We start from the raw sequence: 71,257 nt of genomic DNA on the forward strand, positions 1-71,257 counted from the left end.
CAGGTTTAAGTAGTATTTTCAACAATTTTTAGAGTGTTTGAAACCATTTATATTTCAGTACTTTCTACTGAAGTAAGTGAAGAAAAGGGTAATGCTGATGGTTCAAACAAAAACACTCACTTTCCAATAATCATGGGAATCATGGGTGGCTGCGTTGGCACCGCATTGCTCGTAGTATTATCAAATGTAATGTTTTGTAAGTATCTCTACATAGAAGTACTTGTAAGCATTTAAAGAAACAAAGCTAGTGATTATAAGAAAATGGTCATTGAAAGAACCAATGTATTTAAAAAACAACAAACAAATAGCCTTTACATTTACCTATTTTACATTCAGACTAATCAATATGCAGAAGAGACTGCACAACTTGATTTGTGCTATTTTATAAAACCCACGCTTTTTAGGCGGACAAGCAATACATTATAAGGGACACTACATTACATCAATTACAGAGAATGTATCTGCTCTGTATTCAATAATAACAATGTACTTGATATTTCAGTCAAATGCAAAAAACAACCAGAGAGCCGCGTTCATGAGCAAACACTGACCAAAGGTAATTAGTTATTGTAGGAGTAAAACTCAAACGGTCATCAAATCATGAACAAGAAGCGTGAAATCATTAAATACAATTTCAAGTCAATATCTTCAAATATATAGTATCAGTTACCACATTACTCTCAAATTTATATTAGCTATGTGCCACATTAGCTTAAAACATTCTTAATTCTTTCTTTCAATATGGCTTACAGGCCAACTTTAACCACGACAACAAGTTTAGGCTTTATTGGATAAATTTATTGTAATGAAATGCTCAAGCTAATCGCAGCTGAGCGAAATATTATTTGTCAAACGGATTTCAAAATAAATGATATGGTGTATATGGTTGTTATTATTTTTGTTTTTCGCCCCTTCCCATGAAATGTGTACGCGTAGACTAGACTTTCAGTGAACTCCTGTTTAACCTATCGTTACAGGGCGGTAATTCCATCATTAAACGGTAAAGCAATTTTGATGAGGTTATGGTTTGTGGTGTTTTTGTGTATTTGGTGTAAGTTTGGTTTGTGTGTTCTTGGTGTTTGTATTTCTGTATGAGATGTAATAATTATGTTTGTGTCCGCAGTTTATTGTCGTTTTGGTCCTTGTCTTGAACCACTGAAAATAGTTTAATTTTGAATTTTCGGGCTTTAACTGGGCTTGTCCCTGTATTTTATATTACATAACTGGTTGTTATTGTTGTTGTTTTTTCAAGAAAAATCCAAGGGTGTGTGTTTCATACATGATAGCGGCTGTTCAGTTGTTGTATCTTATTAACAAAATTTTAAAAATATTCATAAAAAATAAGGCGAAAACGGTTTTTCCAAAACGTTTTATCCTAAAATAAAAATGATAAAATAATGGCCATTTTTACAAATAATAAAGTGTAGTACAGAGCCAATCAATATGGAATTTATAAGTCGAATAATTTGAAAAATACTGCCATCCCATTTGTTTTAAACTGATTCCGACCTTTATTGAAAAGTAGAGTTGGTCCTTGGCTGTTAAACCATTTATCGTGTTAAACTTTTTTTAATAAAGATTTGGTATGTTAGAAAATCCAAAATAATATTTTATAAAACATATATTTTTGTTTTTCAAATGTCATAATAATACGTTTTTATTTCACACTTAACTAAGCCAACGTGAGTTTTTATTGCCTTTTAACGTTATTGATTTTTGGCTATGCAGACTCATTGTTTACCGAATGTCACCACAGTGGCAGAAATATTACCTTATACATTATATATGTAAGAGTAAAGACTACTGGGATTGTCCTTGTAGCTTATTTGGTTTATCTATTATTATTGGGTTCAATTTAATATCAAATCGCTTTGAGCAAATCTTGAATATCGATCATTTTAAAGATCAATGAAAAATAATACTCGTATTGAAAACGAGGCTCCATTGAAATGGAGGATATTCTTTTTTCAGCGATACAAAATTACAAATTATGGTATTTTATTGTTTAAAGAAAGCCTCACGATTTGGTATTCTGTAGGATTACTTGAAGGCACAGAAAATTGCACGGCAGCACGGGCAACTGGCGGATCATCTCCCTACTCTCAGGAAGCCGCGACAGGGACGCGTTCACAAGCGTATGATCAACACCGAATCTACGGGTCTGATACCTTGCCTTTCCATCAACCTCAACCAGGATTCAGCTGTATTCAACCCATACTCAATCAAGGAATAGCGAGTATGTATGGACTGTTAAATGAGTATAATAAAATCAAATTCTGTGTTACTATGTCATCATTTTTCTCAACACATAAGGGAATCAGACCGGGGAAATCTTGTCTTCTCTATTTTATTCTTTGTTTTTAAACCATTTGTGAGAGTATTTTACGTATGATATGTAAAGTAATTTAAGTTTACCGAATCCTACAAATCTTCATAGTTCTATAATTATTAATATGCTATTGATTCAGTTTATATGGTTTACAACATCTATTCAACCCATAAGATTTGTAATTCTTGATGATACACAGTAAATAAATCGAAACTGAAAGTACTGCACCTCTCTTTTTAAGTTGCCAAATCGACGCACGATGGAATACAAATACCATTGAATACCACCGTATATATATAAGTTGAACAGGCTCTCTCCAAAAATGCTTAGTTCATTTAGCATGCCAGTCTTGAAAACCAATGTACAGTTTATTAGAGAACGCCAATCGCCTTACTTTGACCTTTGAAACAAATACTGCAATATGGCCCGGAACATAAAGCCACTTAAACAAAAACGTTGAAGTAAAAGTTCAACTACGATTTCTTAAGTGTATTTAAAAGCTTAAGCGAATTAAACCAATTTTTAATTTAATCATTTATATTGTGTTTTATGACTTTTCAGATGCAAGCATTATAGTGTATGACTATAGAAAAGCTATCAACAAGACGGTCACCCACATAGCAGGAGATCAATTGAGAGTGACAGGAGATAACTCACATGTCCAAACTGGTTCGGTATGTGTGTCCGATAAACTTTACATGTATGCAAAATAAGTTCTAAAATGTTGCTGCTCAACTCATTTTTGTAAATGACATGAACAGTAAATAAAACATTGACATATTTAAACATTTGAGCAACAGCGGTTACTCTGATAATCGTCAATGCACTATTTTAATCGGACTCCACGGTACCTATCGGAAAATGCTTGCAACTATGCACAAGTACAAAGGATGACATTCAACGGACCAAGAAATGTTCACAATTTTAGTAGCCACCGATGAGGCTTAATATGTTTTATTTTGCACATTATTTTGACATCCAGCTGTCTTCACAATTAAACTAAATGTTCAGAAAATGTCTCCGATACCAAGCCGTTTTAGATATATAGAAAATTTCTTATAATCGTTACAATATGTTGGTCATTGCTCAATTGCCATCTTAGGTATTTGAATAAAACTTAATATATGTGTTACTACATTTTTAAATCAGTACTTTATTGTTTAGTTATCTAAGTTCATTGCTGGTGACCTAAAAAAGTTAACGTTGTTTTCCCCTGTGGTATTTTTAGAATGCTTTCAGTTTAAATACTTTCATTTGATTAGAACCTTTTATTTATTCCATATTGAAAGTCTTAAAATGAACAAGATTCTTATACAATCTGGGAAAAGTTCTTGAAGATTCACTTTGGTGTATAAGAGAAAACACGTCTCTGATCATGTTTCGTTTGGTCAAATTATTCGGAAAATGTTGTTTAATTGCAATGCATTAGTACTCATACAGTATGTTTATCTCATGTGAATTTCACTATGTGGAAATTAAACATACCAGGCTCATTTTATTCTAGGTATATAAATGTTTGCATAACTTAACTGAAAATGGTTAGAAAGTTAATGTTGTAATTGTTTAAAGTTTGTTGGTGGCTGCGTTTTTTGTTCGTGGCAGAAATTGGGCTTGTAATTTAAAATTACTTTTTGAAATTTTCATTTTTGATTGTTTTATCTTCAGCAATATTACATTTGATACCCATTATGAGGTTTAAACAAGCAACACACAGCCATGTCGTTCAGCTGATATAGTTGTTAAGTTATGCCTTCCAAGAAAGAGGTTTCATTTGGCTAAAATAACTAATTTGCTCAATCCTGCCAAGCATTATGTTTGATGAAAAAAATAATTATTAATAAAAGTATTTATGTTTTCATAATTTCCATTGTAAAAGGATCCTACGGCAATTTCACCACAAGAAATCAAGGAAACAAGTTTCTCTATGTCACTCGACCATACATTGTTGAGAGGTGATCGGGAAATCGATAATCAAAGTGAATCCGAAACACATTTGCTTTCAGGTACAGGCTTAGTATAAATATATCAACTAGCATTTTGTTTAAGATTTTCAAACTGACATCATGACAGGAAAATGTACAAATATTATCCCAAACGTGATAGTTTGATTAAATAGACATTTCTTATTGTGCACGTTTCTCTAGATTTGAACGGACTCTCTAACAAACAAGAGATCCTTGTCTTTAATAATGATACTATCAGTAAATAATACCAACAAATGATTAAATAACATTCCAGGATATGAGGAAAATCACCTTTCAGAAACATCTTGCCACACAACTACCGTTATGATTGAGGTAACTTCATGTTTTTTTTCGTTTTGATGTTGTTAACTTTAGAATACTTAAAATAGCGTTATTGCTCATGTACATGTGCTTGGCATTTACTAGATGACTTATAAAATGTTTGATAACTCTACACACTATCTTATAAATCTTATTGTCTTTCTTATTACAGAAAAGAGACGAAAACGCATTTATGAACACCGGCTCCCCCAGTAATGGTGCTGATGGTAGTGCTGTGGCAGGTAAGGGATGATAATTATGCTCTTGTGACAATAAAGGTTGGGTTGGTGACTGAATATCATGTCATAAAAAAGAAATTCTTATTCAAAACATCTTTATTGGTTGTCAGACCGTAAAATGTAATAGTCTTTCCAAACACTATATTAATATTACGCCATAAAATTAAGAAAGGTAAAGTTATTCACAATTTACAAACTAATATATCTGTTTCGATGACCGTACCAAGGCAGTGACAAACATGTTTTGAGTGTGAATTCTGTCTATGTTGTGTGCCTTTCGTTCAGTGTATATTAGGCCTTGTGCTTTTTAAACACGGTCGTTGTGCTATGTTGTGTAACTGGGCTTGTGTCATAAGTTTACATAGTATTATTTTTAATACTTTACATGGTCTTAAAGTTGATAATAAGACATGTGATAGAGTATACAAAATTTGTTTTTTTTACTTCAGAAAATGAAACACCACTTTAAGGGCCTGTATTTGAAGTCAAAATCCCAGCGAAAGCGCTTTCTTCAAAGAACAACCCTTTGCCATCTAATTCCGTTACACACAAAGCGACACTTTGCCGAAAGGTACATGAAACAATTGAACATACAACAACAAATGGTCAACAGACACATTGTACAAAAAGCGGAGAAGATGAAGCGAAGGAGACATTGCATACCAATGGAGATGGCCAGGGGCCATTTTGTTCAAAAAGTACAAACTATGAAATATTAAATGAATTGCACACTAGTCAAAAAGGTAAAATGGCTCCAAGGAAGGTCATTGTAAATTCTAATACACATCGACTCAGTCAGGCCTCCGAACGGTCTTTAAGTGAAACTGATTACAAAGCGTCTGAACGTGAACGTGTGTTGTAGCATTAAAATGCAATAGATTTATAAATTAACATAACAATTTTACCAAATAAAATGCTCAAAGCTGTAGTTATAACTATTATAGAAGATTTTTCTTTTTTTACGAATGATATCTTCCAAATACTGAATGATCAATTTCGGAATCATTATTTAATATAACTATCATTAATTATATTGGGTGGCATATTCAATTACCATTATGTGTTACAGGGTGATACAAAACATATCATTCATGTAAAATGTTTGTTATAATGTTCGGCATCTTAGCTTGAAAATGGTTTTCACTTCGTTATCATATTAACTTACAATCTTCCTCAATGTTTATATTGAAAACTACAGATATTGTTTGAAACAAGTGAAATAGTCAACAATATTCAATTTACATTTTCCCATGTCAGCTGTGTCGTTTTATTCAACCGGGAATATTTTAATGACCTTCCTTTCCTAGAAAAAATGGTTGAAGGAATGTTAGTATTTCTTATTGCTTTTAAAGAAAAAAAAGTTTTGAAAATAATTGTATATTAGATATGGTTGTATGAAGATTTTTATTATATGTGCGCTAATAAAGTAACTGTCAGAATTAGGCTTTCCCCAATATAGGTTAATGCATTATAATCGGCATATAAAATTTGATTTTATGACATTATTTTACTGTAATGAAATGCTGTTTCGCCTAAGCATTATTTTATAATTAGTTAAGCTAAATTTAATTTGTTATTCTTTAAATGTGTAATTGTTCATTGTTACGGAACATTTTATTTATTCTAGGTGGTAAATAAGAAATGTTTGTACGTTGTTTGAGTTATTTCAAAGAATACATGCTCAAGTTAACGTATTTATTTTTGTATTATACATTGCGATTAATAATGGTGATACTCAAAGTGTTCACTTAATAAGGTTAAAATAATAAACGAAACAATCTTGTTGCTGTCTCATCTATGATTCCCCGTTTAAAATAGTGCATAACGGTTTCCCAGTTTAAATTATATCTGTTTATGAGTACAGTTAAATATACCGACGCTATTTTTAAACTTTCTGGGATTTACGTGGTAGACAACCGTAGTAAACTATTGTAAAAATGCGCAAAACACTGTGAAACATGCATGTGACGTAAGCGATGTGATACATCAGTAAAGTCAAATTCAATGCGTTGTACAAAAATATGTCAATTTTATGTAAGCTTTTAACAAAAGCAATTCTCTTGCAATTGTAACATTTAGTGTCCCTTTAATGAAACATATGTCAGCATATATTTTCTATCTGTTGTTTGCAGATATAATTCTGAATTGTTGCATGTGTATGGAGTTTCGACTTTATGTCAAATATGAAAGTAGAAATACCGCAACAAAGAACGTTCGATTTGGATAAAAACGCGTCTTACTCAACGAGTTCACAACGGTAGGGATGATATTTTAAGCTTCTCTTTGTAATGCATGCGCATAGTTTGCATGTCAGTCTGTATTAAACGTGGGGGGTTTTTTTTGGGGGGAGGGGGATTTCGTAGTTTTTGAACCTCCTCATTTTTTTGTAATTGGCGTTTTCAGTGTTGAGTTTGCGCATTTGTCCGGTTAATAAGAACTGTCTCAAGAACTGGCATAATATATATATATTTCTTGAAGTTTAGTATATTACCTTTCCGGCAGTGTAACAATTATAGCATTTTGTCAAATATTTAAGGAAATATTTGACATTGCTCAGGGCAATTGTGGTTATAGGGATTTCTGGACATGGGAACCTTGTCTATTTTATATATAAATAATGATATTTTTTTCAAATTATAATCTTAGAAATTTATTGAAATGTCATTTTATCAATTATAATTACTTTTTATTTATTTTTAACAATATTAATGGTCTGAAGGGCCACATTATTTTTATTATGCTTTTTAAACAATATCATAGGACTGAATGGCCTTATTTTAGTGAGCAAGCTATGTGACGATCACCTGTGCTTTATTACGTCTGCTGTTTGTTAGACACTTGATCCGGAATGTTCTGGAGTTATGTTGACGTTATCGTAACCATCATTATAGTAAGAATACTTTTGGATCTATTCGAGATAAAAGCAGATGTCTTAGTAATAGGGCGATTTTCTTTTTTATCTTGTTTTTCTTTACTCTCGTCACTAAGGTTATAATTCTCTAATTAAAGCATATAGTTTAAAGTATGTAGTTTATTATGCCAACTATACTCTTATAACTCTCATAATTACCTACTATGCTAAATAATTGATAGCCCAATACTTTTTATTCAATGTTAAAAAGGCTAAATGCAATAGGGAGATGAACATTGGCTTCTGAGGTTAGGGAAACGTTATTCCAATTTAGGTTTGGATTCGTGCGTGTTAGTCAGGAAGTTGGCGATGTGAAGATATTCATTGAAACGTTTAATTGTCGTGTTTCATAGAGTTTATGAAAGGATTGATACAGAAATATTAACGAATTATTGTAAAAAATTAAATCGTTCCTCAATATCGAATTATTATCTAGATGATAATTCTCTATAATATTTATGCAAACGTATTGCAAAATTCAGATGTTATATCCATAAAATTGGTATAGAAACTGGGAGACATCTAGAAATCTTACGTGAAGATAGACTTTTCACTTTTTGTTCTGATAAAGATATAAATGTAATGGAGTATGAGATCGATCATTTCTATGCAAGAAATATAATAAAATCATATGTTATTATTTAGACACAATTACAACGGTAAATATTTCGATGGAAGTATTTAAAAGCAAATTGCCATGCAAAAATATACAACAAAATATATGCCATTTCATACATTGAATTATGCACAGTCACTAACGTTTAAAGGTTTCTGCAAAATATTGTTATGATAATCATGAACATGTGGATCACATGACATTGATGCATTCATGTCTCTGTATTTCATTATCTGCCGGTTGCCATCTTTACATACAATTATACACAGTCAGAACCGTTTATATGTGTCTGCAAATATTGTCAAGATAGTCATGAAAATGACACACGCATCCCAATGATATGTATATGTTTTGTGTTCTTGGCCAGTTGCCGTGATTTTCTCAATACGCTAAATATCATTAACTTATTTGAAGAGTGATTATGCTTTCGTTTTGCTGATTCGTAAATAAACATGATTTTGTATGTCTTTAATGTTTACGTTTAAAGTATGCAAATGATCAGGGATGAAACCATTTTACCGAAACATATGTATAAACACTCTCAGTTATCATGCAGACGATACACTAAATACATTCATTCGCCTGTATTACTCATCGTAAGTCAATCCTTCCAACTATCATCATATCAAGGGGCATTATTGAATGTTTATGATGCCAAAAATAAATATTCTCTAGTGACACTACAATATTAAAAGCTGCTTTAAAATAATACTTTCTTAAAATGATAGGTCGGTCACATTTTCGATTTCTCATTTCCGTTGGCGGTTAATTGCAATTACTGTGTCTCAAACGGCCTTCGTGTGAGACAACATATTGATTATAAGCACATTGTGCATTAGATGAGGCTGTATTAGTAGTCGGTGAAATTGGACGCATTTCAAGGTAAACATATTGTTTAACATATTTAAATGTGTGTTTTTGATGTTGTTTTATTCTTTCCAAATCGTTCGAATCGATTTGAAATTATCTTTGATTTGAAATTTCGAACTTAGGCGCATTTAAATTAAGAATTTTCTTTTTTAAATTTCATTCAGTATTATGTTAAATTCATTTAAAAAAAACAAAAATGGCATACATTAAGTGTTCATATTAAAAGTTTTGAGCCTTATTAACGTTGTTTTTAATGAATAGCTAAGTGACCACATAGTAATCAGTTAAAGGGCGCCAACAACAGCTGATAAACACAATAATGCATTAAAAATTAACTAAATTGTTCCCCTCTAACGTCTATCAGCTTTTTGGCTTCGAATAACTCATTAAATATATTGTTCTTTTCAAATTGAAGTAAAACAATGTTTAGTTAATATAAACTATAGCTATACGAGGAGTGATTGCATGAGTAAGAACATGAATTGAATCAATAATTAAATGTGCGATCCGAAGTCTTCAGTTTTAAGGAGGAAAACATTGCTTCATTTTGTACTTTTAATATCCTTTTTTGTATTTTAGACAAAAACACCACAGTTAATATTAGACATCTTAAAAGAAAATCAGTTCATTAGATATATCTCATTCATATCTTTTGGCATAACGCCCAGAGCTGTATTGTAAAAACTTCCCACAACCATTATTATAAACAGGGTATCTCAAAAGGAAATCGTCCGCATCAGTCATAAATCCTTCATTTTAAATGGCGTTCCATGTTTGTTTACACCTTTCTCATAACTCCATTGTTTGGATCACTGATATTGAGGTGTCCTAAATATGCGAGTTATATGATAAATGACCGCGTTTAAACCTAGTATCATAAACTGGGAACCCAGCATATTCTGTTTGTTTGTCAGATAAGGTATTTCGAAAGCGGGTTTCCCAAATCTATGTTTAGAAATAGAACCAAAAACGTGCGAAGCTTCATGCTTGTATGAATGCAATTAAATTTTGGGTGGCATGATAATCTACTTTCTGGTTACTTATACGTCAGACATAAAATAGCAGTATTTACCGTCATGATACTTTTAAGTGGGTTGATATTAACTATTGAAATAGCGTTCCAGAAATACACATGAGTATGAAACTAGGTATATACAATTAGCTGTACTCTGTCATCATTGTCGTCGATTTTGAGAAATAGCAGGGAAAGGCCACGTTGACTGTATAACCATATACACATATTTACATACACCAAACCAGGGAGTGTATTTATGACGTCTGTATGGACTAAATTAACTATTCATAATGTTTTTATTTGTTACATTACCTAAGAAATACAACAACTTGTGAGTGTAATGAAATATGGTTCTAGATACTGTAGTTATATTACAAGTGTTGGACTGTACATAAAACTGGCTTGCGGACAAAATGGGCGAAGATACAAACTACGAAAAGTTAGAATGTCGTCTAAAGAGTTTTGAACAGTGGAGATTTATGACTGACCCGCAGAAGCTGGCAAATGCTGGATTTAATGCTACAGGTTAAATAATATGTTTGATACCGTATGTAAGCACAGTGTATTTTAATATATGTCAACAAAATACAATCTGCCGTATAAATTTTGTTCCTACGTCTTATGATGGGCTTGATACACAACGTATATTCAAAGGGTGAGTATTAATATTCATTCTCATACGATGCTTTTCCTTTTGCCAGGATATCACGACATTGTCCGCTGTTTTGCGTGTGGTCTCGGGCTTCGATATATGATTCCAGAAGATGATCCCTTGATCGAGCACAAAAAGCACGGACCGCCGACGTGTCCCTTTCTGACCAAGATGTCCGGCGATAATCAGGTTCGAATAATGCTTTGACGAGTTGTTCTAGGAAAGGTTAAACTGTGAGAGTATTGTTTTTGCATTCAACATACCGAGAATGCTATTTCCGCACATGTTATATGATGTACTTCATCGGGTGTACACTTCTCGAATTATTGACAACTCTCACAACGTAATAACGTTTTGGAAGAAATTTTAAATAAAGCGCACAATACGTCTTATAAGCATGGCCCGGTTTTATTGGAATAAGTGTGTGGCTGTGCACATTAGTTTTACCCCTAGTATGTTTTTTTATTTACTGACTGTGTCAAGGCGGTACCTAACAATCCTTGATTAACACCCCTAGTTTTATAAATTATATAATATGTAGTTTGTTGTCTGCGGGTTTTTGTGTTGTTTTTCCGTGTTTCTGGTATGTGTATGTTTTTTTTCTGTTCTGTGTCATCTACGTTGACCCTGTACCATTAAACTGAGTTTATGTTTAAACTTTCGACTATTTGACTTGTTTATGTAGTTTTTCACATGAATATTTTTGATAAGTTTTTTTCATTATCAGCAATGGTAGAAACATCATTGTCAACGTCGCCAAGCATCGGCTTAATTCGTATATTCTATTTCCTACAACCACTGGGTCATCTGCCATTGAGGTTATATGATATATATGTCTGCTTATCCCCACAACTACCAAGATATACTTTGTAATCCCATAATTTGATTGCCTAATATTATGCTTTATGTTTAACAGAAAGAAGATATAGAGGATAATGGTGCAAGTGTTTTGACGAATGATAAGGCAGGTAAGATCAATATTCCCGTGCTTTACGAGCGTAGTTGTAAAATTCACAATAAACCTGACGTGTTTAATTATAAAACAATGCAACTGTTATTTGCAGGAAAAATGGACGAACTCTCTGACTTAGAGGAAGAAAATGTTCGTCTAAAGGAAAGAACTACATGCAAGGTTTGTCGGGAGAGTCCAGCGATAGTCCTGTTGCTGCCTTGTAGCCACCTGGCCGCCTGCGTGCAATGTGGACCCAGCCTTACCGTTTGTCCCGTGTGTGAAAGGAAAGTTGTTGAGTCGGTCAAGACCTTTCTGGGGTGAACTAGATCAACATTACAAACATACCATTGCTGAAAACGTTCAAATTGTGCCAGACCGAAAATCTACTGCAACTCTTTAATCCAGAATTCATTTTCCTTGATAGAAGAAGTGCAGTTTTTTTATAGCATTTTCAAGATATATTTGCAGAGAGAAAGAGAACAAACAGACTGTTTAAGCTATACAGATATGAAACAAAGACAGAATATATTGTGTTCTTATCAGTCAATAAAGAATGTTAAACTACTGTAAAATGTGCCAAATAAAAACAAATTTGTTTTTATGAAAAGTTTTGAAAGCATTACAAAACATCCATACCAGGCCTGTACATATCATTTAATTTATAAATAAACAAAACGGATTCAATATCTTTCTGTTAGTAAATAAAAAGCATGTAACATCGCGAATGACATAGAAAATTTATTCAATAAAATTGTATAGCTAATGGAACAATACAAGTATATTGATATATAGATCTCCTTTCTAAAAAAGGCTTTCAATCAATTATCAGTGGTAAGTCATGTCGGTTATTTATATGCTTTATTCATAAATCTAAGAAATGATGTGCTTATTCCCTTACACATTATCAAATACAGGTTAATTGCCTAGCCAATCTCACTATTTTAATGAATTTACTATATATGTTGGGATATGATAATTTATTTAAAGGTTATCTGTGCCTAGACGGTGACGGTTGTAATGTTGCTCGTGATAAACGTTCACTTTTCTGTAACCTAATTATTTTGTAAAAACGAAAGTACCTAGACATGAAATAGATGTGCAAATAGCTAGAACTCGTCATTTGAAGTGCACTTCAATTGCATAAGCCATCTGATGTATATTGATATCAAGCTTATTTAATTTGTTCATCAATGACTTGTTCGTATTTTAACTGTAATTCTTGAAATGTCTTAGGTATTACAGTATGACAGTTAACTACGCACTTACAGTGATATCTTTGGATCCCAACAATGAAACATTTCTTTAAATACAAATTTCATATAAATAGTTACGAACTGCGATGACAGAGCTTTACACATGCTGATTGCAGAATTACTCAGCACAATGAATATTATTGGTGAAAACTAGTTCACCATGCAGATATTTTAATCTAAAAGAACAAGTCATCAGGTTTACGTTTGCCATATGATTAGTGAATGGACTGAGCATTAATTCTTTACAAATTCCAAACGCTGTGGTTGGGTGGCACATCGTGGATTTATCTACATAAAGTCAAAGGATTTCATGCAATGCTTTATTTTTGGATTTATAAATAATGAGTGGCCGCCGGGGTTTTGTGTGGAAGAAATACATAAAAGACTGCAGCAACCAAATTGTCCTTTCATGAAAAATACTGACAAGTGAACCTGTGAAGATTTACAAATATTCAACCTGTCGATTTAGTCACCAGACTGGGTTAAGACGGGGAATCCGTAAATGAAGGTGGATATATTTAATATAACTTACAATATGACAAAAACTATACACAACCGGCAAACTGGATTTACAAAAGAAGGCGAAATGGAGCGTGAATAAATGGATATTTGTAGAAAAACGAAACTTCTCCCATATAAAAACATCCCATCTGAAATTGAGTATTATATATAATTATAGTTATTGGTATAAATTGAGAGGCACTCAAATTTCCACACGCTTAATAAAATAGATAGGTTGATCAACACCATAAGGATTTACAAACTCACGACAGCCGCCACTTAAGTCCAAGGAAAAAACCCACTAGTGGTTATAGTTATGTAAAATATTATTGTTTTAGTCCATTAAACTTGATTTTGATTTTCCGAAGACACAGTGACCCAATACTGTAGACAACCATACAATTATGTCTTGAAATGTTTCGTGAAATGAGAGGATTAAATAGTGCTCATACTATGCGTTTAATTGACGCATGTGTCAAGTCTAGTCGGTTTGCGTATTTATCAGTTATGTGCCAGCTGAAAAAGAAATCAATGTAAGATAAACAACACATATATGCTTAAACCCTTTTTTGCACACCAGGTTTGCTTAAGTATATCTAGTGTATTACTTTGGAAAGTGTTTATAAACTTATGTTTTGGCTTAAATCGAAAGAACTTTATCAAATATTGGTTGTCTGTAGCCTATGCATATCTACTATTTAACCGAGTATGTAAAGTAAAAGGGTATTTCCCTATTCATACCCATGCGGTATGCAATATTTCGAGAAGTGTTCGCAGTAATTTACTGTGAAATAATAACTATAGTTAACACAAACTTAAACTACGTACTTATATAAAAGGATAATTATGAGTTTAAATAGTAAACTTTATGAAATTGTTATTTAAATTAGTGTTTAAGTGTCGTTTCCCTTTTATTTAAACAGAAAGTAGTAAATGTATTGAAATTTAATTGAATATAAGGAGTGGTTAAAAAATAGAGAGGAACGTATTATTTTTAAATGAAACCAGGGAGCTAAAATTTTTCGTAAACTATGCTAGAGATTTCATCAGAAGCATGATCACGGAGTGACAACATCTTTTCGAAGAATGTGTTTCCATAGAGATAAATATGTAAGTATGGCTTTTTAAAATATGTAACTGATCGAACTTTAAGTATTTAACATAATTAATATGCATATTTGTAGTCTTTTTTAAGTTTTGCCAGTTTGGTAATTCGCATTGTATTGGTCCATTTAGAAACAATGAGGTAATAGTTTAAGAGAGGACATGAAAGTTCGATAGTTAATTTAAAAAAAATATATATTTCTACAATACTTGTATGAGAGTAGACGATAGTGTACAGTTAAGGTTGCATTATATGTGTACATATATAAACTCCTCATACTAGTATAATAACACATTTCTTAATTTGAAAGCATAACGAATATACATGGCTAAGTTTCTATTTAATTTAACAGAATTTATCAGAATGCAATAACATTTGTTGGTACATTTGGTCTTTTCCAATATTATTTTTTAAATAAGTGTGTTTCTTGAGTCGTTATACAGACACTCAATAATGAAATTAAATTCATATTCTAAGACATATCATAAAATGCATGTTCTACGCTGAAAAGTTATTGCTTCAAGCTTATGCCATATTTCTGTTTCAACTTCAAATGTTTGAGATGAAACTCTTAGCTTACATATTTTCTTTAACAATGTATTCATATAACTTTAATCAATAGTTTGCACCTCAAATGTTCAAAAATGTATATGTTATTGATCTTGGTGAGTTATTTAGCTCTGACATCCAGATTTGTATAAATGAATCATGTAACCTTGACTTTAACGGGGACTTTGCCAATGAGTTGAAATTTGGCCTTTTTTCTTTATAACTACACATATGAGAGGTAAAACATTTGAGTTATTCATGATCCTCTACTTGATTAATTTTATACCAATATCTAATTACATTTACAGCTCTTTAAGTTTACAAACATGTCTTCCTAAATTGTTCTTTACTTGTTGTATCACTTAGGTTCATTTTGGCACAAAATTTAACTTTGTATAACAATAAACATATTTCCTTTAAGTCTATACCAAATAACATCACTCACCAAAATATCGAACCCCTAGTAAAATTAGTAAACGCTGCATTCAACCGCTAACTATTTTCTAGTGAATAATTTATAAGACCATAAAGTCAAAAATAAATCAACCGTGCCCCTAGTTTGCCTAAAACCTGATTGATCGATATACACATAATACTTTTCAGCTCAACAATTCTTTCATAATTATTGTCTTTGTTACCTTTCTTATGTAAAGGAACTATGAAGCCTTCAGACTATTTCTCTGGAAAATATTCATTAAAGAAAAGCTTATTAAACAATGTACTTGCAACATATAAGAAAGTATCACTATTTATACAGTGCTAAAAATTTATTTTAAAAAATCAGACCCAGCTGCTTTACCTCTATTTAGTGCTTACGAGCTTAATTGATATCACTTTGTGTAAATGTTTTTCCTCAAATATAATAAACAATTCTTCAAGTAAATATCTATCATGAAAATAATAAAGTCTTGACTTGAAAAAAATGATAAATTAGATTGTTTCAGCTTTAGCAACAGAATCTTTAAACATATTTCTATAGAGTTTAGCATTTGATTATCTAGCTTTCTCAAGCCTTTCTGTTTGTTGTCCATCATAAAAACATTTTTTCTAACAGTTATTTTGTACCAGCTTCTATAGTATATTATATTTAATAAGAATGCTTTACATATATGCATTCATAATCATAATAAACAGCAACACCATCGTCAATTGTCATTCTACTAGAAATGTTATTATAAACCAAGCACGTTTTAACAGTGGTGACTAAGTGTCTTTAATATATTTACAAAACAAAACAAGGTTTTCATCCATATTATAATTATTTTGTGAATATTCAATATAAATACACTGTTTATCAAACATATTTTAACCATATCATTATTCAAAGAATTCGTGCAATTTTTTTTTCTCATTAATCAATTTCTATATGCATGGTAAATGTGTGACCTCATCATCCCCATTCATATAACAGGAATCAAAAGTTGTCTTATTTCAATTCAAATGAAAGACATTTGAACGTATGAAATAAAAACTAACAATGCAGTGATCCAGTGTTACGACAAGATATTTTGATATAATACCTGAAAGTTGTTTACATGTTGAAAAATGATAGTTTTACATAGAACAAGATCAATTGTACTTTAGCCCATTGAATTATCATAGGTATGTTTTCCTATTTAAAATTTAATCCTACCCTTCCATTCAAAATACTCAAACCTGTCATCTAACACAAATCAAAAAGAACATTTCCGTTTTTATTTACAGTCTTATCTTAGTTGCTTTTTGGAGATAAATTAACTTTTGAATAACCATGTGGTAAAATATTTCCTAAAAAGTGGAAATTGTCATTTACAACAAAATCTTTTTTTAAACAGCTCTAGCATTAAAATCACCACGGTTGTTGACATTTACTTTCTTATTTATCATTGAAATTTAACATAGCATCTAGTAGCAGTTCAAAACACTTTTTTCAATCAAATATACTCTACAACTACAATGGGGAACATTATAAGAAATACGCAACATGAAAGTCAAATAAATATCCATCTTATTTTATCCATTAAAACAATTACATGTATTCTTTCTAAATTGAACTATTGTGAATGTGAATCATTGCACCACCACTGATTCCTATTGATTTCGTTTTCAATTAAGTTTTCCTCTGTAAAATAAATGAAGTGAAATTGTAAATATCATAAATAAATTCTTCATTCGATCATGACTCAGTTAATTAAAGATTGTCGTATTCATAAAACAGTTTCCACAGTCAAGTTTATTGTATTGTTTAGCCATAAGACCGTGTACATTTCATCTAGATTTTGACCTTATCGCTGTCCTACTTAGCGGCTGCTAGATTCCGATTGGCTGCCTCGTTTCCTTCTATTTTTGTCATAAGTCTATTTTTATCGCCCGATTTTGGTTTCCCATCGACAGATTGTGATTACGAGGTCTATATTATGGGATATGCTTTCATTCATTCTCTCAAAGTTATTACTTTGTTATAGATTTCGGGTTGATTTTATTGATTCTTTTAGTTTCAGAATGAAATTATTATCACTAAATTCGTTTTCTCCAATAGGTACGTCTTTATTAAGTCCATGTACATGCACAACATGATCCACTATCAGCTCGGATTGGCGTGTCTGTTTTGGTGTTGTTCGTCTATGCTTTTATCCGTTTCAGTGATAACATTTGCGTCCGACAACTGTTTCATTGCATTATGCACTCATTCTTCTTTCCCCAGTACTTGCTGATACCGTCCAGTGACACTGATCCACTTGGATTGAACCAAATACTTCGAATCAGTGCGGGAAATCATACCGATCACGATGTTGATCAGTGCACAACCTCTCTGTGTAGCATATCTGAATATTTCTCCCCTATGCCTATACAACCTCGGGCGATGTGTATAAAAGTGATCGCGCATTCGCAATTTTCTTTGCGTATTGTCTGTCTCTACGCAATTTACCGTTTTTCAACGAGTGCCTTTTTCTCATAATTGTTTCAGTGTCCCCATATTCTCTGAATCTGCCATTATAAGGTTTTTTTCTATCCTTTTTTTAGTTAAGTAAATGTAACCCAAGCCTTATACAATTATTATATTTTTGCTAAACAAGAGCGTTATTTAAAGATGCCACGATGGCAGGTAGAACCTGTTATTTTCTGGCATTAAATTTTGCGATCACGTATTATGCTACTGAAATCCGATTCATAAAATACTAAGTGTAATACAAAGTATATTAAAGAAAGTAACAATTAAAATCGAAATTAATGAAATATGAAATAAAATAAAATAAATTGAAGCAAGCAAAACAAATCAATAGGATACAAAAGACCATAGAATAATCATGTTAGTTATAAATTAAAATATTTTGATTTTAAATAAGTTTGATACTATTTATCGTTTATGTTGCATCTGGCTAGTCATGCAGGTGTGCATTCCGTTTGTGGTTAAGGGTTCTTACATAATCCCGGTATATCATTAACATGATCTGGAACCAATCCCACCACATTCCATGCAGTTCTTTATTTCACAATAAGTATTTATGGTTTACATGCAGTCAGTTGAACAATAAACAAAGTACATTATCATACTACAAGTTTAAAATTGAAACTTCTATAATTAAATTAATGTGCGTGAAGTTAGCACCGTAGCAACGCAACACCGCAGCACCGCGGTGCTAGCACCGCAACCACGGTGCTAGCACCGAATCACCGGAATTTTACCAAAGTTTATTAATAAATGTTATTTTAGTATGGAATAGGAGCTGCTCTTGGTCATGGCATAGGTCACTGAACTGCGAACCTAGGTCATGGCATCGGTCAAATGATTGCGATTTTAGGCAGGCTCTGGGTTTTTGATATGTTTAGGCTAACACCATAGGAATTTTTCATCAAAGTTTCAATAATGTTTAGCGGTGATACCTTAAAATAAATGAGAAAGGGGACCACCGACACCTATACCACAGTGTAGCCTAGGCCTTATCCAAGGTCATGGCATAGGTCAATTGGCTGCGATTTTAGGCAGGCTTTTGGTTTTTGATACTTTTAGGTTAATACTCTAGGCATTTTCCATTATCATTTCTATTATGTGTAGCGGTGATACCTTAAAAATGAGAAAGGGGACCAGTGACACCTATACTACAGTGTAGCCTAGGCCTTAACCTAGGTCATGGCATAGGTCAATGTGCTGCAATTTTAGGCAGGCTCAGGATTTTTGATACTTTTAGGTTAATACCTAAATATATTGATACTTGCTTTGATAATTGTCACGATCGAAAAATGCGGTTATAAGAGAAAAGATTGTGATACACATAGCTATACATTCATGTATAACTAGAGACTAAATCTATGTGTGCATATACGTGACAGAGGCTTTCAACTATCCGGGAATACGGGATGATATTAATTGATAAATGATGTCATATCCGGGATTACAATGCGGATTTGTGATAAGTACGAATGCATATTTGATGTAGGCATATGGCGTGAGACCACAGTTATTTTTACTATATGTTTCATATAGACACTAGCCTGACTTTTGACTTTATACACATCCCAATGAAAAACAAGGACATGGCATCTCTAGAACAATTCAAGACACAAAATATAATCACAAGAAAACACCATGTTGACCATTGACCCGACTGTCAAAATTGAGTTCAAATTCATAAGCCTTCCGCCAAGGAGTCACTCGGCTGCAAACAACTAATTTTCAGACTTCCACAAGCTATGATTTTTTCCAATATTTACACTGAAAACTATCAATTCCTGCAATAGAGTGTCAAATTCAGTCAAGTTCTCTGCAAAAAGAACATTTTTTGCTTCTTTTTCATTCAATTTTAATAAAATATTGATACTTTAACACAAGCACTCTTTTTTTGTATTCACATCCGGATCTTGGTCAACGGGGGGGGGGGGGGGGGGGGGGGGGTCAACGGGGGGCAGATAACTGTGGTCTTGAGCCTTATTAATAACAGACGTTTTGATAAATAACCGTTTCAAATAATTTATTCGAGAATGTACATATCTGTTATATTGGTTTATGAAACTAAACATGATGGTAATGTTATATGAATATATAAATATATAGGATACTCAACAATACTACTTAACTAAAAAAACTATGTTCCTCTCAAAGCCCACTTTTTACTCTACTGCACATGTGTATAGCCTCCGTTGATACGGACGTTTGATAGCAGTCAATAGTTTGGTCACTGTTAAATGGTATTAAATTTGAGTTCATTAGATGCGATTTGGGGATCTTTTAGAAATATAATATGCTAATATTTCTGCTGAACAGGTAATATTTTGCTACTGTTTCTTTTATTTTGGGTATTTTTTTCGAAAGTGGTGGACACACCCTCGAATTCAAATCTGCGCATAGGCTTCAAACCTGTTGTCTGCTAGCCGGTGTTTATCAATCTCGTACGCAGTATTCTCCCTTGAAAAGCAGAATGGACATCTGCATATGGCTGTAACTCAACTATAATCATTTTTAATTGCCTTTTCTTCCCTTTTCTTTTTGGAAGTTTTGACCAAAGTCCAATTATCCTTAGGATTTTGTTTTTAAAAAAAATAGAAAATACATTATTTACAAGTCATTAACAATATTTATGCAAAAAAACTACAGAAACAAGCTCAGTAGCAAACAGTTTAAACATAAACCCGGTTTAGTGGAACTGGGCAAACGCCAAAGACATAGAGCACAAAATCACAAACAAACAAAAAAGAAGATCACCACAAAACTCCACAAACAGCACAGTGTATACATATACTTTGTATAAAAAGTAGGTATGTTTATCAAGAATTGTTAGGTACCGTCTTGGAACGGTCAGTAAAATGTAAATTTACTGGGGGTTTAAACCAGTTTATGTGCACAAACCTCACTGTTACAATTTTATTTACCGAAATGATTATGTTCAATGCTCACGGGATTTCCATGGAGTATGCTAAAACACCTTAGAAATGCACACAGGAATATTGACATCCTTAATGTGCTGAAACCAGAGTTTTCCCAGCATAGTGGCCTATCTATGTGTATAGGTGTCAGTGGTCTCCTTTCTCATTTTTAAGGTATCACCGCTAAACATATTTGAAATTTTGATAGAAAATTCCTAAGGTATTAACCTAAAAGTATCAAAAACCCAAAGCCTGCCTAAAATCGCAGTCCATTGACCTATGCCATGACCTAGGTTAAGGCCTAGGCTACACTGTGGTATAGGTGTCAGTGGTCCCCTTTCTCATTTTTAAGGTATCACCGCAACAAATACTGAAAAATTGATGTAAAACTAGTATTAATGTTAAAGCCTAAATGTATCAAAAACCCAAAACCTGCCTAAAATCGCAGCCCATTGACCTATGCCATGACCTAGGTTGAGGCCTAGGCTACACTATGGTATAGGTGTCAGTGGTCCCCTTTCTCATTTTTAAGGTATCACCGCTAAACATTATTGAAGTTTTGATGGAAAATGCCTAAGGTATTAACCTAAAATTATCAAAAACCCAAAGCCTGCCTAAAATCGCAGCCCATAAAATTATGCCATGACCTAGGCTTGCAGTTCAGTGACCTATGCCATGACCAAGAGCAGCTCCTATTCTATACTAAAATAACATTTATTAAAATACTTTGGTAAAACTCCGGTGATTCGGTGCTAGCACCGTGGTTGCAGTGATAGCACCACGGTGCTGCGGTGTTGAGGTGCTACGGTGCTAACTTCACGCACATATTAAATTAATTATTAACTGGTCTTTTAAATCGTATTGATTTGATTGCATTGCCTCGAAATAAATTATTATTATTTGTTTTTATTATTTCAATTTAATTTTAATTGTTATCTTCTTAAATGTACTATTTTTATTTTACTTGGCATCACATCATTTTATCCGATCTAACATCCAACAACATTTTTATATGTCTACTCATGCATTAATGCTATAATTGGTTAAATTAACTGTCAATCTGTTAACCTTTGTGGATATTTTATTTTTGTGTGTTTCAGGATGAAGTTATGTTTATCACTTCAGAATATAGTGTTCGCTTTACTAGCAATTCTTATGGTAAGTTGATACACTTATGTTTTATAGTAAAAAGCAATATTATGCTTATACCCTGGTACATCTGTAAATTTATAACACTATTACAGAGAAAACTGAAGGGCCAACCCCAGTAGTCCCCACTTCAAATATAAACCTGGTTTAACTGCAAAAGGCAAGGACCAAACTACAATAAACGAGAAAAAACACAGGCAGACAATCACGAGTTAACCTAGGATCAAACTTGTCTATATTCGCATAACCTCACACTTACAATGTTAACAATAATTAAAAATAAAATAAAAATACAATCCTCATCAGATCCAGTATCAATTTTAAAACAATGAAAATATTATCAAACCAATATATAAACTGATAAGACTAGTTCTTGTACTCAATGAAATAAATAAGACCGAATTGTATCTTTTATGTGTCGGATAAAGCTTTATTTTCCTCTAAATTTACGGGTTTCGGCCTTGAGCTTGTGCTTTTGTTTGGTTAATCTTTGGCTACGGGGCGTGTCCGTGTAGTTTTCATAGTATTATTAATAAATGATCCTTATGAAACCCACGTCATACATGCACTTAAACGTGAGAATAATATTATTTCAAAAGGCAAAATAAAAACAGAAACAAAAATGAACTTTAAAAGGATTATATAATTATTCCCTCATCTTCATTCAGTTCCATATGGTGAGAACCCAGGGAGACTTTTATTATCGGATCGTAGGGGACCAGTGTATCCGGACATGCGCACATTTAAGAGATATCCCCAATGTGACGTTCAATTGTGATGGTGACAATAGCACCTGCGATTGGCAGTGCGCGGCGCAGCGAATGGGATGCGCCGAAGGCTTGATATATCACTGTGCACAAGACTTTAAAAATTTGGAATTAAAACTCAATAAAACTGAATATATACAGGCCTGCGCGCCGGAGAGATTTTGCAATGCAGGTAATGTGACATGTTTTAGATAATTTACATACCTTTAAGATGACTCTAAGCCGAGATACTCGATATCAACCATAAGCTGCACTAGGCTTTGTATAAAGTAAAAATATACTGACACGATGAAGAAACGCTTATAGGTATTTCCTCTAAGGTAAAATTTAAAAAAAATATTTACAATACAATATGTTTTTTTTTAAATAAAAACATTATAGTCCTATTTTGACTCGTGAACTGTACCATTGTGGACAAGTTTACTGTTATATTCCTCAAAGGGACAAGGCACCAGATGATTCAATTGCATCTAGGTTATCAATTGCAATAACATAAGAAAAATGTCAAAAACTTAAAATTGATATCGTTGTGTACAACGCATTGAAACTTACTGATGTATCACATCGCTTACGACACATGTGTCACGTTTTTGGCGTATTTTTCCATTTCGAAATTTACTTCGTTTGATTACTACGTCAATCCCAGTTAATTTGAAAATAGCGTCGGTATACAAATCTTTACTAATCACGTGACTTGCACATGCTAAACATACACTATAAACTGGGAATCCATAATGCGCGACTTTTAAACTGCTGAAGTCAGTTGAGACAGCAACAAACTATTCTTTTAATCATGTTAAATTATTATTATCTGCATCTTAACAGCTCATATTGACAATTTAATGTTAGTTTTGTGGAAATAATGTATTTGCCGGTTTCGGAACCATCCGGTGTCTAGCCTCTTTAAAAGATCAAATGTGTCACTTAAGAGTTATCTTTTTACTACTACCCTGTAGGATATAGCTACTACGGATATGGGTTACTACTACTATGCAACAGGTAACTTAATTATTTTATTAAACATTTAATAGGGGAAGAGCCATCGGTTACGTTTTCCTTTGACGACGTGGTTCAGTCACCTAGAAACGCTAAAATAAACTGCGTTGCCTGCACGGACCCAAACTTTTACAATAAACAAGACGGACAATCGTCTGCCTCATACAGTCGATGCTACCTTCAGAAGTTCAACAAATGTATCCCCGAATACCATAAAATCAACTGCGATGACATTTCCTGGCTTGAACGAAAGCAGACTGACGGATATTGCCGATGTGACGCAAGAAACGGTTACGCACCAGAAAACGAAAACGTGAAAACGATGTGCTTCTACAGTGATGAGTTGTGTGCTCCCAAAACGTGTCCAATTCCATCACAGGAGCTGCTTTTAAGTAAATATTGAATATATTTTTTTAATTACTCATTTAACAATCATTTAAGGAATAAATTGCGGGCTTGATGTCATTATCGGGGTATGAACGCAATTGGGCTGGTCAACGTGTGTGGAGTCCGAAGGACTCCACGAGTACTTTGACCAGCCCAATTGTGTTCATATCCCCGATAATGACATCAAGCCCGCAATTCATTACTTATATTTACACCAATAGTTCATTATTTCATTCAAGAATTGTTAAAAAAACTAAATTTCATTTAAAATAAAAACTTTTCAGTAACCACTTCCTACCCATTCTGTAAATAGAACGACCCGAGGCTATTTTTCAAATGACGTCACAATATCGCGGGAAAAGATCAACCACTTGAAATCACTTTTAAACGTAAAATTCAAACAGTTATGGCAACTACACATTTAAAATTTAAAAAAAACTAACACTTTCTAAAATGTTGATTTATAGTTTACGGGACCGTCTGACACAATACAAACAATAACAAGATAAATATTTTTTATGTATATTGTTATGCAATGAATTGCGATCCGAACATATCCGAAGATGTTGCGTTCATCGATTGATGAACGCAATTGCCGAAATGACGTTCATTTAAGGAATGGAAGTTGAGGTGTAAATATAATGTCAGAAATCTGTACACCTGAACTACGGTGCAAGTAGATCGCGTAGTAATTTCAATGTAGCAGTTTAACTGAGAGATTACTCTTATTTAAACTTCGATATACAAATACACTTTAAATTGTACACTTCATTAGTTATATTATTCAAAATTTACTGGCAACTTCTACTGATATACCGATATACATCCGAGGTTGTTTTCGTAGAAAATGGCCGAGGAGTGCCGAAAGCAAAACCACGGGGAAAACAGTAAATATTTATGAGGCGGCTTTTCGCTCGTATGTGCGCCTTTGTTTTCATTTTTCTCCTTCCGGTAGCATGTGCAGTACACGTTTCCCTTCTTGTAGGTTCATGTATGTTAATTCGCACATGGATATGCAATCGTCTGCACATGCAAACCGGAAGACGAAAACGAATGAAGCACCAGACCAATAGGTATAACAGAAAAACACGAATATACGCGAAGTCTAGGTCTACAAGGCATCACATTTTTGGCCTTTTTTGGCCTGGATGTGGCGGCTTTGGTTTTTAATTAAAACGCACCACGCGTAAAAGGCGCCGAAATGTTACTTTGTATTAATTGTGTGCCGAATTCTCGTCTTCTCTCTGAAAAGACGCTTACATGAAACGGCAAGAATAAGGAACTACATATAATATTCATATCATATCATATCATTTAAAGAATAATTTAACCTGTATATGAATGATTGTAGTAAACTCTATATATTATTCATATTATATCATATCATACAAAGAATAATTTAACCTATATATGAATGATTGTAGTTATTTTAATACCGCTGTGTGTCATTTGATTATGAACGCATAATTTACATAAGTAGAATGTGTTATGACTGTGCTTGTTTCTAAGGAAATGAGACAAACACCAGTACAGTTCTATTTTTGCAATATTTTTCAAAACATGAAATCAAATTTCCAATACAAAACAAAATCAAACAAATATTTTTTTGGGAATAAATTCTCTATAATATGATGTATGATAAATTGTTTCATATGTTACAAATGGTCAAATAATTATTATGATATATAACACAGAATTGTTAAAGATTACAATCAAATAATTTACAATATAAAAGTGAGAAACAGTAAAATTTAGTAATATAATTTAGCCATTAGCATGTTATTTGTGTAAACGAAAAATGACATACATGTTACACATTAAAATGAATTCTCTTGACGCTTTCCGCCACGGATTTGACAAGTAAGTTGCACAATCGGTGTATTTGTTTATTCTAGTATATAGTTTGCATTGATATTGGTTCTGAATGAATAGAGAACAGTATGAGCTCGTTACCTCTCAGTAATGATCACAGACGTAATTATCGATATCTTATATAATTTGCTAGAACTAGTGAAATTTGCATGACGGCTGAAATCTATCAATTTATACTGTATCTCTATGTTGTATAATCATTTTTCGTACTTTATATAGTTTACTTTCGATCAATTAGAAATATTTCAAATATTTCATGCTTTACTTTTCATAGTTTTCATGTTCTATATTTGTTACTTACCATAAAAAATGCATTTGTCATGCTTTGTATATTTTTCTTTCAAAGGATTACACATTTTTCAAGTTGCAATTATTTTACATCCTGGAGATTACACATTTATCATGTTTTACATATTTTACTTTCCATATATTGCACATTGGAATTGGCAGATTGGCACCATTTTCTGTAACGAATCTCAGGACAATTATTTAATAAAATGTTTTACTCTTTATAATGTAAAAAATAAACCAAAATTGAAAAAAAATCGAGTCGCAGACCGGGTTCGAACCGGTGTTGCCAAAATTGCAGTGCAGTGGTGTACCCATTGTGCTATGAAGGGTTACCCTAAACGATTGGAACATTTAAGCTATATACCTAGCTTGGTAATATCTCGTGATAACATCGACTAGTCAATCACGCATAAGAATGAATTTTACTAGGTATACATACCTAGTATTTTTTTAATGGAAGACTACGAACAAAAACTGCGAAAAAAATAAATTAATTGTAAACTTTGTGGTTATTCAGTTAGTTAGTTTCAATGCATTGTACACATAGATACCAAGTTTATGTCAGTTTTCGACAATTTTCTCCTTTTTTTCGTTATTTCATCATACGATGTATAACCCCTTTAACATAGAAAATACATTATTTAAGTATTTTGGCTATGTTTTTTTTCTTACAATTTTCTAAAAAATAATAATTTATAAGTGACGTATTTTTAATACTCATTTTATTTGCTTTCCATATATTTTGTTCCATGCTGAAAATGCTACTTTCAATAGATAACATCTTAGTTTATTTATATATTTCTTTCTTCTTATTTTTAAAATAATAGATTCTATAAGTTCCACAAATTTAATATTCAATAGATTACTCATTCTTCAACCTGGTTTTGTATTTTTTACTTTCTACAGATTACACATGTGGCGACCGGTGTCCTTCTGGAATGCACCGGACGGAGAAATCAGATGAATGTGTTCCTAACAAGCCTGTTCAAACCACGTAAGACCCTTTAAGAAACTTTTTATAAGCTACCTTTTTCAAATATTAGCATATCGATCCTGGTGCACTTGGCATACTATTTGAATTTGATTTAATTGAGATTGTATCTGCATATACATTTGTGACATTGCATATAACATGCTTAAACAATCGGCATCAATATACATGTAGTGTGTGGGTTTGTGTTTTAAGGAGAAGTACACCTTTGACATTGTCATCTCAACCGAGGTCAGTACAAACAGAAACCAATGCTGGTATATCAACTACTAAAGAAACCGTAAAAGGTCAGTATTATTTACATTACACATTGCGATTGATGAAAATATTCTTACATGAAACAAGAACGACATTTTGGTATTTTAAAACAAACATATTTAACATTACCAATATATATTTATTTTTTCTATGTTAAACAGTATCAACTAATTGATATCTTGAACTTGCTCATCAACCTCCTGAGTGTAACCTGATTTAATTTTATATTTCAGTACTTTCAACGAAAGGGCGTGAGGAGAACGGTGGCTCCGACGGCTCAAACAAAGATACAATCATCCTTGTTAGTGTTCTAATTTCCCTTGCAGTAACCGCACTCTTAGTTCTTTTAATAGGTAAGTTCTCTTGAGCATCTTAAGCACAATGTGGTAGAAGTTAAAAAACAACAACACTATTATTTCAGTAGAGTAAATGGTTTTTGGAAAAAGAAATTGTGAATGAATACGCCTAAAAAAATATTTTTACATTTATAGCAATCGATAGTTGGTACACCTTTCCTGTCTTTTAACTTTATTTCAGCCATACGGCTTCGCCGTGAGTCGCAGCAGAATACGCCCGAAGGTACAACTTTTTTGGTTGTTGTTGTTCTTCTTCTACGTCTTCTTCTTCTTTTCTCCCTACGTTGGGTTCGAACCTTTAAAATATAAAACAAAGTCTAAAAACACGCTGATACGACCATTACACTTATTACAACATTTAGATTTATTGTCTATATTTTACGCTATATAAGCAAGAAAAGTCATTCACGATTAACGGATTAGTCCCTCATAATCTACTTTTGTAAACGTACTGTATTACTCTTTTGTAGCAATACCAGGCGAAACGGTGTTGACCCAGACAAGTAAATATTGACAGTACATAGTTCATACAGAAAAATATCACAATCGATAATAATTTGATAAAACGACAATATAAAAATGGGAATATTGACAATAATGTATTAAACAAAGCATTTTTTTTTCAACTGTTTGTAAAAATATACCTTGATAAACATACAATTGTTCATGAAATTAACAACTGAAGAAACTGCACTATAGTTCTGAATGCACAAATCCAATTTAGAAAACAAACTTCAATGGATTAAATGCTATTTCAAAAATAAAAACTCTAAAATTCTACAGTACATTCTGTAAACCACATTGTATATCAGAGTCACCCTGTGGTTGGTCGGTCGCTCGGCCGGTCAGTCTGTCATTTTGTGATAAACTTGTCCTGAGTATAACTTCAAGATAACAACAGAGTGATTACCCATTGTTACTCTTTCCTGTCTCGAGCATAACTTCAAAAATACGGGATAGAATTACATTAAACTTTATACAATGGTAAAGCTCAATGGTAAGAAGTGTAGTGTACAAGAACCATAACTCGATTTCAGCTAACCACATAGTTATTGTGGTTGCTCGGTCGGTCTGTCTGCTGCAAAATTTCTTGTCCGGAGCATTACTTCAAAACTATTCGATATGATTCCATAAAACTTCATACAATGGTAGAACACAATGAGTGGAAGTGCAGTGTACAAAAACCATAACTAAGGGGTTATTGCCATTTATTACTTTTTTGTCAGGAGCATAACTTTAACACTACTGGATGGAATTTAAGTTATATTCATACAATGGTAAAACACAATGAGAGGAAGTGCAGTGTAAACGAACCATAACTCTATTTTACCTTAAAACAGAGTAATTGCCATTTGTCTCTTTTTCTTGCCTGGAGCATATATTGAACACTACTGGATGAAATTGAATAAAACATTATACAATTGTAGAGAACAGTGAGAGGAAATGCATCGTACAAGAACCCTGACATTAATTCAGATAATCACAGAGTAATTGCCCTTTGATACCTGTTCTTATCCGGAGCATAACTTGCAAACTACTAGATGGAATTAAAGTAAACTTCATACAATAATTAAGCAAAATGAGAGGAAGTGCGGTGTTAAAGAAGAAACATTACTATATTTCGGTTTTCTTGTCAGCAGCGTAACTTCTTAAAAACAATGGATTTTAACATAACAACATACTTATAGTTAGTAAGTTAAGCATGATAAGTGGCAATGCAGAGTACAATTATCTCTCAGTTATGGCCTTTTGTAAGAGAAATAGTGACACTTCAGTGTCCAGGCATTCGAGGGTATTTGTCACTCTAGTGACAACTCTAGTAAAAACATTTAATCGTAATCAAACCTTAAAGGATAACGATTCAATACATTTGGCCTTTCGAAAACGTGTATTGTTCTTCTGTTCATTTAATATATATATTAAAAATGTTGCCAAAAAATTATATATTGAACATTCATTTATTAAATATGGTTTTGTTTTTACCATAACATAAACATGCTGTTTTTCAGCTCAACTGTCTTTTATTACATTTTAGAAAAACGAAAATCACTGGTCAAGAAAATAGCAGGTAGCTACATCAAGATGAAAGTCATTAATTCAACAGTTCATTTTGATTCGGTAAGTTAAGTTTGTTCGTGGACTTCTTTCATGAATCCAATAATCTCTAGAAGGCACATTAAACAATATATCAAAACATTTTAGGTTTAGCAGTAGAAAAAATATGACCTTATGATACCGCGCTTCATTTGAACAATATCGTAAGATCGCATAACAGCATTCATAATAAAAGGCATCCCGTAATTGGCAATGTTAGCTCGATCTTCTTAAGTGTACCTCATTTAGAAAAATAAATGAAGACATACCACAAAACGATGAATAGACGCCACCAGTACTCAAAAACGGATATATGCGTCAATACTTTTCCTGACAGCTACATGCGACGCTAGATTGTTAAGTGATGCAAAGGACAGGCGAAGATTTACATGAAATAACATACGTAACTCCTTTATATATATTAATAAAACATTTTACAAACAAAAAAGCGTGCGACGTTGTAAATAGACGCAATGACGTTATTTGAAAAAAAAAAGAATATCGATATTTTTTATATCTTTTTTAATTCAAAGTCTTCCTTAATTATATCTTTCATTGTGCTTTATTGAAATGACAATGTCTTTTTTCCATTTCGGCTAATTTCACCGGAGATGCCTTTTCCATGTGCTAGAAATACATTATACGATTTGCAGAACTTTATTCATATTTATGATTTAGATATAGAAAATCAGCAATCGGTTGTATAGAACTGGTTAATTGTTTGGTCTGGTCAAAGATAGATAAATCTTGATCCGGGGTAATCCGGGATGAAATTGAGTCGACGGTTGCATATCATCGTCACCGACCCGTACCAAACACGGCTTCACAACGGATGAATACGTAACCAACACGGATCACTACGAAACCACCACGGCATTCTTTCGTGTTCATCCGTACTTGGTCCGGCATGAACCGTGTATGGTCTGGGTTGCTCAGGGATGAGCCGTGTCCCAAAACGACATGCTGGATGACCCATAATCAACAAGGAGCCATCATGGATGCTACACGGACAGTCCGTGACTACCCCGGATCGAAATATCCTCCCGGATGGTCACATTTACCCCAGCATTTTTAAACAGTTTATAATTGCCGTGGTGATGTCCTGGACCATGACGGTCTACCCGTCATCATACGGGACTGTCCCTGATAAGCCCAGATTCAATACGGATCTGACCCCGGATCGATCAAATTTCAGTCCGGGACAGACCGGGAGGTTGGTGTGACTGGTGACTAAATGTTTTCACAGTTTGCTGCGGGGGTATAATGAAGCATTTCATCATCGATGCATTCAAAATTACAGGCGCACCCCAATACAACAAAAGAGCCACACGAAACAAGCTTTATCAATGGGATTGACAGACCTACATCAGCCGCAATAAACGACCAGGATACCGATGATACGGAAGATAAACCATTTCTCCAAGGCCCACGTGTGTATTGCGATTAATAATTATACCTATTCATAAATAAATAAACAAAGTGCCTTTATCAAATAGATAACTGTTTTCCAAGTTTTATTTAACCGGATTTATGTTTAAACTTCTTGCTACTGAGCTTGTTTCTGTTGCTTTTCGCAAAAATATTAATGTGGAAGTGAGCTCGAACAAAGTTGTTCGTCTTTGAATACGAAAGTTAATTAAGTTCCTCATTCAATAAGACATTGTGCAGTAATTGCTTTATTATCGTTAGTTATGTGCCGTGTGTATTTCTACGGCAGGAAGAAAGTCCTTCTCCAGAAAGTACCAACACCACGACCACAGCACCCATTCCGGTAGTTTTACGCTTGTTTCCTTTTGAATTTGATTTAATTGAGATTTTATGTGCATTTGATTTGTGGCATTGTATGTAACATGATTAAACAATACGTATCAACATACTGCGTGGGTTCGTACATTAAGGAGAAGTACACCTTCGACATTGACATCTAAAGCGAGGTCAGAACAAACAGAAAACACTGCTGGTATCTTAACTACTACATAAATCGTAAAACACGTACCGTCCGTGACTACCCCGGATTGAAATATCCTCCCGGATGGTCCCGGATAACGACGGCAATTTTAAACAGTTTATAATTGCCGGTGTGGTGTCCCCGACCATGACGGATCACCCATGATCATCCCAGACTGTCCTAGATAAGCCCAGACCCGACGCAGATCCAACACGGATCTGACCCCGGATCGATCAAATTTCAGTCCGGGACAGTCCGGGTAGTCGGTGTGACTGGTGCCTACATGTTTTCACCACTGGCTGCGGGGGTATATTTAATAACTTTTCCATCATCGATGCATTCAAAATTACAGGCGCACCCCAATACAACAGAAGAACAACAAGAAACAAGCTTTATCAATGGGATTGACAGACCTACATCAGCCGCAATAAACGATCAGGATACCGATGCTACGGAAGATAAACCATTTCTCCAAGGCCCACGTGTGTATTGCGATTAATAATTATACCTATTCATGCGGGTTATTATCATAACTACTGTTAGAACACCAGTCAAAGGAAATTGTTTTGGAAAAAACTGATGGCAATTCAAAGGGAAAACTTTGATAATATAAACTATTCCTAACTTAATCTATAATGCACTTATCAAACAGAAAAATGTTTTAATACCAAGTAACTCAAACAAAATTCTTCTACTTTGAACACGAAAGTAAATATTGTTCCTCATTCAATAAGGCATTGTACTGAAATTGCTTTATTATCGTTAGTTATGTGCGTTTGTATTTCTAGGGCATGAGGAAAATCGTCCCCCAAAAAGTACTAACACCACGGCCACAGCACCCATTCCGGTAGTTTTACGCTTGTTTTCTTTTGTACTTTTAGAATACGTGTAAACAAGCAAGGTTGACATTTTCCAGATGAACAAAATCAAAATTTGAAAGCGTCGAAAAACGTTATTAATTTTGTCATTAAACATTTGAGATACACTCAAAACCCACTTTCTTGATTATTTTATATCAAACCGTCGACGAAATCTGTATTATAAGCTCTAGCTAGCCCTCAAGTGGTGAATTGGTAATGCTCTTCCAAATGACAGTAGTGGATAAGGCTACTGTGACAAACCAGGTTGTCTGGGTGATTCAAATCTACGAATGTTCTCTATGAATTTTATTATGGATGCGCATTATTTAACATATTAAAGCAAGTTTATAAAACATCCGCAAAAGATGATATAACACATGGCGGCACTGCAATTACACGTGTTGATGAAACACCCGAACACAAACTGAATCCAGTTTGCAATTACTCAATCCATCATCTTGGCGATGTGGATATCATTTATGCTACGAGTGTAATACATGCCCCATTCAGACCGTTCGAACCGTTATACCAGTGAGATCAAACGATTTGACGAAGCATGACATAATTTAGTGTTACATAACATAGTCATGTATGATAAGCTTTTAGTAATAGACCAGGTCACATCATTTAAAGTTAAAAGGTATATTATTATACAAAAACCAATAATTATCACAAAAATATAAAATGGATATAATACCATAAGCAAACAATCATTTCAAAACATTGTACTGATATAATTCATAACCTGATAATTAATAAAATGTAATAAATAATAACACTTTTAACATGTGGTTGAATATTCCATTATTGTTTTATTGTATTTCAGGTGACAAGTCACGTATTAGGAGGTAAAATCTCAGAGAAAAAGCTTTCACCATGTGTCGACCCTGTCTATCCCTCCGTTGGTGCATATACAGCCGGAGCGACATTTTGCCCAAATAGGGACGGTGCAACAGCAACAGAAGAATTGGACGAAAGGACAAATGGTCAAGCGACACCTTGCGTGATTGGGGACATTGAATCGGTAGAGAAGTTGCAAGAATCTGACAGTGATGAGAAAAGTGATTTTGATACAGACAGTGGAAGTCAGGAAGAAACAATATCTTTTTTGGATGAAACGGCTAGTAAACATATGTGATAGCAGTATATTAGGTTTTACAAATTAGCACCAATTCTTTGTTCCATTAGTTAGCGTATCAATTGCTCGTCAATAAATTTGAACATGTTCAAATTATCACTTAGACTGTTTTAAGAGACATATCAACTGACCAATTATATTGCTCAAAACTGTATTTTGAACAAAGACGGATCTAAGACGCAAAAGTTAATTGAGTAATTCATAGCATTATATCATAAAAGATTTATTCTCGATATTCTTATAATGTTTAGCCATAATTTTGGTAAGTCGTACAACTGGTTTATGTTTACTAAAAATATCTGTACTTGCTTTAGACGAAAACATCCTTAACGCAAATGTTAAATACTTTTTCTTTCAATTTTAACTTTAAAGAAGAAAACAAGACGGTCAGACAGTAGAAGTATAGAAATTGACAGAAACTGTTCATCCGTGTTCTCTACTTATCTGAGTCATCCTAGTCACATTATTTTTGGATCTCATGGTGCACATGATGAGCATATGCCACAAAATATATACTGGACAAAAACCTTATCCTGGACATTATTTAATTATTTTAAGAAATCCATTGCATATCGGTAGTTTACCAGCAGGAGTTTCCTACCAAATTATCTTTGGTTCTTATTTCACATTTTCTTCAAGTTTGTAAAATATTGCTTCAAGTTTTCATACAGTGCCTTAATAATCGGACGCTTTTATATACGAGGGAATGTTTTATATGTAAACCCATCAAACACTTTCCTTCACATAATTATCGTACAATGTATATTAACGCACTTTATGGATAACATCAAACCACTTGCAATAAACTTCCTTTTCCCAATCTTGAAGAGTGGAAGATTGAAATGTCTTTCTCTATTGTAAAATGTATCTAGTTAAAGGAAATTTGATATTATTTTTTCGTTGTGATATTTTTTATGAATTTAATTGTGTGACAGCCTTAAAATGAGGTGTTATATATTTGGGGCACTGGGTATTTTCCCAGTATAGGTACAAAGTCAGTTCAGGTTCAGAGAATTATATTTGATTCCTCGAGACTAATTTATTTTGATTGTAAGTTTTGGACACTGACTGAAAGAATTGTGATTTATATAATATATTTCATGCTTAAGGTCATATAATCATAGCAAAATTTAATCTTAAGATTTGTTTATCTAAATATCATATTATGTCAGTTTGTCATAGATTAAACCTGTTTGATAAACTCATTTCCCTTTTCTGAGCTATGGCTCAGAATTGTGGGGATCACAGAAATGTTGAAAAGTTTGATTTTTTGTAAAGTTTTATTTTGTGTTAGTATACATATTCAGAACAAAGCTAGGTAGAACAACGTGGTTATCTAAACGTATTACAGATGTATACCATAAGCTATGTTAGAATAGCCTATGATGAAATGTGCTTTGATTTATCCTATTATTCAAATTTCAAATCTTGAAATGGACTTATTCATAATTATTATGTGGATGCATGAAAATGTCGGTGATGTCAATTTATTTATATTTCCAGTAAAACACGACTTTGATGTTTTATACAAAATTGGTTTACGGAGTTTAATGAATCCAGGACGGAACTAACTTACATTCCATTTCTAGATTTTACATTTTAATCTTATTTGTCAGATATGAACATACACTATACATGTAAAATGAAATAAAGAAATGCTTGGTCAATATCAAGAGTAGCTGCACGTAGATTTGAGGTTAAGGTCGGTCAATGGCACAAACAAGTTGGCCTACCAGATTGTGATGGAAAATATACTAAATCTTATTTTTAGAAAGAGGAAGGAAAATATTGATAATATTGACGAAATTTAAATACTTTAGATTTCCTTTAATTTTAATGGTGTAAGCCTTGGCCGAAAATTTAGCGTTGCATCGTTCCGTTAGTTAAAAAGTTGAAAATCTGGCAATGGATGGCATCATTAAAATACATGCAAATATAAAATATATCACACGTGTAGAAAATCGCATTGTTTTTTATCGGCTGAAAATATGTTCATATCTTTTTTGCAGAAAAAATGTTATTTAGAAATCCACGTCACTTACCTCTTTGTTTACATCGGTTGTGACCCGTGGTGACCCATTGAGAACCCCTTTAAGTCACGTGGTTTCTTTGCTGTGATCATTTGGTTGTGTCACTTGCTTGTGTAACTTTATTGTACATTGAGAGTTTTACTTTTCATTTAAGCTTTAAAACCCCTCCAATAATTACATTTTAATCGTACTTTTCGATAGTGATATTTTTTTCAAAAAAAACAAGGGTTCTCCTTGTTCGTTCTTTAAATATTGATAATTAGTTAATCGCTGTTATCTATGGTTAGTTTGGATCCAGTCCTTATACTCTATCTATTTAAATTTCTTGTACATTTTTACAACACATTAAGGATCCATCAATATCGCCTTCACTTTTCATAAAATTGCCGGTGAAATAACAATTTCCATCCCTAGCTGCTGTACGCTTTACGGTTATTTTTAAGGCATGTGTGTTTTGTAACATTCTAATAGAATACGTATTTGTTTTAAGCTATTGCAAGAGATTTTTGATGTGATATGGGTGCTCTTTGAACCCCTTTCAGGTAAATAATAATGATATGCCAGTTCATAACATTCGGATATGATTTTAAAGAATACCATTCAATGTTTCAGTTTACATTCCTAAGTATAGTTCATTTTTTATTTTAATACATATGTTTTGTTCTTCATATGACATAAACAGTAGGTTTAAACATGTTATATTTACACCTCAACTTCCATTCCTTAAATGAACTGCATTTCGGCAATTGCGTTCATCCACCGATGAACGCAACATCTTCGGATATGTTCGGATCGCAATTCATCGCAAAACACATGTAAACTATTGATCTTGTTATTGTTTGTATTGTGTCAGAAGGTCCCGTATATTATAAATCAACATTTTAGAAAGTGTTAGAAAATTCAATATCATAAAATAAATGTTTTCGACGCATCATTTTTACTGTTTCATGACACATCGTTTTCAATCGAATAAAAACCGTTGTTCACTATTTTGTTTTGTTTTCAATGTCATATGGTGAAATGAATTTATAAGTAGCAATTCTTACAACTATGATATTAAGCCGATACACAGTTATTGAATTAAAGGTGGAAAACATACGTCGATGCAAAAAAGATTTCTTATAATGTTTATGTATTATCATGTTTAACTCATTTGACTAGAATGATCAAAACAAAAAGGCTGATTTAAGTACGGCTTAAGAAAAATAGCCCTTATAAATGTTTTTATTGATTAATAAATACGTGGCCACATGTTATCTCTTCTGTATATCATTAGGAGAATTAACATGTGGTGTGAAATACCAGAGTTGACATGTCATATTTGATAAATAATTCACAATAGTACACTAAAGAAAAATAAACAAGCATTGATAACTGTTACAGTGGATGGCGTATTTCAAGACGCAAAAGAGAATTTAATTTACACGTATTTCTATATGCATAGTAAGGAAAGTTTGACATTGTGTAGACTTAAATGCAGAAGTTAGAACAGGAATTAGGATATAGAGTGGAAAGAGAGATTGAATGGAAGGAAAGGTTACTAAGACGAGTCAGAGACGGTGACTATGGTTGATTTTGAAGTTAATTTGTAAAACGTTTGGTGTTGGCGATAAATGTTTTACTTGGTGGAAGATATGCTTGTCGATACTTCAGTTGTAAGATTTGTCTCCAAACAATTGAGCTGTTTAGTAATAGTGTTAAGGGTACTGAGCTTTTCAAACAAGACCATTCTTTGGTCTGTATATAATGGACAAGTGCAAAAAAGTGGCAAGTGTCTTCTATTGCTCCACATGTACACATGGGATTTTCTCCATTTTTTTTTTAGAAAAGAGATGTTAATTAAGAATTCTGCAATGCATTTGAGGGCGAGCATGATGGATGTTGTTGACCCTAGACCCTTTGGTAATAGTGAGCAGGTACTTTACGAGCATTTGTTTAAACGCCAAGAGAAATGATTGCAGTAATGAATATTCTCTTGTGGATGGCAGAAGCGCATTTCACAAAGAGATTGTTGATGGTTAGTTTAAACTTTATTTATTTAACAAATAGCATACAAACAAACATACGTTATATGTATAGAAATGAAATACATCACAATATGTTCGAGGATTAAAAAACAAGAAATAACTTATATTAATTCTGCTCCTCTACTTAGTAAATTGCATAAGAAACAGATGAGACATGGCATATGCTACGTTGAAAATGATTAAAATTGATTGATTTTGTCTTTTTAATATTATCTAAAAATGACAAGAAATGAAAATTGTTGGTCGCACACCGATTATGGAGCAGGCGTGATCAGCCCGATACGCCAGGGAGGGTTGGTCTTCGTGTATTGTTTGTTGCTGCTCATTGCTAACCGAACCGCCTAGAGGCAGTTATGTACGATTGCACAAGTGAAAATATTACTTTGTTTTGTTCAAATGAAAGAGTTTCGTTTCCATAGAGGAGATTTTGATAAATAGGTGCACATGGCATAGTGCTCAAGAAGCGGCGTCGAATGTCTACAAGCAGTGGACAATAAAGTAAGAAGTGTTCGGCAGTTTCGACGGATCCGCAACGACACAAAGGGGAATCGACTATTGATCTTCGATGGAGGTCATAGTTAAGTGAGCTGCAGCCAAGTCTTAATCTGGTGTGTAATATTTGTCCAGTGCGTGATCCAAAGCTGAATATTGGTTTGGCTTTGGACATGTTTGGATTAAGAGATTTCTTAAATGATATCAAAGACGGCAGATTTCTGTTGTTGTATGGAAGTTTATTCCATTCACATATAGTTGCTGGAAGGAAAGAGTTTTGGTAAAGTTGTGTTCTTACTATAATAGATGGGGTGTTGTTGGCAGTTCGAAGATTGTATCGTGTTTGTTCTTGAGCGGGAATAAGATCTGTTAGATATTTAGGAGAAAGTGAGTGATATATTTTGTAAAAGGTAATAAGCTTGTGTTTTCTACGCCTGTCTGCTAGGGACTCCCATTTTAGTTCAGCGAGCATTGAGTTGATATTACAGTATTAAGTTGCACCTGAAACTATACGAGCAGCCTCATTTTGCACAGACTCTATAGCAGATTTTTGCTGATTTGTGCAGTTGTCCCATAAGATGTCACCATACTCCAAAAACGGTCGAATAAAAGACATGTACATTTTTTCTAAAGAGGGACGATTGTTGATGGTTAAAACGATTGCGAGAAGAAGTGCGATTTGCAATGGAATTTCCGTAACTGCGAAGAGTTTCTGAGACTCAAGGCGTAGTTTCTGAAACTGATGAAGGCATTAAACTAGATAGATAGGATGGATTCTTAAAATATGCATTTTGTTAATGGGACGTCTCGATTTAAGTTGCTCAATGTATGATTCAGTATATAGATCTTCAAATGATGCGGGCCGAGTCGCTCCAGTTATTATTATACGAGATGCTTTAAAGGGACTGTACACCAGATTGGCACGAAATAAAGTTTTGAGTAACGAATCTAAGGACAATTATCTAATAGAATGTGTTACGCTTTGATATCATAATTGTAAAAAAAGTACCAAAATGTAAACAAAAATTGTGTCGGAGACTGGGTTCGAACCAGTGTCGCCAAAATTGCAGTCCAGCGACGTATCCACTGAGCTATGAAGGCTTACTCTAATTGACATAATTAAGCTATACACCTACCTCGGTAATATCACGTGATAACACCGACTACCCAATCACGCATAAGAAATGAATTATACCTGGTAGACATACCCAGTCATCGTTTTTAATGGAAAAATACGAAATAACTACTAAACTTAAATAAATTGTAAACTATGTGGTACTTCAGTTAGTAAGTTTCAATACATTGTACACATCGATGCCAAGTTTATGTCAGTTTTGACAATTTCCTTTTCTTCCGCAATTTATCATACGGAGTACAGCCCCTTTAATATAATTTATGCGAAAAGCTACAGAAACAAGCTCAGTAGCAAAGAGTTTAAACAAAACCCCGGTTTAATGGCACTGGGTAAACGCCAAAGACATAGAACATAAAATCACAAAGAAGTAACATGGAAGAACAGCATAAAACTCCACAAACAGCACAGTGCATACATACTATATGTAAACAAGAGGGCCCTAAAGGCCCTGAATCGCTCACCTGATCCAATAAAGAACATCAACAATAACATTCTGATCAAGTTCCATGAACATATGGTCATAATTGTGGCCTCTAGAGTGTTAAAATACTTTTCCTATTATTTGACCTGTTGACCTAGTTTTTGACAGCACATGACCCAGATTCAAACTTGGCCTAGAGCTAACCAATATAAACATTCTGAGTAAGGTTCATGAACATACAGTCATAAATGTCACCTCTAGAGTGCTAACAAGCTTTTCCTATGATTTGACCTTATGACCTAGTTTTTGACCACAATTGACCTAGATTTAAACTTGACTTAAATATTTCTTATTTAAACATTCTGATCAACTGTCATTAAGATACAGTTATAAATGTGACCTCTAGAGTGTTAACAAGCTTTTTCTTAAATTTGACCTGGTGACCTAGTTTTTGACTGCACATTGCCCAGATTCAGACTTGGCCTAGAGGTAATCAATATAAACAATCTGACCAATGTTCCCGTTGATACAGTCATAAATGTGACCTCTAAAGTGCTAACAAGCTTTTCCTATAATTTGACCTTTTGACCTAGTTTTTGACCGCACATGACCCAGTTTTAAACTCGACTTAGAGATAATTAATGTAAACATTCTGACCAACTTTCATATAGAAACGTTTATAAATGTGACCTCTAGAGCTTTAACAATATAAACATTCTGACTAAATTTCACGAACATACAGTCATAGATGTGAACTCTAGAGTGCTAATAAGCTCTTCTTATGATTTGATCTGGTGACCTAGTTTTTGACCGCACATAACCCATATTTAAACTTGACTTAAAGATTATTAATATAAACATTCTGACTAACTTTCATGACGATATAGTCATAAATGTGACCTCTAAAGTGTTAACAAGCTTTTCCTTTAATTTGACCTGGTGACCTAGTTTTTAACCCCAGATGACCCAATATCGAACTCATCCAATATTTTATTGAGGGTAACATTCTGACAAGTTTCATTAAGATAGTGCCCAAATTGTGACCTCTAGTGTTAACAGTCAAATTGTTGACGACGGACGACGACGGACGACGGACACAGGGCGATCACAATAGCTCACCTTGAGCACTTCGTGCTCAGGTGAGCTAAAAACTAGGTATGTTTATCAAGAATTGTTAGGTACCGCCTTGGAACGGTCAGTAAAATGTAAATTTACTGGGGGTTTAAACCAGTTTATGTGCACAAACCTTACTCTTATCCCAACAATCCTTAATAAAGATAAAACGCAAAAGGTAAATCTTATCAAAGTATGCATTAACTTGAGGAAACTAAACAATAAAACAAATAATAATAAACTTATAGGTAAACCCCAAGTACTTCTATGATTAGACATCCCAACTCTATCTACAGACGGAGGAATACAATTCAGAGCACCTAATGCAAAAACTTTTCAAAGATACGATGCAGTCATTGTTTGAAACTTTAAACATTACAAACAGTCTGCCTTATCAAATAAAAGGTTTAAAACCGTGTGATCATACAGTTTCATAATAAAAAGCATCATTGTACTAAAACTGGGAACAAATAAGGAAAACATTATTAAAATTAATAGCGACATGTATCAGCTAATCTTTCCTTCCAAATGATTTGAAAATATAATATATTTGAAGAAAATGAAGTCGCATGCCATAACACTTCGAGTCAGCCAAAAACGTGTTCGCCAAAAAAGGTTTTAAAGATAACATGAATTAGCAAAATCTTCATGAAATCAAAGGACTGAAAGCTTAGCTATGTAAGGATGCTATATTCAACCCTATATTTTGTTTCAGTTATTCATCTTCAAAAACTAGAAGGCAAGTGCTCTTCAAAATATTGCATTTATATTCACGGTTTAAATAAAATCCAAAAATAAAATCCAAGTAATTCATTGAGTCTATCTGCCCAACTACCTGCTGATTTTATTTTTAATTTTACGAATTTTCTTTAAAAATCACTATTAAAATCGGGATGAGCAATACTATTAGCAATAGAAATTGAATACGTTTGAGGTCATCTTGTACATAATGTCAAGGGAATGTCGGTCTAGAGTGAACTTAAATTCACGGAGTTAATGCTTTTCCATGCCTTCGCTTTTTAAATGGTAATTTGTTCGTGCCAAGTACCAGACGATGACACCTAAATGTTTGTGGTTTTCTATTTCTTGTATGATTGCCTTGTTTATATGACTTTGTGGATGAATGGGTTTGTTGTGTGAACGTGAGATAAGACGAGATTCTGTCTTTGAAGGGTTAAAGGTAACTGGCCACTTGTTTGCCATAGGTTGATTTTTTTCAGAATTTCATGTATTAAACAGACTGTTACCCTGGTTAGAGCTACCCTAGTTCTTTAACGTGCAGCAGTGTTTCTGCAGCAAATTGAATAAAACATTAATATGGTATCGACGTGTTATCCTAACGCCAGTTTGTGCATTTAAATGATCTGATTTGTTCCTAGTTACAGAGTGATACATATTTATCAATCAATACTACAACCGTTAATTATTTGGTTTGACAAAGTTAGCCAAAATTTTAATTGATTGGTCGATATTCATCCAATTATAATATACTCTTAACCAATCAAATAATTTAAATGTGCAACATAGCCTTAAGTGATTTTGAGAACAATCTATAAATGTCTAATACAATTGGCTGCGAAACTTTATGACTTTCTAACCCACTTTTGTTTTGGGGCGAAACCTAAACAGATTTTAAATGAAATAACTCGAGGCGGCTAAAACTATTACTTCGGCTAAGTTTTCCCTTGTACAAGCATTCTATTCAAGTTTACAAACAAACCAAACAAATGTTGCTGACATTTATTGATAAAAACATTTTACTAAAAAAATGATATTTTCTTGGTGCTTTTTTTGAAAACGTTTATTTGCATTAGCTGATGGTGTATTTAATGTAATATATTTGGTTCAAAATCAAATGTTCCATTGTCGCAAACAAACGGCCACTCACCCAATAACGGCGTTTTTTTTTAGGCCATTTGCATTCTAAAAGACATATTTGGTTATTATTCGCTTATGTCTTAAACCTCAGCTCTTGACAATGAATGGAATGGAAATACACTTTAACTTGTCGATAGAACATGTATGATTTGTATGGTTACTGCATCAAACACATTTTTGTTCGTTCGAGATTGTTTTGTTATTCCCCGATGTTTCATTTAAAATGGTGTTGTAAAAGAAAAGTTATCTTTGTTTAAAGTATACATTCGAAGCAGAATGTTGCCTTCCGACGTAGCATTTATGGCGCAATTTATCACGTGGTATACACACACTGGAACTGATGAAAGGCAAATTTCTTCCCACGTAACGTCTAAGTAAGGTTATGTATATGCTGTAGTCAACAGTAACATGAACGTTTTGTAAAAAGTTCGATGGTGGTATTCTTGAGTGTATATGCGCTTGTATGACCAAATACTAAAATATCAGGAATGAATATTAGAAAAGAAATGATTAATTCATATTAATGCACATATATCATTTATATCAAATGGCCTTATTAATTCAAAAGCAGTGTGTCATAGTGTGTTAGTGTGCAATAGCCACCAGTGTAAGTCAATTTTCGCCTAAGATTAGAATGCACATAGTGATTGTAAATCGTAGCTGACAGTCATTTTCCTCACTAACAGTTGGTCGACAGATGTTAAAAACGGACTCATAGTAAATGTTCTCATAGAATGTAGTGAGCCAAACTTAAATTAAATACCTCGTACGATGCATATGTGTTCAAACGGCTATCGTACGGTGCCCTTAATGGTGCCGCTATGTGTCCGATCGACAATATATATCTGATTTTCTTTCATTTCTAGCTAATCAGCTTAAAAGACAACGTACGTGCAACATACTTTCAATGATTGTGCGAGCACCTGCAAAGTCTTGTTCAAAATCCTAACGGACATCGTGCGATGCACGTACGAGCTCTACCGGGGCCTTGCAAGCTGCTTCTGGCTTCGAAATTTCTACGAGCTGGGCGAGAACACGGGAGCTTGGCAACAATTTCGCCAAGTCCCCGAGTCCTCTACGGATTCAAAATTCCAACCGATGCTCGCAATAGACCACCATGTCCGTAGGGACCTCAACTGGTGCGTTTTTGCAAAATTTCGACTGTAAACCTACTCGTATATGTTTGCCTACTCGTAGCGTGGCTGTGACTGTGGTATAATTTATCAGGTTTTCATTAATTAAGTTTAATTTGTTGAACGTTATTTAGTATATTGATTTTGAATATGAATGTTATAAACCTATGTTATCGTTTTTCGTCGACGAAACGTTCTGAAATATGGGTTGTTTGTAACCTTTTTTGCAAATTTAATAACTGATTCAATAAAAGGGTATTTCCTTACATGGTTATGATGTCATTAAAAAAACATGTTTTAGAAGTGTTCGCAATATTTACAGTGGAGCGGTAACTTAACTTAATTTTATACAAAAATTAAATTTCATAATATATAAGGAGTTATTTACGATAGTGAAAAGTTAAATTTATTAAAATGTTGAATAAAAATAGTGTTCAAGGGTTGTTTCTTTTTGTCAAATCGAAAGTCGTGTTTTTTTCGTGAAATATAAGGAGAGTTTGAGAATTTGAAAGGCATGTTTTCTATTTAATAAACCAATCGAACGAAAAAAATTCTTATCTATGACAGGAATTAGATGCGAAGCAAGACTTTAATAATTACAGCATCTTTCCACAGTATGATTTTGCATCTAAGTATACATGTAATTATTTCTTTCTAAAATCTATACCTTATATTTTTTTTTAAGCATATAGAGTATGCATACTTGTAGCATACGTTTACCAGTTTTGTAATTCGCTTTGCGTTGGTATTTTGTGGACATATTTGGTAAATACTTCAAGAGGAAATAACAAGTAGGTTATAGGATCATATTTAGACTAAAGCAGGTATTTTGCAACTGGGATCCCAAACATTGACTAATCCCGATACAATACGATACGATCAGCATGCCTTTTTCGATGCATACTCGTACAATAATACTATACTGTAATAATTGTTAAAAATATTTTAAGCATTTTAACTTTTATTGATGTTGTATATACTTTGTTTCAGGAGGAAGCTATGTACATCACAGAATATGTTAAACGTTAAGCTGGCCTTGTTTTTTGTAAGTATATAAACTTTACTTGTAAAGAGCAACAACATGTTTATAAATATATTTACTGGTGCATCAGTAAACTACTACTGCTACTGCTACTGCTACTGCTGCTGCTGCTGCTGCTGCTGCTACTACTACTACTACTACTACTACTACTACTACTACTACTACTACTACTAGTGCTGCTGCTGCTGCAACTAGTACTACTACTACTAATAATAATAATAATAAAAAATAATAATCATCATCACCATCATCGTCATCATCATCATCATCATCATCATCATCATCATCATAATAATAATAATGATAATAATAATAATAATAATAATAATAATTAATAGTAATAATACAAAGAAAAGTGCAGGGAACGGCCCAGAAGTAAGACATACAAATATTAAGCTTGTTCAGAGGCACAAGGTAAGGGTCAAACGAGATTAACGAGACATACAAACATGGACCACACACGCGTCAAAACAAGTTCACTGTAACACAAGTGTACTAGCGGTTTAAACTAGTTTATATTCGCATAACCTCATAATGTTTGTCTCAAAATTATCAATCATTACAAATTTAAGATTTAATGGTCATCAGAGCAAGCATCAACTTAAAAACAATAGAGAATAAAGAAAAACTAATATACATGAACTGATCATGCAGCTGTTTAGTACTCAACGAATAGAGAAAGTAATAGTTAGACGACATGAAGTAAATTCATTATGAATAATAACTGGCGGAGTGTCGAGCGTAGCGAACGAGCCCTTCTTAATCATTAATATTTTACATTAGGTTATCTAACTGACTTGAAATACAATCTTATTTGCAATGCAAAATCTGACGTCGGGAGTGTGTATCGGATGATAGGCAGTAGGCGCATATTTAAACACCCACAACAGGTGAATTTCTTAATGATTATGTCTAGAATTTAAGGATTGCCTGTCTGCAATTTCATTGCTTAAAATGTAGGTTATATTTTAAGAGCGCATTTTGTATGTCGGCTCAAGCAAATAAACGCACTTAGGCATTAAACTTGTGCTTCTTAAAAGGAGTTTGGTTAATGGTTTGGCTACTGGGCTTTTACCTGCAGTCTAAAATGTTATATTAAATATAACCCTTGTGTAACACGCGCCATGCATACACTTAAACGTAAGTACAATATTATATTAATAGGCAACATGAAATGATAAAAACATGCAAACACTTATATTTTAAAGAGATTGTTTAATATTTTATTTCTAATTCTTCCAGCTTCCTATGGTAATATCTCAAAGAGACTTTTATTTCCGAAGTGTGGAAGACCGATGCATACCGACATGCGCATTTATAGAAAACATTCCAAACTGGTCGTTTCAATGTGATGGCGACAATAGTACGTGCGATTGGCAGTGCGCGGGGCAGCGGATGGGGTGCGCCGAGGGAAAGGTCTACCACTGTGCACAGGACTTTCAAAATTATGAATTTAAACGCAACAAAACTGAATATATTGAGGCATGTGCGCCGGAGAGGTCTTGCAATGCAGGTAATGTAAAACTTTTCAGATAATGTCTCACCTTTTAGATGATTTGAAATCGAGTGACTATGAATAAGTCTTGAGTTGATCTGTAATATTGATCCTAGGCCTTATTTAGTTGTAAAACACAAGTATTTCTTTCAACTTGTATGTACTTTCCGTGACAGGCATAAAGCGGGATATATTTTGCTGATGATGTGAGTAAGTCCCATTTTCTTGAAAAACGATACAAACGTTTATGGTTTAAACAAACTTGTTTGATACTTTCCCGTTGAATACTTTCTTGTTTACCAATATGTGTATGAATCCGATTGAGAATACAACGTTCACCACGGAATAGAATAACACCGTGGACAGATAGTTCTCCATGCATTGAGAAATACAGCTTAAATTCTGACTGCATGTGTTAACATCCATTTCACTAATCAGTCTTTCTTGTGTTATAGGGGAAGAGCCATTTGTTACATTTCCCTTTGACGACTTAGTACGGTCACCTAGAAACGCTCTAATCAACTGCGTTCCCTGCACGAACCCTAGGTTTTACAACAGCCAAGTTGGAAAGTCTTCTGCCTCATACGCCCGGTGCTATCAGCAGAAATTCAACAAATGTATCCCTGAAGACAATAAAATTGACTGCGGCATTCCTTGGCGTGAACGTAAGGACTCCGACGGGTATTGCCGGTGTGACGCCAGGAACGGTTATGCGCCGGAAAATGAGAACGTGAAAACGAAATGCTTCTACAGTGACGAGTTTTGTGTCTTTAAACCTTGTCCACAACTAAACCAGGAGCTGCTTTTAAGTAAATATTACAATATTTTACCTGTTTTTCTTGACTTATCATAATTGGTATTACTAATCCGAAGTTCTTGCTCTTTTGTCTTCCGGTATGCATGAGCAGTAGACATTTTCCTTATTGTAGATTTGTATATGTAAAAGTACATTTGAGTATGAAATCGTTTGCACATGCCGACTGGAAGACAAAATCTAAAGTAAAACCGAACGAAAATATTTGCAACAGAAAAACAAGAATAAAGCATTCATATTTTAAACGCGGTGGATACTTTTTGTTACAACACAGGTTTAGATACTATATAATCAATAACTTCATGTGTAAACGAAAAATGACATAACACGGTTAAATGAATTTTCTTGGAGCGTTTCGCCTTGGATTTGACATGTAAGTTTCTCAGTTGTTGTATTTGTTTCTGCTAGTATTTGTTTATTGGGAATTTCGTTGATAGGCTCTGAATGAATAGAGAACATGAGTTCTTCACCCCTCAGTAAGCTCAAAAAGTGTTTCTCGATATGTTGTATAACTTTCAAAGAACAAACAATTGCATGACGGCTGAAAGCTAACCAATTATTCTTGACCTATATGTTCCCTCTCCATTCTTCTCACTTCATAAAGATTACTTTGATCAATTACTAATATGCCATGTGTCTCAATTGTCGTGGTCTACATTGTTTTCATAGTCAATACATTTTACTAACAATAAATTTAAATGCGTCTCATGCTTTGTAGACTTTTTCTTTCTTCTGCAGATTACAAATGTTTCATTTTTCTATACTGATATACTGCATATTACATATTTTTCATTTTTTCTATACTGACATTCTGCAAATTACATACCTGTCATTTTTTTCTAAACTGACGTTCTGCAGATTACATCTTTGTCATTTCTTCTATACTGACATTCTTCAGATAACAAATATTTCATTTTTTTAAACTGACATACTGCATATTACATATTCTTAATTTGTTCTATACTGACATTTTGTATATAACATATTAATCTTTTTTTTCTATACTGACATTCTGTAGTTTACATATTTGGCATTACTTCTAAACTGACATTCTGCAGATAACATATTTGTCAGTTTTTTTATACTGATATTCTGCATATAACATATTTGTCATCTTTCTAGACTGACATTCTTCAAATTTCATATTTGGCATTTCTTCTATACTGACATTCTGCAAATAACATATTTGTCATCTTTCTAGACTGACATTCTTCAAATTTCATATTTGGCATTTCTTCTAAACTGACATTCTGCAGATTACATAGTTGTCATCTTTTCTATACTGACATTCTGCATATAACATATTTCAGTTTTTTCTATACTGACATTCTGTAGTTTACATATTTGTCATTTTTTCTCAACTGACATTCTGCAGATAACATATTTGTCATTTTCTCAACTGACATTATGCAGATAGCATATTTATCATTTTTTCTATTCTGACATTCTGCAGATAACATAGTTGTCATTTTTTCCATACTGACATTCTGCATATTACATATTTGTCATTATTTCTATACAGACATTCTCTAGAAAACATATTTGTCATTTTTCTTCATTTTCATTTTCACAATTTACTCTTTGGTATGTGTTCTTTATTTTACGTTTAATATGTTACGTATTTGCATGTTTTCAATATCTTACTGTTCATATATATCGCATTGTCTTTTTTGTTTTGTTTTGTTTTTTTCAATGTTCTAACATGTATGTAACACATTTTTAATAAATGTTGTAAAGATCATTCCATTGACTAGAGCCCATGTTTCTTTTGTTTCTTTCCAATAGTTTTATATAACTTAAAAAAAATCTTCACAACAATTTGCCATGGTTTAAAAATTGTCGCATTTTCTAAATAATTTATCTACTATGAATTACACATTCCTCAGCATTATTTTCTATAATTCTATAATTTACTTTCCAAAGATTACACATGTGGCGACAGGTGCCCTTCTGGAATGCACAGGACAGAGCAATCGGATGACTGTGTTCTTGACAAATTTGTTCAAACCACGTAAGACCCTTTAAAGAACCTTTTATTTGCTAACATTTTTTTCAAATATCCTCACATCGTTCCTGATGCATTTGACATTCATTGTAGTTCACGGACATAAGAAATATAGAAGTTATTAGTATTTGAATCTGATTTTATTGGGATTGCATCTTCAGATACATTTGTGACATTTCATATAACTTGCTTAAATAAAAGGCATCAATAAACTTCGTGAGTTCATTTTTAAGCAAAAGTCCACCTACGACATTGACGTCTCAACCGAGGTTAGAAAAAACAAAAACCCATGTTAGCATATTACCAACTACAGAAACCGTAAAAGGTCAGTATAACCTACATTACCCATTGTGGTTGATTTAATTAGGGTCCCGCAAAAAAAAGCCGGTGCCCTATAGTAATCACCCTTTCATATTCATTATGTTTTTTGTTTATAACTTCATAATTCCTTTTTTTTAAACTTCATGACGGTAATGATACGATCTTTTTCGGCAAGTTATGCAATGTGTGCATAAATATTGTCACATTTATGACCCTTTGTAAACAATTTATAATTGTATTAATAACTTAAAAACCTAAAACGACATTAAGTTCAAACTTTTCTTTTGGTCAAAATAATATAATTATTACTGTGACATTCCAGTTATATTACTTATACCTAAAAATGATCACATTTATGGCCCTTTGTATACTTAAAAACACTACTTTTCATTGTTATGTCAACAACTTAAAACACGTGCTTCAAATTGAACACCCTTTCCAATAAATTATCATTCTGCCTTTCGGGGACCTTATCACTTCTGTAATTTCTTAAATTATTACGATATAATGTGAAAATGGCATGTTTTTTTTACTTTTGGTATTTCAATTAAAAGCAAAGTTTTAACATACTATAAAACACGTTTTCGGTTGTTAACAATATTAATTAAATTGTGCATTAAATTAATTCAACAATTTCATGACTGTAAACTGAATTATTTTATATTTTAGAATTGTTTACTAAAAGAAAAGAGAAGGTTACCTACGATAGCTTTAGCACAGACCCTCGTATTCCAATGGTCATTGCTGTTGCAACATTCGTCGTATTGGTCTTCATATTTGTTGTCATATGTGCATGCAAAATTACAAAATGTAGTGGTGAGTATTCAATGTATCAAGCGATTTATTTTAAACACATCTTTCTCTTTATATTATACCTTAAATGAATGTGTCCCTTCTTTGTTTAAATATAAAGTCCATCGGTCCGTATACCTCTTAATTTTGTACTTACGCCTCGGTCCATATACACTGTCAGTGGCTTACTGGCCGGTCCTTATAATGCCATATGACCCTCAGTGGTGTGTAATATTTCTTAATTATAACAGTACATGGTCGTTGAAAACAAACATAAAGAATATATTGAAATATGTTCTTGCTTTTTTTATTCAGACTACTCTATATGGAGCATTTTGCACAACTTGCTTGTGCATATTTTTAAAGATAAAACCCACGAGGCGGACACTCATAAGCGATTAATTGTTATAGGTGACCCTTCATTCATTTGGTCACAGACAGTTTCATATTTTCAGTATTCAGTAATAACAATGTTCCTTATATGTTATTAAACTCCATAAACATCAAAAACGCCATATTCTGAAAACCTCATACCGGAAGTAACTGTTTTTAGTAGGCATACAATTCATATAAAACGGTCAAATTAATGAAATGAAATGAGAAAATCATGTAATAAATAAAACAGGGTATTACTATATACAATTTAAAGGCAATGTGGGCAAACATTATAAATCTGAGAGTAAAGAGGCAGCTGTATATAATATGTAGTATATTGTTATCTTTTAGATATGATTTTACAATATTGCTAAAAGGCCAACCTTAACCACGACAATACTATGTGCATTTTTTATTTCGAGTCTCTATGAATATTAAACGTGATAAGCGAATGTTTAAATTTCAAACGGACCTACAAATAAAATATAACGTATTTATGAATGCTTGTTTAACGTTTATTGTTCGCCCCTACCCCAAAAATGTGTACGCGTAAGAACTTTTTGCAATATGAATTCTTGTGTTTTGTTATACATTGCTATTAATTTAACTCATCTAGTTTTTTTATTTATTGTTTTTTATCTGTGTATATGATGGTGAAATATGTTGTCAAACAATGCTTTGGGTTTGAATTATGATTTTGAAACCACATTTAAGATTTTGCTTTATTGTTTTAGTGTCTTCGTACAAAATATTTATAAATAATCAGACAAACTAAAGTGTTGGTTTCTAGACCAATGCACAGTTTGTTGAGTTATGCCAAACGCTTTTCCTTAAACATTTAAAAAACACCATGAAAACCAATACTGTCATGGGCGAAACTTTGGACTACGAAAACAATAATGTTTTAGAGAAAGTTCAAGTACGTTTTTAAGTGTATTTTAAGCTTAAGCAATCTACTCCAAAATGTTTCAATGATTATTCATGTCTTTTTTTATTACGTTTCAGAGGTTCACATAACATTGTGTAGCAGGAGTAAAACAACTATACGCAGGAATACCAACAATATAGCCGGAAATCATGTACAAGTGACAGGCAAGAAATCAAATGTCCAGATTTGTTCGGTATGTGTTTTTTTTAAAGTTTACATGTATGCAAAGTTCTTAAATGGTGCTGCTCAACTAATGTCTTTAAATGCAATGAAATTTATCAAAATATACATGATATACTAATCAAACATTTGTACCACAGCGATTACTCTTTATGATTGGAGTCCACTCTACCCCCTCGGAAATTGCACACGAGTATGCATACAAAAAAGGGGTGACATTCAACGGACACAGAAATAATTACATTTTTGAAGTAAACCCGAATATTGTTAGTGGCCTCCGATACGGCTATATATGTTTTATTTTGCACTAATTGAAACATGCTCGGTCAAGTTTAAGGTTTAGCGCTTACGAACGCTCTGGTGTTTTTAGAATGGCTAATAAGGATTTGTTTAGAACCTTCTATTTATTCCATGTATGGAAGTTTTAAAATATAAAGATTCTTTGGGATAAAGTTATTGAAGGCTTGTGTAATATTTTCTTGGACATTCTAATTACTATGTAAAAGAAAAATCTTCTCATACACTGGTAGTAGCTCATTTAAGCTTTTATAAACCTTTCACCAGTTCTAAAACATTTCTTATGAACTTATTCGGTGAGGATAACATTTCAGCCTTTGTTCTTATTCGGAAAGTGTTGATGAATTAAAACACTGCTCATATAGTGTGTTAAATATCTGATGTAGTTTTAATAACGTGAACATTAACATACCAGATTCACTGAATAATTTTTGTCAACTTTTGGCCATTAAATTTATGGCCCCGTCGGGCGGCATAAAAAGATCGGTTTCCGCTCAATATATGAAAAACGCTTAAGCCTAGGGACCTCAAACTTGGTAGACAAGTTGGTCATGACCAGGAGATTAATTTTATTGATTTTGAGGTCAAAGTTCAAGGTCGTAGTGACCTTCAGTCGAAAATATGTTTCTGGTGTATAACTGAAGAACGCTTAGGAAGAAGGACCTCAAACTTGGTAGACAGGTTGGTCATGACCAAGAGAATTTTTTTATTGATTTTGAGGTCATAGGACAAGGTCGTTGTGACCTTAAGTCAAAAATATGTTTCTGGTGTATAACTGAAGAACGCCTAGGAAGAATAAACTCAAACTTGGTAGGCAGCTTGGTCATGACCAACAGATCAACTAGTTTTTAGATAAATGGTTCAAATGTCAAGGTCTTGGTAACCTTAAGCTGAAAAACCATTTTCGATCATTAGCTGAAGAACGATCAAGGCCCGGACCTCAACCTTGGTAGGCAGTTTGGTCATGACCAGCAGATGGACTCTATTGATTTTGAAGTCAGTGAGAAACAAGAAGCAATATCATGTTATAGTACATTCATCTTTAAGTCTAAATGCTGATATGATGGCTAAAGAACCTATGTGTTCAATAGTGTTAAGCATGGTGTTGTTCAAGAGTTTATAACATGATGTTGTTCCCAAAATTTAGTTTTTACATGGTCACTAATCATTGTGTTTATTATTTACTTGTGTATATTGCGGTCAGAATGCACTCACTAATTGTAACCATTTTACCTGAAGAATGGTGTGCTTAATGTCACCACCCTGTATTTTGGAACGTTATTAATTGATAAAAACACAAATGCTAGCACACTGTGTTGATAACTTTATCAAAAATATTAAAGCTGGGTCATGGAATTAATCTAGCTGTTTCGATAGGAAATTTGTTCATACTTAAAAATGATACTTTTTGAAACACAATTGTTTTGTGGAAAAGTCCAGAAGTTTTAGGATTAATATTGAAACTACAAGTTAGGTAAATGAGTCATTTTGTTTATATTTTTTATAATTTATGTTTGATAGGATTAAATTTCGTTCGGATTTGATAATTATAAATCATTTTAATTAGGATTTAAAATGTCGAATCAAATTGATAGCATCTTTGCATAATTTCTAGACTTCCAAATATTGAATATTGTTTTGATTTATGTTTACTATTTGATTGATGAGACTGACTCAGGCTATGTGTTTTTATTTGAATACATTTTCCAGTTGATGATGTTTTTATACGATACTAAAAACGAATAATTGCAAGTTTTACTTGTAATCTTTATATAATCTTTATACAAATTATGACCCTTATTGACTTATAAATATTTACAAACTTTATGGGAAAGTAGGATTGGTCACCTTCAAAATATGTTAGATACTGAAGGCTATTTGTAAGTACAGGCTATGATACTAATGGCCCTCGGTCCAACGAGGTCATCCGGGGACATTTTTCACGTTTCTTTGACATCTCTTGTTTAGTCTATGTGTATGGTGAATTGCATTAATGTTTTAAACTTTCTCTTGTGAAGCAAGCAAACAACTAATTTATTATAGAAGTATTTATGTTTACATAATTTCCATTGTAAAAGGAGCCTACAGAAACTTCACCAAAAGAAATCGAGGAAACAAGTTTCTCCAATTCACCCGACCATACATTTCAAAGAAACGGTCGGGAAATCGAACATCAAAGCGATTCCGAATCACCTTTGCTGTTAGGTACAGGTTAAATTTACATACAATAACTAGCATTTTGTTAAAGATTTCCAAATTTTTCGAAAGACAAGATAACAGAAAATACGAATATCATTCAAAACGAACTAATTTTCCAATGCTTCACTTAAAAACACACAATTGTTTTTCTCAACGAAAACATCTCCTCCTTTTATTACGACATATGGAGTATACATGGAGACCGAGTGTACCTTTCATCTAGATTTGAACCACTCTCAAACAAACAATTGAACCTTATCTATATGTATGATACTCACAGTAAATTAATACCAACAGATGATTAAATGTCATTCCAGGAAATGAGGAAAATCGTTCTCCAGAAACGTCTGGCGACACAACTACCGTTACCATTGAGGTAACCTTACGTTTGATTCGTTTTGATGTTGTTAACTTTAAGAATACTTAAAAAACATATTGAACATGTAGAATGCCTGACCTTTGCTAGATGACTAATAAAGTGTCTGATTACTTTTTTAAATTAGGCAATACTATTTTGATGAATCTAATTGCACTTTTTTCATCTCAGAGAAGAATGGAAAACGATGATTTGAACAACGGCCCCTGTCATTCTCCCGGTGGTATTGCTGATGTTATTCCTTTGACAGATGAGGGTTGTGAATTATGCCGTTGTGACGAACAAGGTTGAGAAGTTGAATTTTTATTTAGTACAGCTATGAACCTTCTATGTTCTTATGTTGGGCAAAGCCAGCACATATGTCAATGTATATATCTTTTCAATTTAATTATCTTGAAACCGGTAGCAAGCTACTAATTACCAATTAATAAACTAATATGTAAACAGTTTTAAAGAATGGTTTTATATGTTCAAATTAAATCAGATATGATTCATTGTTTTCAGATGGTCTCTGCAATGAGAACTTGCAACTGATAGCGCAACAGTGTGGTGATAATATGTCGTTCAGAGCTGCCCTTGAACTTTCGGCTGACCTCGACCCAGTAAAAGCGCTCCAAGTGTATGTAAAGGGTGTTCCTTAAAATAACACAACGTTGAGCAAACCGTTCTCTGAATTGAATATTTAGATTTAATGTTTATGACGTTATCGTATAATATTCGTCCTCAGAGGCGTTATTCAAACACTTGAAAGATTGCGTAAACCGTGCGTAAACTGTGCCTAAACTGTGAATTTAAGATTTAAGTACTCGTATGAACTTTGGTAGGTGTACACAATGGTATGTAGTCATGTCAACGTGGCTAAAGTATTGGCAGAGTTCTCTTCATCAAGAGGGAAAAAACGACTGTCGCGGACAATGTAACAATAAAATTCAGATCTAACTTACACATTTCAGTTGGAGGGCAAACATAACGAGCGAAAACAGATACGAACAATTTAAGAAACTTGTCGATGCTGTTTTAGCAACCGAGAAGAGAGAATTATACTCACAACTGAAAGAAAAACTTTTTAGTAAGTAACGTGTTTTTTTGTTTGATTAATGGCATTTTACAAAGAAAAAGAAATGCTTCACGTGGTAGATGTATGATGTGTATTGTACATTTGTTCGAAGGCCGGAGTTCATGTTTCAAATCGTGTCAAAAAGTATATTCCGTAAATATCTCAATAACAGGTCATAAAAAGAAACACTTATTCGAAAATCTACAATGGGTAAAAGTAACAGTCATTCCAAACATTATATTAATTTTACGCCATAAGATATTAAGACAGATTCAAAATTTACAAACTTATATGTTTGTTTCGCTGACCGTTCAAAGGCGGTGACCCAACATGTTTTGATAGATGTGTATTCTGTCCGTGCTGTCCGTGCGTTGTGTGTCCTTCGTTCGGTGTATGTTAGGCCCAAATCTTGTGCCTTTTAACAGGGTCGTTATTCAATGTTTGGTTACTGGGCTTGTCCCTTTAGTTTATATGGTATTATTTTAATACTATACTTTATCGTAAAGTGAATAATAACTCAGACATGTGTTAGAGTATCCCTAGATTGTTTTATTTGTATTTCAGAGGATGAAACAGCTGTTCAAGGGCCCGTATTTGAAGGCAAAATCCCAGCAAAAATACTTTCGTCAAAGAACAACCCTTTGCCCCCTAATTCTGTTCTGAGAACCCATAGTCAAGTAACACAGTGTCCAAACAGCATAGTCGATGATACGAAGGAGACGTCGTATACCAATAAAAATGCTCAGGTGCCATTTTGTACCAAAGGAACATGCTCTGAAATAGTGAATGAATTGCGCACTAGTCCGAATCGAGAACAGGCTCGTAGGAAGCACATTAATAGTGCTGATGTAAACGAGCTCAGGCAGGCCTCCGAGCGTGAGACAGACACAGAAGCGTCTGAAAGGGAAAGTTTGTTGTAGCATTAAAATTCTATAGGTTACAAAAAGTTATCATATCGAATATAATTTTATATGCTCAAACTTGTTTTTTTTTACTACGAAGGAGTGTTTTGTAACGAACAAATATTGAATAAAACAATCAGGTGAACAAATTCATATCATTGTTATAAATAAAATTCAACATTTTTAAATTGTTCAGCCATTAAGAAAAACATTTAACTTTGTTTAGTTTATGCATATTATATGCAAAACGTATTCGTAAAAATCATGCACTTCCTTTTCATAAATGTTTTCACTTCCATCACCAAGGATCCTTTGTCTTCTTTAGATACGTTTTTAATGAATATTACAATCATTTTCAAGATTTCTTTAAAATAGGACATGGATTATCGTAAACTTTCTGGTCAATTTGTCTGTTGGTCCTAGTCACATTCGTTTTGGATCTCGTGTAATGCAGTGTGAATATTTGTCACAATGTTATATACTGGGCAAAGGCCTTTTTCTGGACACCAAAGTTTTGGGAGAATAGCTATTTAGGTTGGTAGTTAAACAGCACGAATTTTATCTAAAACTATTTTTGGTTCTTATTTCACATTTGTACAGTTTTAGAATTCTTACTCCATGGTTCAAATAAGTGCTTAACTGTTCGAAGACTTTTAGTTTAAAGGGATTGTTTTCTATGTAGAATTATTAAACAACAAATGGAACCTTGTGTAAATTTCATTATCATATGTTTACTAACAGATACAAAATCAAACCACTTACACTTAATAAGCATTTTTCAATGCTTCGACCTTGAAGATTAAAATGCCTTTAGCAATTGCAACATGTATACAATTGAAGGAATTTTTAATATGTTTTGTTGTTTTTGTTGATGTTTTTAGTCTTTAAAATATATTTTATTTAAATTATTTTGCGTGATTGCTTTACTACGAGGTGTCCTGTTATTAAGGCACTGTCCGGAATTAGGTATTTCCCCAGTATAGGTAAACTATCATATTATGTATATAACATTATACGTTTTTATTTATTGTGATAAATAAGTCATGTTCTATGTCTTTGGCGTTTACCCAGTGCCATTAAACGGGCTTTATGTTTAATCGTTTGCCTTCTGAGCTTGTTTCTGTAGTTTTACACATAAGTTGTGAACGTTGTAGACGCAGATTGGTTAAATTATTGAGCTTTATTTTATACAATGCATGCTTAATTTTATATTATAATCATAGCAATATTTAAACTTTAGTGTTGTTTATTAAGATATCCTACTATGTCATTTAAGCAAAGGTTAGACATGTTTGATCAAATCATTTTCCCTATTTTAAGCTATGGCTCAGAAGTGTGGAGATTACAGAAATGTGTATAAGTACAAAGGTACATTGTTGTGTGTGTTATATAAGTGATAGATTTTTTGTTGTAATTATATAAGATAGCTTACCTGTGATCTTTTGGTTGTGTGATTTGCTTATGAAGCTGATATTATACCTTGAATGTATTTTGATATATGTTTGCCATCATTAAATGTGTATGGGCACTTAATTTAGTTTGAATTAGATGTTATTGAAGAGCAAAGGTTGTAACTACTGTAACCATACCGAGAAGAGTCAGTGTTGCCAACTTCTTAGACAATTCTGCAAATTCTGTAGCTTTAGAAAAAAATGCTTTCATTCATATTTTATTGCTTATTTTAAACTCGATTCCAAACGTTTTGGCCTCATTAGTTTGTTTGTTTATTTGAGTTTATCAAGGTCTTCCCGCGCCCATTGGCTGCATTATGGCTTGACCCCGCCGTGACTTAAATTGTGTTTAAATGTCATTAGTGACATGAGATAGAAGTGACAGCAATTCGCAGTCAAATCCAGACATTGGAAGACTTGAAGAAACAGAGTTAGATACAAGAGATCCGGGTGCGATAGCCTAGCTCTTTGAGAAGAGACCTCTTGGTTCTTTAACGTGCTCGGTGTAAAGAACCGATACACGGGATACAACTTTCCTGGGTTGAACCAGTACTGAGTACACCACTTTTCCAAGCAGTACCCTTTAAATCCCGTGCGCCAGGCAAGGGAGCTACTTGTACCAGCTTTTAACGTCTTTCGGTATGACGCGGCCCTGGATCGAACCCACAACCTCCCGCTCCGTAGGCCTCACTAGTACCGTCATCAAACTTCTATCCATCTAAGTGCGAACTATTAAATGGCTTAAAGCTCATAACTCAAGTTAATATCGTTTTAATCAAAGTTTTGTGCTGCTGTTCCATGTTCCTAGTTTGAGAGATTTTGTTTTTGTGTTACATATCTTTGGCCTTTACCCATGCCATTAAACGGGATTTAAGTTTAAACTTTTGTCTACTGGGCTTGTTTCTGTAGTTTTTCATATAAATATTGGATAGTCGTTATAGAACCATCATTAATTAATGCTGCTTCGTCTGTAAAAGTGCAAAAATAGTTTCTGCATTTTGCTACTGTATTTCTAATGAGATTAATTTATTGTTCAGAGGCGGACAAAAGTTAAGTACAAAGAATAAATTGGGAATAAAGAAGTGGACACTTTAGCCTGACACCTTACTCAACTTTACATTCTTTTGAGGGAAGACAGTATTTATTACACCACTACAAATATCGTTATATAAGACCTTTATACGATGTTTGACGCTTTCCCCAAACCTAAGAGTTTTAGACAATTGACTATGAGGGAAGGGTTGAAGGTGTCTTGAGACTGTTTTTAAATATGCCGAAAATATCAACCAAGGTTTAGTTGTGTTGTTTAAATAATTTATACGTTCACGATAAGTCTTGTATGGAAACGGCTTATAATTTTATTCAGTTATTTTTCTATAAGCGATAGATATTTTAGCAAGTTTATAATCAGAGTTAAGTTTACTTATTTGTATCCAGTTTGAAAAAAACTTTTTGTCGCTACCTATCTTTGAAACAAAATATATGCTTTACACTATTTATCTTTGATGTGATCGTTTGGTTGTGTGATTTGCTTACGCAGCTTATATTGTACATTGACTATATTTTTAAATACGTTTGCCATCGGTAAATGTGTATTGATGTACTTGTAAATAATCTTCATTTAATTTGTATGAAATGTTTTGTATAAAGAGTCTTTTGGCAATTTTATAAGCTATGTAAAGTAAACTTGTTGGTCTCCAGTTTGAAAAATAACAACTCTCTGCTCTGTTTTGGTACAACATAAATTAGACGCTATTTCATTAGGGGCGATTAATAACCTACAATTGAACATGTTTGTCTATGTTACGTAAAGCAGCAATTCCATTAAGCATTATAATCCCCTCCGATGGTAACACGTTGATATTATTTTTCTATTATGATTTTTTTTTTCAAAAAGAAGGGTCGTCCTCTTTCGGCCTGTGAAAGTTATTATTACTAATTCTTCGCTAGCTTTCACTCTTATTTAAAACTATTTATATAATTGTATATTTTTATTTTTTAACAACACTGCTCTAATTCATTAATATCGTGAAACCTTTACATGCATAAAATTGCCGGTAAAATAACGATCACCACCCAAATAAGCTTTACATTGTTCACGGTTATTTTTCAAACATGTGTTTCTTCTAATGGACCAATAGAAAATGTATAAACGTATTGATTATGTTTCAAAATTTAAAGGAAGTTGCTGTGTACAAATGTTTAGTGAAACGAATAAAAATAGTCACTATGTTTGAAATGGTATAAAAAAAAAAATGTTATTTCCTTTATTATATGACAAAATGTTACCGTTTCTCATTCCCATTTTGTTGATTAGATGGTAATTCTGTGTTATAAATAATAATTATTCTTAATTGTTGTAACCTGTACTGGGTGAGTACCTAAATCGGAACACTTTCGGCACTATTTTTGAAATATCTTTAGTTAGACTTGCACTACAACTGCAAAAATTTCCATCAGCATACTAGAATTCAAGACCAATTAGTTGATATAAATGGCATTTTCCAAGATACTACCAATCTGCATGAAAAGGACTTTATTAACCGCACAATTAAGGACTGCCATTTTCGTCATCGGAGTACCTAAATATGGAACAGTTTTAATTTGTTATTTATTTTTATTTATTCTTTTAAAATTATTGTTAATTAATAATTATGTTATATCCAGCTTGGTTTTTTTATGGTCATTTTTGTCAGTAAAATTTGACGATTTCAGTAAAATACAGGCTGTACCAGTGTGCTGTGATTGTGGCAAGCATGAAGTCTTTCCCCCGCGTGCTATGTATTGACATTTGAACGTGAAAAACTTTAAATGTTAGCAGAATTTGAAATACTTACCGGAGAATCGTGTTCTTTGGAATTTGTGTCTAAGGCAAAAGTCTTTATTGATTAAAATAGTAAATAAACTGATCTCAATCAGAAAAAAAACACTTTTTTTAATGGGTGTTCCATATTTAGGTACTGTTCCGATTTAGGTACTCACCCAGATAGATGTTTTTAACAGGATATCCATATCACATTATATACAATTTATTGTTATGTTTTATTTTGCAATTTTTGCATTTTATAGATGATAAAAGGTTTTGAGTATGAGTCTCGGTAAATAAATCATATTTTTTATTATTCTAGATGGAATATACAGAGTTTGGTCAAGTTCATATGATTAGTGTATACTAGTTTTATAATGACTGTATTGTTTGTTCAACACGGCGGTTAAATCTGGCGCATTTTTGTTTAGATATATTTCAGTATGATTTTCTTTCATCAGATATAGCCAGTATTACCAGCCAGTGTTTATTTAAAAAAACGTTATTGAAATATTTATTCGAATATAGAAGATTACTCGTAAGTACCATTCCAAATATTAACTGTTTTCAAAACATCACTTTGACTGTTTTTTGCAACAGTAATCTAATTTAATTGAATCAAAACCGTTTTTCACAACTTCGTTTTCTTTCCAATGTATCGTATGTTGGTAAAATGTATCTACAAGTAGTTAACTGTTATATTCAGATATATCCATTAAGCCTTTGAAAAACCACATGTAGTATGCATTATCTATTGCAATATACCAACATAATTACAAGTTTAATCTGTTGCATAATCATATTACATATTTGAAAAAAAGTTACATTAAAAGTAAAGTGTTTGTTTATTATAGTATCACCCCTCCAAATCATGGGTCAGTCCGCTGAACTTATAAGACTCCTTGAATGATGACCACATTAAGTGCCGATTCATTTCCTTGATGGCGCCTGGAAAAAAGGCAATCAGTACGGTACTCATTTTAACTAGCTACAGGGTCAGTGACCGGCGATCTTAGAATAAGTCCCTTGCGAGAATCGAACCTTGACCTCCCGCTCCGAAGGTGAACGCACTAACACATAATCAACGGAGAAAGTTACATTATGTCTGTTCGACCTGTATCACTGTGTGAAATTGTATTGTTTGGTACCCTGTGTACTGACATTCCATACAGTACACCAGGCAAAAGCCAACAATGGCGGCGCCTAGTGAACACTATAATTAAGGTAACCGTTTTGTGGATTCAGTTAATTAATGAACGGCATTTGAACATTTTTTATGTATAGAATCGCTGGCACTTCAAATTTTGTGATCTCTTGTTTGGCCAAAATATATTGACGAAACTGAAAGTTACCGTAATTCTGATGTTGTATATTTCGGATATTCGTCTTTTGCGATGGCTTGTCCTATATGTTTTTATTTGATGATCATGTGTGCAGTTTTAAATTTGTCTGTTAACACACAATTTTGAATCACATTAGTCACGCAATTCAAATTAGTCGTGAACAATGTTCACCTTCCATTGTTTCAATACACTAAGCCGAGTAGTAAATCGACTCGCATAAACTAAAGGTATAACAGACTATAATTATTGTGATTTAGAAATGATAACACTTCCCTCATCATTATTTTAAGCCTGTAAATATGTTTGCCTTTTTGGTAATTTATACGGGCCATGCGTGGCCATAAAAGGTGTGACATAATGTTTAACGCACCCTGCCCCTATGATCAGGTTTTACTACTATTATTTATTTTACCTGGTTTGTGTGTAAATCCTGTCTGGAGCGATGCCAATATAAGACAGTAAGATAATTTTTGAGACGTATCGGTGGGGATGACCGAGTTGTTAGCTTGTCAGGCTCTGAATCAGAGGGTACACGGTGCGATCCCCACTCCAAGCTTTGTTGACGATAGTACATGTACCGTTATAAACCAGGTCATGGTATATGGTTCTTTATCGCATGCCTAGAGCTAAAACGGCGCAATCTTTCGTCACTTAAAAGCACAGTTACCTGGTATTTTGACTGCAGTTTTGGCAAATCGTGCTATCCCAACTATCCGATTCGAGCAGTTTCAATAGTAAGGATGTTATGAATTATTAAAACATGCAAATGTAAAAAAATCGTAGAATACAATACCACATTTTTATAATTCACAGACCAAGTGATCAACAAGGGATCAAAATGCTAAAATCGGATTGTTGGAAAATCTCGTCTGGCAAAAATTGCAGTTTAAATTTCAAGTAACTGCGCTAAGAAGCTTTAAAGAGCTTACGTTACACGTGCATCAATGATCATTGCCACGTAAAATAAATCTTAAGAACTAAGGAGTGTATCTTTAATGCAGTTCATCTAGATACTAGAGGAATCATGTAGAAATGTCTAGCGCCGTAATGCACATTTTTATTTCTAAGCACAACAAGTGACAAGAAACCACATGAATGTTTAATGATCTGTGATGTTTCTGGGACTTTACACGTAGAACAGCAGTTGTCTGCATGTTGTTAAGGAGTGACTATGGCTCAGTGATCGACTCAAACCCTTTTTGCAGGTTCAATTGACACGTCATGTATCGCCACAGATTTTCCCTTGTGGGTGTATTGTCGTGGCCATTTTTTCCCCCTCTTTTTGCAATTCATCGCTTATCTCACCGCTCTTCAGTCATTTTTTATCGAATTCTTGGTCGAGGTTTGCAGCATCTTTTGCCAATTTCTGTGCTTTCTGGTTAGCAAGTTCATAACCCCTGATGTTTACTTCTGTCCCGGTATCCAGTGCTCTTGCAACATATTCTCGTTTTCATCAATATTGGACAGATGTGATTTTATATCATGTAAAAGTTTCATTGTTTTTGTAGGTACCTCTGAAGTAGTGAAAGCTGTGTGAATAATGCTCTGGCAGTCAGTAAATATTTGAATCGACTGTTTTTGCCCGAGTGAGACAAATAATTGCAGCGCCATTTCTATGCCGACAAGTTTTCCTGTATATTTATTACTGCGAAAAGACACTGTTTTCAGAAGAATTATTTTACTATTGAATCCCTCGAGGAATAAAGCAGCCCCTGCTCCTGAAGGCCCTGGATTACTTCGAGTAAAGCCATCCGTGAAAGCCAGAATAGCTGTCTCATTACAATTTACTGAAATTGCTACAATGTTTAACACCTGGTTATCTTTGCTTTCCGTAAATGTTTGTGTTTTTGATAAACCTATAAACTTTTCGTTGTGCTGAGACTTATTTTTAATGTTTTCTAGCTCAAGGTTGTCATTCATTTTATTGAAGCGGCGTATCAATAAGGCAAATCTGAAACCTGTTTATAATCCAATTATTGAAGTCTTGATTAAGTGGTAAATGTCCCCCCTCCCCTCTTTACTGCAATGCACACTACTTCTTCAACTTATCTCAGTCTGAAATGTCCATCGGTAAGATGTTGATAAGAACTTCAAGAGCGTCAGTTTTAGTGCTAGGAATGCATCCACTTGCTTTAATCATGACACTCCGTTGTATTCTAAGATTTGATGCATTTGTCTCATTGGGTGGCTGCAACAGATATCCCAAAGTCAATAATAGGCGAAACTAATGCATTTTCAGATTCATGTATGTAGTCTGATGACAAAAGCCGTTGAGTATCCCAATGAAATTAATCAGTCCTTTAAATGTTCTTAACCTAGTACCTTGACCTCAACCTGACTCGATAACGATAGTGTAAAGGGAACGAACTCAAGACTAGTGCTTCTAGAGCTCATATACCTACAAACACACGTAATTTAAGAACGCTTGTTTGAAGCTATAAAACTGAGTAGTTTCACAATCAAGTTTGAAATAAATTTCTTTGGAGGTCAGCTAAGGCTTACTTGAGTTTGCAAGTACTTATTATTGAGTTTGTGGCAATCATTCACGTTAAACCGAAATTCGACATTTCGATGTTTATCGTACGCTTGTTGCTATGTTGGCCCAAGTATATTTCACTAGCGGATCTAGGGGGAATGGTCAGCCAGTGCTCCCCCCCCCACCCCTCCTAAAGTTGACTTTGCATTCCAAAATAGACAATAGAAAAAAAAATAAGATACGCCCAAATTGCACCATTTTAGATTCGAAATTGCTAATATTTTATTGACCCCCCCCCCCCACACACACACACACAAAACCGCACATGTTGAATTTAAAAATGGACTCCCCCCCCCCCCCGGGAATACCACATCAAGATTTCGCTTTCGAAAAATATAAAAATTTAAATATCAAAATTCGCTATAAGACAAAGCGTTTGACTTCAAAGGGGTTCTCACATGTGTCACCACGGGTCACAGCCTATGTTAACAAAACGTTTGTGACCTTTATTTCTAATTAACGTTTTGGCAAAATATTCCATAGCCTTTAAAAAAAACATACTTTTTTCGGCTTCTACAATTGTGAAATATTTTAGATGTGCTTGTATTTGAATGATGCAATCCTTGGCCAAAATTTCATCTTGACGGATTTTTTTCGAACGATGCAACGATAAAACTTTGCCCAAAGATTGCACCATAACCAGCAAATCCAAAATATTTCACACGTAAAAACAGGTATTTAAAACTTACAATCCATTAATTTTTCGCAGTTTTTTTCGTATTTTTCCATTAAAAAGATTACTAGGTATATCTACTTCGTAAAATTCTTTTCATATGTATGATTGGCTAGTCGATGTTATCAGGTGATATTACCAAATTAGGTTTATAGCTTAAATATTCCATTTAATTACGATAAGCCTTAGTGGCACAGTGGATACAACGCTGGACTGCAAATTTAGCAACAACGGTTCGTTGCCGGTCTCCAACACAACTTTTTTTTTACATTTTGGTATAATTTTTATTCAATTATGATATCAAAGAGTAAAACATTTTATTAAGTAATTGTCCTGAGATTCGTTACAGAAAAAAAACTTTTTTTGTGCCAATCTGGTGTACAGTCCCTTTAAGCCGTTACTATCGCTTTTAGAAAAATGCATAAAACATCAATTTTTGACATTAAATATAAACATCTGCTATCTAACTTTTTGTCAGCGGTCTTTAATAACTGGTTTCCATGGATTTTTCAAAAATTGGCTCGTCCCAAGCAAAAACTAAAAAAAAGTTGTCAAAACGTTCAATTTGTGAGAGTGCAGCTTTAACATCTATATGCGCATTTCGCCATGAACCCTAGATAAAGATGAATATAATTCTTCCTACTAAGGTAAAAGTGGTTTTCATAATCGATATAAAAGATAGCAATGTCAATAGAATGGTCAAAATGTGGAACACTCCTCGGTCGTTAAGGAAGACCCTATTTTTATCGGTTGAACCGGAAGACAAGGTCGTCTGCACATTGGCGCGTGATATTTGTAAACTATGTGAGTCAGTATGTACATAGCAGTATGTTATAAAATCAACCTTGGATGAACTTTTTCTTTTTAAGTTTAAGTATGTGTTAAAGAATATTTAAGATGGTTTAAGTGCTGGTTTTAAATAAATACATCATTTATGACTCGGATACAGGACAGAGGTTAGTTTAAAGTATGTTAGAAAAGTATTTTAATTCAAACAATTATATTAATAGCAACAAGATATTTGATTTGATGTATTAGTTGGCAAAATTAATTCGATCATTAAATGGTACAGTTTTGCGTTCGATCAGGCATAACCAACAATTAATTTGTTTCCATTAACCGACCGACCCTATTTTTCCCTCCCAACCCTACGCTGTTTATGCCGAAATGTGGATTTTTATCGTAATTTCCTACACAGTGTGTACATTTTATTAAACATGTTAAATTTTCTCGAATAGTAATATACACGGATATAGATCGGTTTGGTACAGAATCCCGGTTCTCAAAAAAAGAACTTCCTACCTGCTCTATATTTGGCTTGAGACCACAGTTATTTTTACTATATGTTTCATATAGACACTAACCTGGCTTTTGACTTTATACACATCCCAATTGAAACACAAGGACATGGCATCTCTAGAACAATTCAAGACACAAAATATAATCACAAGAAAACACCATGTTGACCATTGACCCGACTGTCAAAATTGAGTTCAAATACATAACCCTTCCGCCAAGGAGTCAATCGGCTACAAACAACTAATTTTCAGACTTCCACAAGCTATGATTTTTCCAATATTTACACTGAAAACTATCAATTTCTGCAATAGAGTGTCAAATTCAGTCAAGTTCTCTGCAAAAAGAACATTTTTTGCTTCTTTTTCATTCAATTTTAATATAATATTGATACTTGAACACAAGACCTCTTTTTTCTGTATTAACATCCGGTCAACGGGGGTCAGATAACTGTGGTCTTGAGCCATTTGAGATGATAGTGTAAACCATAAACTTTATTTCGGGCCTAACAAACCTACGTTTACCTTTTAATGACATGCTAACCAATATGCACGCTAAAACCGTTTAAATAAACACAATACCTTCTTTCAAGGCTGTATACTACCAGCACGGACGTAGCCAAATATGGGCGACCTAATCGGATCGGACGGTGACGGCGCGCCGCTGCTGCTGCTTATCATCATGGCTGTCGGTGCGCATCTGGCAATCATAGTCATCGTTATGTATTACACCTGCTGTCGAAATGGCTGCTCCTGTAAAGTCACCATTGAGAACAACCATTCCGCTAACGATAATCTGGCGTCGCGCGACCGTGATAATAGCGACGCGGCTGTTCTGGTCGATTCTGATAATCCAAATAATACGCCAAGCGTTCCGACAGGACCTGTTTCGAACTGGTGGCAAACCTCCCTTTTAACGCGCGTTCAGGCGCAGTTTGAACGTGTCCGTAGCCCATCGCCCTCCGAACGTCAAACAGGGGACGACGTTCCGTCTCGCCCGCCGTCGTATCACGAATCTCTGGTTTCACCCGCTGAGTTGTGTCACGATAACGCTGGTGCAGACTTAGATCACCCTCCGTCTTATCACGATTTCGTCCACAGATTACCCTCTTGGGCTCTTAACCGTGAAACAGGACGTTACGAGGAGGAAAAGCCACCGTCGTATGATGAAGTCGTGTAGACGAGTGGACAGTGGCTTTAGCATGTTTATTAGAATGTAGTGAGAACAAAAACACGAAAAGGATTTTACTTCATTCTGAAGTACATGTGAGTACAGGGATGACCAAACGTGAATGAAGTACGATGATTCTAGAATGTGATAAAAGCGACTCTGATTCTAGAATGTGATAAAAGCGACTCAGATTCTAGAATGTAATAAAAGCGACTCTGATTCTAGAATGTGATAAAAGCGACTCAGATTCTAGAATGTAATAAAAGCGACTATGATTCTAGAATGTGATAAAAGCGACTCTGATTCTAGAATGTGATAAAAGCGACTCAGATTCTAGAATGTAATAAAAGCGACTCTGATTCTAGAATGTGATGAAAGCAACTCGATTGTAGAATATGATAAAATTAAAGTACGATACTAAAAAGTGATTTAAACGAACTTTGATACAAGAATGTAATAAAAACAAAATATAATCCCAGTAAGTGATCAAAACAAACTCTGAATCTAGAATGGGATTAAAGCCAACTTTGATTCTAAAATGTCTTAGCAAACTCTGACTCGAATGCTATAAAAGCTAATTTTGATTCTAGAATGTCATAAAAGCAAACTCTGACTAGAATGTGATAAAAGCACATTTTTGATTCTAGAATGTCATAAAAGCAAACTCTGACTAGAATGTCATTAAAGCAAACTCTGACTAGAATGTCATAAAAGCAAACTCTGAGTAGAATGTCATAAAAGCAAACTCTGACTGGAATGTCATTAAAGCAAACTCTGACCAGAATGTCATAAAAGCAAACTCTGACTGGAATGTCATAAAAGCAAACTCTGACTGGAATGTCATAAAAGCAAACTCTGACTGGAATGTCATAAAAGCAAACTCTGACTAGAATGTCATAAAGCAAACTCTGACTGGAATGTCATAAAAGCAAACTCTGACTAGAATGTCATAAAGCAAACTCTGACTGGAATGTCATAAAAGCAAACCCTAGCCCTGATTGTGATAAGAGCAAACTATAATGCCACGAGGAGATCAAAACAAACACTGATACTAGAATGTGATAAAAGCGACTTCTGATACTAAGGATGGGTTGTAATAAAAGCAAACCCCGGTTCTAGAATAAAAAAGAGCAATTAAGCTCCGATACTAGAATTTGATAAAAGAGGAATTGCTTGTAAAAAGCGAATTTTCTAGTCAACTTTAAAGATTATTGTAGAAAGAGAAGGATTAAAGGTTATAATGCATAATTAGTTTACAGTTATTTGCATATGTTGAATTATTTTTATCTGCATAAAATCAGTTATATGGAACATTATGTTAGTCGGTTGATTATTGGCGTTGTATTACGGTGCGATGTATCTTCACACAAGCAATGGAAATGGATGCAATTCCACCGCTCAACCGACTGAGATAGTATGTGTTTTATTTAATGCCATTCAAGATTTTTTTTACATAAAATATAATGGTTTCATTTCCAAAAGCATTGATAATCGACGAGAAATGTCCGATTTTTTTAAGATTTGCGAAAGTAGATTTGCGCAAGCGCACTAGGTTACTGTACGATACGAGTCAGAAAAAAACGTGTGTAATATTATTTTTATCGGATTACCATGGTTCATGTTTAAACTTAGCTATTTAGTCAGAAATTTAACCTTTTAAGTTTGAAAAAAAACACACATGTATTTTGTACTAACTGGCGTAGCAATATTGCCTCAAGAATGGCAAAGAAATCTTGCATGTCCAAAAACGTCCGATTTTGTTACATTTTAAAAATAATGTTTTACTTTTTTGACTTTTGGGCCAGACTTTAGTCTTGATAGTTGCCAAATTGTTCTTTTTACATTTATAAATAAACTACTCATAACATTTTTTTTAAATGAGAGATGACATTATTAAAACGCATGTAATCTCATTTAAAGTTGTTCCTTGTTTTTTTAAAACTTCAAAATAGCGTTTGAAAACTTGGCATTTCGTATGGAGTTAAACCTTTCAAAATGTGTTTCATTGTGTCGCTATTTCGCAATTTGTTTGAACTATAGCACTGATTATGATATCAACTATATAGTACAAGATATGTATCACGTACGTTTATATCATTACGTTTCTAAAAGCGGGTTGCGCTATGATGTCTTTAAGGCTGGCGTAGAGCTTATAAAACAACTACCGTTTTTTTTTTGTCTGTGATTTTATTATAAATTACCATTTCATTCAATGAACATATAAGTGTGAACTTTAAAAGTTTTAAATGGGTACTTCATTTCAAGTTTGGCAACGATATGAAGCCTATTATTGATCGTGTTACCTGAGATATTACTTGCTATACAAGTATACATCTTGAAAAAATAAATTGACAAATGATGATCATTATTATTGTTAAATTAAAAGTTTTCTTTCTTTGAATGGTTGTTTTGTTTCATCCCTCTAAATGTTTTATTTAGATATGACTTTTTAATAGATAAAGTAACTAGTCAACTACGTTACCTTTTAATGTGACACTCAAAATCAATACATACACATCAATAACAAATATCAATTTTGACTGATAAACCTTTAACTACTTACTAAATAATGCATTTATGGAAAATGTTATTTACTGATAACAATATTGTAACCGTGTATTTAATACCAGAAAGCGCAAAAATATTAATTGATTGGTGAATCCTAAAAGATTAACTGTGATCTACTATAGTCTCATAAGGTAGAAATACAGTGTCTCATGCTCATTTCTTTCAAATTCAACTCGG

At 33.5% G+C, this 71,257-nt stretch overlaps 3 protein-coding genes across 6 annotated transcripts; all 3 read left to right on the forward strand.

Annotated features, from left to right (window-relative positions):
- The first annotated feature begins 10,223 nt into the window (after nucleotides 1-10,223).
- On the forward strand, nucleotides 10,224-12,946 carry LOC128213474 (putative inhibitor of apoptosis). Its single transcript, XM_052919206.1, has 4 exons — nucleotides 10,224-10,790; nucleotides 10,967-11,106; nucleotides 11,834-11,885; nucleotides 11,982-12,946. The coding sequence occupies exons 1-4, from the start codon at nucleotides 10,679-10,681 to the stop codon at nucleotides 12,188-12,190; spliced, it is 513 nt and encodes a 170-aa protein (XP_052775166.1). The 5' UTR covers nucleotides 10,224-10,678; the 3' UTR covers nucleotides 12,191-12,946.
- A 239-nt stretch (nucleotides 12,947-13,185) lies between these two features.
- Nucleotides 13,186-37,244, forward strand: LOC128213472 (uncharacterized). Of its 4 annotated transcripts, none has more exons than XM_052919202.1 (15): nucleotides 13,187-14,733; nucleotides 22,219-22,276; nucleotides 22,936-23,206; nucleotides 24,066-24,422; nucleotides 27,487-27,574; nucleotides 27,767-27,858; nucleotides 28,063-28,182; nucleotides 28,367-28,408; nucleotides 28,656-28,688; nucleotides 30,221-30,303; nucleotides 31,580-31,709; nucleotides 31,969-32,050; nucleotides 32,580-32,709; nucleotides 33,016-33,074; nucleotides 33,914-37,244. In XM_052919202.1, coding segments are annotated over exons 1-13 (1,437 nt in total). In that variant the 5' UTR covers nucleotides 13,187-14,731; the 3' UTR covers nucleotides 32,659-32,709; nucleotides 33,016-33,074; nucleotides 33,914-37,244. The 4 variants fall into 4 exon arrangements, with proteins under 4 accessions (XP_052775165.1, XP_052775162.1, XP_052775163.1 ...); XM_052919204.1 differs by having other exon boundaries at nucleotides 13,193-14,733; nucleotides 31,997-32,050; XM_052919205.1 differs by lacking the exon at nucleotides 31,969-32,050 and having other exon boundaries at nucleotides 13,186-14,733.
- Nucleotides 37,245-44,737: 7,493 nt separating this feature from the next.
- LOC128214038 (uncharacterized) lies at nucleotides 44,738-58,770 on the forward strand. The gene is made up of 14 exons (XM_052920267.1): nucleotides 44,738-44,783; nucleotides 45,445-45,499; nucleotides 46,739-47,009; nucleotides 47,447-47,800; nucleotides 49,729-49,816; nucleotides 50,044-50,135; nucleotides 50,801-50,947; nucleotides 52,304-52,419; nucleotides 54,782-54,908; nucleotides 55,220-55,278; nucleotides 55,450-55,564; nucleotides 55,783-55,897; nucleotides 56,232-56,347; nucleotides 56,900-58,770. Exons 2-14 carry the CDS (start codon nucleotides 45,470-45,472, stop codon nucleotides 57,253-57,255), a joined length of 1,986 nt encoding a protein of 661 aa, XP_052776227.1. The 5' UTR covers nucleotides 44,738-44,783; nucleotides 45,445-45,469; the 3' UTR covers nucleotides 57,256-58,770.
- The last annotated feature ends 12,487 nt before the right edge of the window (nucleotides 58,771-71,257 follow it).

Source organism: Mya arenaria, chromosome 13 (genome assembly GCF_026914265.1).
Source record: "Mya arenaria isolate MELC-2E11 chromosome 13, ASM2691426v1".
Lineage (NCBI taxonomy): Eukaryota > Metazoa > Mollusca > Bivalvia > Myida > Myidae > Mya > Mya arenaria.

Coding starts and splice junctions, on each gene's coding strand:
- LOC128213474 (XM_052919206.1), top strand. CDS start 10,679: ATGGGCGAAGATACAAACTACGAAAAGTTAGAATGTCGTCTAAAGAGT. Junction 10,791..10,966: donor TGCTGGATTTAATGCTACAG/GTTAAATAATAT, acceptor TCCTTTTGCCAG/GATATCACGACATTGTCCGC. Junction 11,107..11,833: donor AGATGTCCGGCGATAATCAG/GTTCGAATAATG, acceptor TATGTTTAACAG/AAAGAAGATATAGAGGATAA.
- LOC128213472 (XM_052919202.1), top strand. Junction 23,207..24,065: donor GGAGAGATTTTGCAATGCAG/GTAATGTGACAT, acceptor AACATTTAATAG/GGGAAGAGCCATCGGTTACG. Junction 28,183..28,366: donor ACTCTTAGTTCTTTTAATAG/GTAAGTTCTCTT, acceptor ACTTTATTTCAG/CCATACGGCTTCGCCGTGAG.
- LOC128214038 (XM_052920267.1), top strand. CDS start 45,470: ATGTTAAACGTTAAGCTGGCCTTGTTTTTT. Junction 50,948..52,303: donor CAAAATTACAAAATGTAGTG/GTGAGTATTCAA, acceptor ATTACGTTTCAG/AGGTTCACATAACATTGTGT. Junction 55,565..55,782: donor ATGCCGTTGTGACGAACAAG/GTTGAGAAGTTG, acceptor CATTGTTTTCAG/ATGGTCTCTGCAATGAGAAC.